The sequence below is a fragment of the Zingiber officinale genome, unplaced genomic scaffold (assembly GCF_018446385.1).
Source record: "Zingiber officinale cultivar Zhangliang unplaced genomic scaffold, Zo_v1.1 ctg126, whole genome shotgun sequence".
NCBI lineage: Eukaryota > Viridiplantae > Streptophyta > Magnoliopsida > Zingiberales > Zingiberaceae > Zingiber > Zingiber officinale.
This window is the reverse complement of record NW_024589822.1, coordinates 1-69,534: the sequence shown is the minus strand read 5'-3', so window position 1 is coordinate 69,534 and position 69,534 is coordinate 1. Positions and strand designations below refer to the sequence as shown.

At 38.7% G+C, this 69,534-nt stretch overlaps 8 protein-coding genes across 14 annotated transcripts in view; 4 read left to right on the top strand and 4 right to left on the bottom strand.

Moving 5' to 3' along the window:
• Nucleotides 1-8,234, bottom strand: part of LOC122035922 (myosin-1-like) — an 18,934-nt gene extending 10,700 nt beyond the window's left edge. For 4 of the 5 annotated variants that reach the window (XR_006127279.1, XR_006127278.1, XR_006127280.1 and 1 more), the window contains exons 1-15: nt 7,413-8,234; nt 7,125-7,226; nt 6,904-7,047; nt 6,655-6,805; nt 6,521-6,548; nt 6,232-6,397; nt 6,034-6,097; nt 5,916-5,929; nt 5,748-5,832; nt 5,527-5,630; nt 5,277-5,415; nt 4,098-4,216; nt 3,858-4,010; nt 3,686-3,775; nt 1,608-1,685 (exon numbers count right to left, since the gene is read on the bottom strand). Coding sequence is in view for 1 of the 5 variants with exons in the window: in XM_042595082.1 (XP_042451016.1) it covers nt 1,608-1,685; nt 3,686-3,775; nt 3,858-4,010; nt 4,098-4,216; nt 5,277-5,415; nt 5,527-5,630; nt 5,748-5,832; nt 5,916-5,929; nt 6,034-6,097; nt 6,232-6,397; nt 6,521-6,548; nt 6,655-6,805; nt 6,904-7,047; nt 7,125-7,226; nt 7,413-7,892 (1,917 nt within the window). In the remaining 4 variants the exon portion in view is untranslated. The remainder of the gene's footprint in view (nt 1-1,607; nt 1,686-3,685; nt 3,776-3,857; nt 4,011-4,097; nt 4,217-5,276; nt 5,416-5,526; nt 5,631-5,747; nt 5,833-5,915; nt 5,930-6,033; nt 6,098-6,231; nt 6,398-6,520; nt 6,549-6,654; nt 6,806-6,903; nt 7,048-7,124; nt 7,227-7,412) is intronic. The other variant, XR_006127281.1, reaches the window with a different exon arrangement.
• A 10,523-nt stretch (nt 8,235-18,757) lies between these two features.
• On the top strand, nt 18,758-19,331 carry LOC122035911 (V-type proton ATPase 16 kDa proteolipid subunit-like). The gene is made up of 2 exons (XM_042595068.1): nt 18,758-18,912; nt 19,008-19,331. Exons 1-2 carry the CDS (start codon nt 18,837-18,839, stop codon nt 19,295-19,297), a joined length of 366 nt encoding a protein of 121 aa, XP_042451002.1. The 5' UTR covers nt 18,758-18,836; the 3' UTR covers nt 19,298-19,331.
• Nucleotides 19,332-34,772: 15,441 nt separating this feature from the next.
• Nucleotides 34,773-46,073, top strand: LOC122035921 (B3 domain-containing protein Os07g0563300-like). 2 transcript variants are annotated; one of them, XM_042595081.1, is made up of 15 exons: nt 34,773-35,189; nt 35,282-35,439; nt 35,606-35,687; nt 35,813-35,911; nt 36,531-36,855; nt 36,929-37,322; nt 37,437-37,533; nt 38,234-38,408; nt 38,833-38,909; nt 39,584-39,632; nt 39,709-39,941; nt 40,869-40,918; nt 43,586-43,699; nt 44,827-44,894; nt 45,125-46,073. In XM_042595081.1, the coding sequence occupies exons 1-15, from the start codon at nt 34,998-35,000 to the stop codon at nt 45,700-45,702; spliced, it is 2,691 nt and encodes an 896-aa protein (XP_042451015.1). In that variant the 5' UTR covers nt 34,773-34,997; the 3' UTR covers nt 45,703-46,073. The 2 variants fall into 2 exon arrangements, with proteins under 2 accessions (XP_042451015.1, XP_042451014.1); XM_042595080.1 differs by having other exon boundaries at nt 39,706-39,941.
• A 521-nt stretch (nt 46,074-46,594) lies between these two features.
• LOC122035934 lies at nt 46,595-47,261 on the bottom strand. The gene is made up of 2 exons (XM_042595093.1): nt 46,852-47,261; nt 46,595-46,685 (listed from the first exon to the last, which is right to left on the bottom strand). The coding sequence occupies exon 1, from the start codon at nt 47,242-47,244 to the stop codon at nt 46,885-46,887; it is 360 nt and encodes a 119-aa protein (XP_042451027.1). The 5' UTR covers nt 47,245-47,261; the 3' UTR covers nt 46,595-46,685; nt 46,852-46,884.
• An 807-nt stretch (nt 47,262-48,068) lies between these two features.
• Nucleotides 48,069-50,979, bottom strand: LOC122035942 (mediator of RNA polymerase II transcription subunit 10b-like). 2 transcript variants are annotated; one of them, XM_042595101.1, is made up of 5 exons: nt 50,709-50,979; nt 50,534-50,614; nt 50,325-50,427; nt 49,147-49,236; nt 48,069-48,384 (listed from the first exon to the last, which is right to left on the bottom strand). In XM_042595101.1, the coding sequence occupies exons 1-5, from the start codon at nt 50,942-50,944 to the stop codon at nt 48,346-48,348; spliced, it is 549 nt and encodes a 182-aa protein (XP_042451035.1). In that variant the 5' UTR covers nt 50,945-50,979; the 3' UTR covers nt 48,069-48,345. The 2 variants fall into 2 exon arrangements, with proteins under 2 accessions (XP_042451035.1, XP_042451036.1); XM_042595102.1 differs by having other exon boundaries at nt 48,069-48,377.
• Nucleotides 50,980-51,257: 278 nt separating this feature from the next.
• LOC122035915 (heat shock 70 kDa protein, mitochondrial-like) lies at nt 51,258-55,247 on the top strand. The gene is made up of 6 exons (XM_042595073.1): nt 51,258-51,411; nt 52,775-52,839; nt 52,973-53,051; nt 53,143-53,709; nt 53,789-54,409; nt 54,507-55,247. The coding sequence occupies exons 1-6, from the start codon at nt 51,334-51,336 to the stop codon at nt 55,128-55,130; spliced, it is 2,034 nt and encodes a 677-aa protein (XP_042451007.1). The 5' UTR covers nt 51,258-51,333; the 3' UTR covers nt 55,131-55,247.
• A 157-nt stretch (nt 55,248-55,404) lies between these two features.
• On the bottom strand, nt 55,405-56,502 carry LOC122035916 (F-box/kelch-repeat protein At1g64840-like). Its single transcript, XM_042595074.1, has one exon. It carries the CDS (start codon nt 56,500-56,502, stop codon nt 55,405-55,407), a length of 1,098 nt encoding a protein of 365 aa, XP_042451008.1.
• Nucleotides 56,503-63,028: 6,526 nt separating this feature from the next.
• Nucleotides 63,029-64,910, top strand: LOC122035932 (BAG family molecular chaperone regulator 2-like). Its single transcript, XM_042595092.1, has 4 exons — nt 63,029-63,639; nt 63,740-63,996; nt 64,091-64,237; nt 64,308-64,910. The coding sequence occupies exons 1-4, from the start codon at nt 63,396-63,398 to the stop codon at nt 64,632-64,634; spliced, it is 975 nt and encodes a 324-aa protein (XP_042451026.1). The 5' UTR covers nt 63,029-63,395; the 3' UTR covers nt 64,635-64,910.
• Nucleotides 64,911-69,534: the final 4,624 nt, after the last annotated feature.

Below are 69,534 nucleotides of genomic sequence, written 5' to 3'. Positions count from 1 at the left end.
ATAAGGTAAACAGCAGTAATACTCTGACCTGTTATTATGCTGATCATGAAGTGAAAAGTTCATATGATAAATTGAGAAAATAAGAAACGGAAAAAGAAAAATCAAATAAGCATGAAATTAGCTTAGAAAGGATGGTAAGTTGCAGAAACTACAGGGAAAAGACATTCTGTTACTCAGAGTACAGTCAATAAATCACGGAAATAGGAACTTTAACATTGTGAGTTCTGATTAATGCCAAGTCATGAATGAGCCTTCTAAGAGGCCAAAATGTTCCCATAGCTAAAAACTGGCATTGAGCTGACAGTTAGTAGCTCTAATGGTAAGCCAGCTAGATCCATAAAAGTTCAACAGTTCGAATTAGTATAATACTATAATGAAATTGTTGTAAAGGATTTAACCTTGCCATTCTTGCCCCGAAAGGAGTAAGTTTAACATCCAATGTAGTGCGGGTACACACCTCATGGTCAAGACCAAAAAAAACTTGTCGTCGACAGGAATCCTGCCATGAGGTTGCTTAGTGAGCATGATATTTCTCTTACTTCTGCTTTGAGCCCAAAAGTATGAAACTTGAGGATATCATCACTAAGCCATAATACACACGCACCCAACCCAATGCCTATTCAAGATCTTGGCACTGCCTATTACAGTAAAGTAACACATACTAGAGACATGACAGCAACTAAGCAAGCTTGCACCAGTTTTTTAGGTGAATTAACAAACTTGCACCAATTTTTTTTTAGTGTGAATTAAACAAAGTTGCACCAGTTAAGTGAAGAATACAAACCAATCCACATGTAGCACATTTAAGATTTAGTCTGTCAGAAAAAAAAAAAAAACTAAACAAAGTAAGACAGTTCTATTTTGCTATCTTTGTGTTAAAGGTAATGGGACAGAATGCTAAAAGAATGGAGAGCAAATTGTAGTAACCATACCAGGTGATGTCCAGCACTCCAATTCAGAACACCTAAGCTAACTAATCTAAGAAACTGTGTACTGCACTTCTGGTAAATAGATGGGAGGATGAGCTCCTGTTTTCATAGGCATACCTAAAGAATTGGCTAAAATGGCAAATACCCCAAACAAAATAATGAATCCACATTCCACAAGTGTAATATCAGGTGAATTTGCTAACATAAAACCTCCCTAAATACAGAAATATACATGGGCTGACTATCCAAGACACATAAACAAGATATTGTAAACATCTTGCGGCTCATAACCAAATATATTCCTTTCCCTTCAAGACCATCCAAAAAAGGTATGGAACTCATTCACCAAATCAAAAGTAGTTTGGAAGTACTAACAAATGTGTAATGATAATACTTGAACATTAAATATTGGTGCACCAAGGATACTAGCACATGAATTTTAATTTCTTTATTAAGATTAAATGATAGACTTGCCACATGAGTCATGAGAATAAGGAGCATAACCATACTCCACCATAAATCCAATTTTCAACACATCCAAAAATTAATATAGAATATTATTTAGGAATAAGAATGTTTAGATTATATTTATATAATTCAGTCGACCAATTAAGTTAACATGATATTGCTCTAATGAGACTTCTAAAGGTATCAGCAGTCAAAAAAGACCAGCCAAACCTTTTCAAAGAGATTGAGGCAATCAGTATTATCCACAAATTCAACTTTGTCCCAGTCAATTCCATCTTGGGCATATTCCTATAAAATTAGAAATGCATAATAATAAGATAAACCAGATATAAACAAATAAAAAAGAAAACAAATAAGGTGCACTGCAATAAAGTTCCATAAGAAAGAAACCCAGTAAAACACAAGGCCCTTCACATGTTGGATTCAACTTTGATTAATGTGAGATGCAAGGATTTGAGAGACAAATTCCTTGGCATGTTTCCAAGGGTGCAGGGAACATCACACTTACTAATGGGATGGAACTACATTGATTTGAACTACATACCTATTGAGTGGGTCTGTGACTTTTAGGATTTTATGTGATTGAATGTCAACCTGGTCAGGTTTTCTGCCTGCCCTATCAGGTATTCTATCAACTCGACTTGATGCTCTTCCAATTTGATATAGTGTTTGAATGTAATTTGGCATATATGTAATCAATTTTGCATCCACATACTTGAGCAAATTTTTATGCCTGTAGTCAATTCCTTGGTTTATAAAAGAAAATCTATCAGTGTGTGAGATATATGTTGTAGCCAGTCACATAATATTATCTCTTTGTGCTACTATGACGTATGATATCTTATCAAACAACTTATAATTATTTCACTTGTTGATTTTGCTTGCATATCATTATTCTACTTTCTCTTCTTCAAATTTTTGTGTCTCACTTCTTCTAGCATTAAAGAACGAAGGTGTTTGATTCCTAACTAATAACAACAATAACAACAATAACCAAGTCTTATTCCACTAGATAGAGTATAACTCGCAATTCTACGTCATTGAGCTTTATCCCCTACTATATCATCATTTATATTTAAATAAATTTTATCTTATTTTATTATTGCTAATCAAGTCTTCTTTGGTCTTCCTCTTTCTCGTTTGATGTGCACATTTGTCATAGTTAATTCCTAACTAACAACAAATTCATAATATATGGATATAAAAGTAAAATGCCATATACATGTACAAAAAAATGCCCCATGTTAACATCTCCTACAACTTTTTAAATTCTTTAACATTGATGATAATTTCAGAATTCTCATCATTGTTATCGTCAAAACATATTTATCTCAGCACCTTAAGATTGGATACATGATGCCTTTCATATTGTATGCATGCTCTAATTTAAATGTAATAGATCTAGGTGATATCATTGTAACAAAGCCATCTAATGTCAATATTTCATAATGCATCCATGATCTAATCCAAGGTTGTGTTTCCTACAAAGAAGAAAATGTGAAAAAAAATAAAATGGCGGAAAGATTTACCTAACAATCCTCATCCTAAATTTCCTTTAGAAGGAATGGGGAGAGGGAGGAACAGACTATGGAGATCTTTCCCCGATTGGGGATTTTAACCAAAATTGTTTTGCCAAATTTGTGCAGAAGTATTGTTCACATGCAACGTCCGCTTTGTATTTATGTTTTTTATGCTTTCAATAAACAAATGCTAAAATTTAAGTTCCACTCTCTTTCCTTCCCTCCAAGTAAACAGTTGAAAAAAGAAACTCACTTCTTTCCTTCCTCCAAGGAAATGCAAACAAGGGAAATATTTCCCTTCTTTCCTATGATTTTTTCCCTCCCTACTTTCCTTCCATGACTGTTTTCACCTCATGGTGATTCCTGCATCATGTCTCTCTTTCCTTCAAACTCCTCAGTTCAGGAGACATAATTTTCTTAATTGGATATTGAGTTTTTGCACAAAAAGTGAGATGTCAAACAAAAAAAAAACCATCATATACTTTAGATAAAATAATAACTGATTCCAGGAATTGAAACCAACCTTATGAAATCATATCTACTCAACCCCTTCAAAGAAAAATGAAGTCATTGCCACTACTTTATAGCAAACAACTTCTATTGACACAGCAAAACAAAAAAAAAAAAAAAAATTAACAAAAAAATTCAGTGGTAATACTAATGAGATTCAAGCAATCAAGGATAATCATGATGATGATGTCTTTGCATGATGCCTTTGCATGTATATATCTAAGGGAGAGAGAAAAAATCAAGAAGGTAGGATCTTGCCTCCTGTTCAAGTTTAAATAGGTGGCGATTGAAGTGTTGTTGTAGCTTCTCATTACAATAATTTATGCAAAACTGTTCAAAACCGTTTTTCTACAAGAGTAAAATGTCAGTCTAATAAACAAGAAACATTCAATAAAGCAATATTTAATTGAAAGCACCGGTAGATCAATACATGAAAAGATTCAAATCCGAAAATATCCAAAATGCTAATGGATTGTCCAGCGTAGCATTTTCCTACTTCAAGTGATGTGTTAATTTGTTCGACAAGCCAGTCAAATAAGCTAGAATACATTGTTTTTGCCAATGCATCCCGGGTGTCAATTGCCTGCAACAGTAGAGACATAATTTAGCCAAAAGGGATGTACAACATCATCTTAGTGGAGCACCATTGAGCAAATAATTCCAATTGTACCTGCTGTAATGTAAGCTTTTGGATAATATTATCATTGCCAGCTTGGATTTTACGAGTTGATAAAGCTAGCATTAAATCAGGTATTTCACAATCCATCAACTTTGCTGCATTAGCTACTCCTGCAAATGGCACAGGAGAGAATGAACATTATTCTTTGCAGCATGGAGAACAGGCAATCTCATCAGAGGAAGGAAGAACAACGGAGCTGGATAGGCTCCAATACCAAGTTGAGAAACTTGATATTATATTCTATACAAATGGGATTAAAAATCATTTATTTATAGATCTAAAGATGACTATTCCCATTCAAAGTCCTGCTATATAGCCCAATGCCTAACTTGCATCCAGCTAAATTATCTAATAATTTGGTTGAATTGTAACTTCTCAAACAAAGGTGCAGTACTAGCATGGTTATTTACATCATCATTGTCATATTTGTCCCAACTATTTAAGGTGGGCTATGTGAATATCATTGATCCATTTAGAACTACATCACCAGTACCATTCAAATTAATTTAATCGCTATTTTATTACCCAACTAAAGATTCTATTAGTCTAAAATCTTTTATACCTTCCCCTCTAATGGATACAACTCAGGTAACTAAAGGATCTACTAGTTGCCTTTGAACATGTCCACGCCATCTATTTTTTGTAATTTGATCATTTCTTAGAACTATTCAGGTTTTAAGTTAAGTTATAAGCAGGGATTCTGATTCCCAATGAGAACAAAAGCATGAAACTATTTGGTGTCATGCTGGCTTGCAAATACTGGTGTTCGTCGGCAACAAATAACACAAAGAACCCTGCACACTGCTGAACCCTAACAGCATCAAAAAGGGAACCAGGTGGAGGAATAGAAACTTATTTGAAAGTTTACAGTTAAATCACCATCAAAAAACTGTTGGAAGCCTCTGCCAAAGATCTCAGCCTCCTGGCATGGTGTCTCAGCTGGGTCATCATCTTGGTGTGGAAGTGGAAATAGACATCACATCCAATATGGATTGGTGGTATGAGATTTAAAACCATGCTTGCTGTAGTAGTATATTTTATTGTAGCTATTCTAGTAACCATGCATATGCATCTTACATTTTATGAGCAAGCATGCATGAGGAAACACCAAGGAGTTTATAACAAGAAAAAGCAATGGTAAGTTGGAATAGCCATGTATAAATAGTGTACCTTCACCAAGGACCACTTCAACATGGTTTTCATTATCTACCACTGAGAAGCAAATATTACCCAGCCATAATACTGCAGTAAGTGTAGAGAAGAGATGCTTTTGATTTTGCTTAGATATTTGAATGACATCCAAGGCTTCCTGGAGAAAATTAGTCAGTTACATGATTATCATGCTGAAAACAATTAAAGAATTTCATCAAAAATAATCCAAGGAGCATAACATGCTTTTGAGTGATCAGTTAAAATTTACCATTAATTTGTGAAATCTCTGAGCATCATCAACATAGTCTATGGTCAAGCAGTTACTTTGCTTCAAATATTCATATTCATCAGCAGTTCTTAGATTCAACTCCTCTGCATATTACAATTGAATTTCAAGAGATGTGTGGCATAGTATAATATTCCTTAAAGCTAGAAAGTTATCATGTATCTGGGAAGTAAGGTCATATATGAAATTGACTAAATGAATACCTTTGAGACTCGGAGGAGCTCCAGCACAAAGTTGATAGAAAACATGATATGATCTTTCACCTGTTGGTCTCTGAACTACCCTTGACTAGAGGAAAAAAAGTTATAAGCCATTAAGTACTAATTTGCTACAATGTATTAGAGAATTGCCTTATACTGTAAAATAAATACCTTTTCAAGTAAAACTTCCATGTGCAAATTGTTTGAGAATACGAGATGTGAAAATGTCAGTTGCAAGGGGAAAATCTAATATAAGAAGCAGTAAAAAGGTACCAATAACATTTCTTACAAGTTTGAATTTTAGCACCACCAATTTTTCCAGCAGTACTGAAATTTATTTCAATAAGTTTCCCCTGCGACATAAAACAGTGTATATGCAAACAATTGTCAAGATGATAGATACACGTTGGCAAGGCTAGCAGGATAGGAAAAAAAACATATTGATCATGCAAATACAATAAACTGCTCTAGCCATTGGCCAACTCACAAATCTGCTTGAGTTATCATTTCTTGAAGTTTTTGCATTTCCAAATGCTTCCAGTATCGAGTTACTCTGCAAAACCTCATCCTCTATGCCACAACCACCCCCGAGATCTGCAAGATACAGCATTGCGAATTTTGCAGTCTCAGTTTTACCGGCACCACTTTCACCACTGCAATTCAAGATGCAACATAACCACTCAAGAGATGCTAATAATGAATGACACAAATTATCAAGCTGGAAATTTGTAGATGGATCAAAAGCTTCACATAATTGCTATGGAGAATGAAATCACCTTATTATAATAGATTGATTTACACCATCTGCAGAATAAACAATTAGGATTTATCAATTGCTCCAGAAATTCAATGCAACACAAACATATTTACCTAATAAGAGATCAAAATTGTCATCAAGATGCAGGCCTACCTCTCCTCATTTCATTAAAAGCAGAATCTGCTATTGCAAAGACATGTGGGCTCTCTGTGAGCTTCTGCTTGTATGCTGTAATATAATCTTTTCCATAAAAGGGTACCTCTTTAAATGGATTGATTGCAACCAAAACAGGTCCTGCTTTAGTCTGGATAGAGGGAAATAAAATTCAAATAACTAGTGAAGGTGAAAAAAGTGGGGAAAAAAAGTTAAGACTAAGTTTCATATCTTGAAAAGCATGCTTACATAAACACTATCACAAGAGTAGCGGTATCTAAGATTGTGGAGAACTGATGGTTCATTCAAATAACTAAGCTGTATAAGATCATCAACACCATCAAGGATATGAGGGTTGGCGGGTAAGAGATCTTCACCAGTAACCAAAAGAACCTGATTATGGACCAGTAATTAATTACCAGATATTGCCTGTAATTATACAGAAGAGAAGTACAGATTTAGGTTTTTACATTTCCATCAGATAACAAGATTTTCACATTGTCCCCTGAAACTGTTTGAATGTGACCTAGCTCCCACTTCGCTTCCTGAGTCCAGCACCAAACTTGCATATTCTAAAAGGTGGAACGGGAAAATCTTATGTAATATGTTTGAAAATTATTTAAAAGAATAAAGAATACCGAAATTGAACGGAATAGAGTAAGAATTAAGAACCATCAAACATTTATCGCCAACAGGTACTCTTAGAAACAAGTAAACCAGAGTGTCTGGCGATGATATTTTGAGAAACTATAAATTACCTTCTTCACGGCACATTCACTAGTGTCACTCTTCCCCAACTTCTTGTTCCGTGGGATGGATGATGGCAGTGCTACAGAAGAAGGCCTTGAATCATTCACCTCCACCTTTTTTCCGTGGTTCTCTAGCTTCGTCATCATGACATAGGGAGACTCTTCTGGACGCTCAAGCCTCCGCAGTTTCTTACTATCAAATACACCACTCCTAAACACCGCCTCTTTATCACCCCTTCGCATTTTCTCTTCATTCTCAAAATCCCGTTTGACGTGACCCCTTAAAATTTCCTCAGATGCACTTTGTCCGACTTTAAGATTGACAGCCACGGACCTTTTTGAAGTAGGAAGGCGCCCTCTCGCGGTGGGACGGACAGGCAAAGCAGGTGGAAGATCTTTTGGCTGCTCCTCCTTCATCCTGATGGAATCCAGCATCACCTCAAGGGAACTTCGAACGATCGAAGGAGATGTAGCCGCCGCTGACAACATGATTTGAAACGCCTCAAAATGAACAGCTACTACCTAAAAACCAGCTTTCTCCGGTTATTTCAGTCTTTCCATGACTTCCCGCAGTACGAACCTGACATCGATCCCGGCCAAAACTCCTAACGCTGGAAACTAGTTTCAGCCATACACTGTCCGAGAAAAAGCTGCAACGTTGAAGGAAGTTCAAAACACGAAGCAGGGAAGCGGAGGTTGTTGTCTGATTCCAAATTCCAGAGTGCCTCAGAGGAAGAGACGATGGGAACAAGCAGCGCTCGCTTCGAAAGAGAAGCAACTAGGGTTTGCTTCGCCGGGAACTCGATTCAAAATTTCGCACAGGAATCCGTATCCGTCGCTGTTTCTCTTCGCTTTGCGCTAATAAAATAGTAGAAAACGACAAGGGCCAACTCGAGAGACAAATAAGTCCTCCAACATTGAAATAATTACGACTGCACGGCGTTCGGTGAGAGTGAAGATGGTCGATGGACTGTGGGGCAAATTTGTCAGTTCGCATTGAAGTGAACGGAATTGTCTTCGCGTTCGGTAGGTTACGGTTATCCGCGAAGGGTTGAGGACGGAGCTACGGGCTACAGCGTCATGAGAACGGACGAACATAACGGCCATTGGACCAAAAAAGATTCCCGTTATATTAAATTCATTTAAATAAATCAATAAATATTCATATTTATGAATTTAAATAGATACAATTACGAGTGCCTATAATTTTAAATAAATCTCGATTTAATCTAAATTTGATTAGTGGATATAATTGGATCTTGATTATGATATAAATGTACTTAATGTCCTTCCATTCCTTTGATCTTTATTAACAGGATTTAGGAAAGGATGTCACCTTGTTATTTAAATTTCCACCTTTCGTTCCCTAATTTATTTATAGAATTTTTTAAAAAATATACTTCTGGATCACCTATCATAAATATTTACTAATTTATTCTAGTATGGACAGACTTGAGATTAGGTGTTCATATTTTTTTTATTAACAGGAGTTAGAGCATTTAATTTTGTTTTAAATTTTAGACAGCTTAAATTGTGAATAATAGATACAAATCTGTTGGGTGTAAACCCGTTATAATCTGTGTGATCGTCTCAGAAGCTCTGTTTCACGCTTCTGAGTGCGTACCAGATGTCAGATGCACAAGGACTTACAATTAAGTAGGTTTGAGCAGATAATCTCAAACTGTCGACTCTAGCGAGCCAAGCCATGCGCTGAGTAGGTGAGTTGAGGACAACGTGAGTTGTCGAGCGGCGCCAAGTTGCCGCTGAGAGTTGCTGACAAGATGTCGAGAGCTACAACACGACTTCAGAGTGGATGCCGAGTCCAGCAGAGCGTTGTCACCTTAAAATAGATTCGGCCCCTCCGCGGTACTCAGAGGATCAGGTGGACGTCTGTTTCCCAGGATAAAACGGCAGGATCACAAGCACAACCGAGCACTGGTTGTCGTGACGATCTGAACTAGATCCGAAAACTATCACTATTTCTGTTGAGCAAAAGAAGTGCACAACAGAAAGAAAAGAAACATGGGGATTCGAGGAGGAATGGAAGCACACTTGTGCTTTTCTCACACAACTCACTGGAGCTTTTCTCACAAAACTCACTGAAGCTTTTCTCGTTTCTGTGTCTTTCTTCATTCCCCTTCTCAGGTCTTATATAGACCTTTGTTTTGCTTGGCTTGCAAGCACAACAAGCCACGTTGTGGCTTGCATGCTTGCCAGCAAGCCACAACGTGGCTTGCTGTTGGCTACAACTTGCCAGCAAGCCACAACGTGGCTTGCTTGCCGCCAACAGCAAGCCAAGTTGTGGCTTGCATGCTTACCACGTGGCGTGCAAGTAAGCTGGCGACTTTGGCTTTGGCTTGCATACTAGCCAACAAGTTGCCTTACGCAGACATATCGTGTCCTGACCGGATTTTACAAGCAATGGGTTGATGTCCTCCGGACCCTGGGGTCTCACCCCCTTTGTTCCAAATCAGCTAGAAAGCCTCATTTTCTTTCGTTGTGGGACTATAACCCACAAGTCGCGTTTCCATTCAACTTTTTCCAACAAACCCCCACATGAATGAAAACAAGGATTTGTGATAGTCTTCGATAGTTGAGTCGAGTATAGGATAGGTAAGTGTTATCCTTTGAACCTTCCTTTGTAAACTCTGTTTGCTCACTGGCTAAATAGTAGACATGATGTCTTTGAACTGTTCGGTCGTTGGTGTAAGCATGGACAGATCTTACCCAAGACTCTCCCTGATATAGCTTAGGTCTTATGAGTGTGTTCGTTCTTGGCCACGAACACGCCTGGTTCTGTGATAAGCTCTCAGAATTATGCCTCCAATTCTCTTCGAAGCAGCCCCACTTCTTTCTCACATAGGTGGTCTCTCAAGAGTTACCATTTACTCTTTTTTATCATTAAAAGTCCATCGGCTTATCTTTGTCTAGTCACTGTTTCATTGGGCTCCCCCTACAGTGTGTCTAGTCAGTGCAGATTAGTTGTCCCTTTGAACCTAGTTCTTGGGATCTCCAATCAGCATAGGTTGGGTATCCTCTGCACTGATTGCTGACAACGGCATCAGGCTCATTCCCTGTGATGAGATTGCAACTAACTCTCGATTTAACCCCTTGGTTAGTGGATCCGATAGGTTATCTTTTGAATTCACATAGTCAGCAGTGATAACTCCAGTTGAGAATAGTTGTCTAATGGTATTATGTCTACGACGTATATGTCTAGACTTACCATTATACAGATGGCTCTGTGCCCGACCGATTGTTGATTGACTATCGCAATGTATGCAAATCATCGGCACAGGTTTTTGCCATCGTGGAATATCTTCTAAGAATTGTCATAGTCATTCAGCCTCTTCACCGCATTTGTCAAGAGCTACAAACTCAGATTCCATTGTGGATCTAGTTATTACGGTTTGCTTAGAAGATTTCCAGGAAATGACTGCATCAGCTAGAGTGAAGACATATCCACTTATAGACTTAGAGTCTTTTATATCAGATATCCAACTTGCATCGTTGTATCCTTCGATCACAGCAGGATATTGTGTAGTGTAGTCCATATTCACGAGTATACCTCAAGTACCTCAGTACTCTTGTTATCCCTTTCCAAAGCTCAACACCGGGATTACTCGTATATCTACTTAGTTTGCTTACTGCGTAGGCTAAGTCTGGTCGTGTACAACTCATCAAGTACATCAGACTATCAATCACTCGAGAGTACTCTATCTGAAAGATACTTTCACCTCGATTTTTTGATAGATGTTGACTCGTATCTATCGGCGTTCGTGTCAACGCAGTCTCACCCTTGGTGAATTTCTCAAGAATTTGGTCCATGTAATGGGACTGACTAAGAACAAGTCCTTCTGTCGTTCTAAGAATTTTTATTCCTAGAATCACATTAGCTAGGCTCATGTCTTTCATGTCAAATCTTGAGTTCAACATATCTTTAGTGGATTCGATTATCTTATCATTACTCCCAATGATAAGTATGTCATCTACATAGAGGCACAAGATGACATAGTCACTCTCTGTGGTTCTCATGTAGACACATTTATCACATTCATTGATCTTGAAGTCACATTCCTTCATAGCATTATCAAATGTCTTATGTCACTACTTTGGTGCTTGTTTCAAACCATATAATGACTTCACCAATTTACAGACCTTGTTTTTCTATCCTGACACAGAAAATCCCTCGGGTTGGTCCATATAGATTTCCTCTTCTAAATCCTCGTTTAGAAAGGTTGTCTTTACATTCATTTGATGTATTTCGAGATTCCATAGAGCAGCGATAGCCAACAATACTCTAATAGAAGTTATTCTAGATACCGGAGAGTATGTATCGAAGTAATCAAGGTCCTCTCGTTATCAGTATCCTTTGATTACCAATCTGGCCTTGTATTTATCGATTGTGCCATCTGATTTCATTTTCTTCTTGAAGATCCACTTGCAACCTAATGGTTTACTTCCCGGAGGAAGACCCGCGAGTTCCCAAGTGTGATTTTGCAAGATAGATTTTATCTCAGATGTAATTATCTCTCTCCAATGAGGTCCATCAGATGAGCTTACTGCTTATGAGTAACTCCGGGGCTCACTTTCCAGCTTGAAAGTGATAAAATTCGATCCGTAGGATTTTTCTACTCGAGCTTGTTTACTCCGTCTAAGCTCAACCTTAACTGGTTCATCATATTTTTCTTCGTCTTGTGTTTCATATGCCCGTTTTGAGAAGCTAGCATCCTCTCGGGTCTTAAAAGGAAATACATGCTCAAAGAACGAGGCATTTCTCGATTCGATTATCGAATTCTTGTGTATCTCCGGTATGTGTGACTCAGACACACAAAATTTATACGCAGCGCTATTTTGTGCATATCCAATAAATATGCAATCAACAGTCTTTGGTCCTATCTTAATCCTTTTCGGATCAGGTACCAGCACTTTGACAAGACACCCCCACATTCGTAAATATTTGTAGAACGGTTGTCTTCCATTCCACAACTCATAAGGACTCTTATCTATTTTCTTCCGGGGCACCTTATTTAAAAGATAATTAGCTATTAACACAGCTTCCCCCCACATGAACTCTGGCAGTCCAGAGCTTAATAGAAGAGCATTCATCATCTCCTTTAGAGTTTGATTCTTTCGCTCAACAACTCCATTTTGCTGACGAGTATAAGGAGCTTTTGTTTCGTGTCTGACCTCATGTTCAGCACACAACTCAGCGAATGGTGATACATATTCACCGCCTCGGTCACTTCGAACCACCTTAATCTTTCTATTACGCTGGTTTTCAACCTCATTTTTATAGAGAGCGAATTTCTCTATAGCTTCATCCTTACTTTTGAAAATATACACATAACAGTATTTTGTGTTATCATCTACAAAAGTGATAAATATTTATTACCACCACGTGTTGGCGTACCTTTTAGGTCGCACACATCAGTGTGGATTAGGTCAAGTGGTTTATTACTTCTTTCAATATGTTGAAAGGATGACCTTGTCATTTTTACTTCAACACAAATCTCACACTTGTGTTGTGGGTCAAGGTGGAATGTAGGTATGCTTTGCATGTTTATTAATCTACGCAATACATCGTAGTTAACATGTCTTAGTCTACCATGCCACAAACACGAAGACTCAAGTATATAAGTGGAAGAGCTTTCATTTTTATTTATCTTGGGCCTAATGGTCATTACATTGAGCTTAAACATCCCATCAGATACATAGCCCCTTCCTATAAACACTCCGTTTGTAACGACCCAAATTTCCTCATTTTGAGCTTCAGAAATAATTCAAAAATATTTAGAAATACCTTTAAAATATTCTAGAGATTTTTAGAAATTTTTAGAGTATTTTTACGTAATTTTTGGAGTTCGTTTGGTATTTTTACCAAGAGAAAGAAGTTTAAAATAAAATAAAATAAAAAAAGTATTAAGGTGGGGTTTTGAACCAAAGATCTCGGACCGAACTAGACCCTAACCAAAGTCAGCCAACCAACTGGGCTAGCAAGTATTATTTGAACAAATAAAGGAAGAGATTTATTTGAGTAATAGGAATTAGTAACAAAGAAATAAAAAGAAGGAAAAGGGGTAGCAGCCGAGAATTGAACCCGGGGCTTTTGGCTCGGTCTAAACCCAGCCAACCAACTGCTCCGCGGATGTTTTGCGAAAGAGTTGGCAGCGAAATAGTGTTAAGTTAACAGAAATACTAGAGTTATAAAAAGGAATTTAGGGCTTTCCGAAACCTAATTTTCCCCGATCCCTTCCTCTCTCGCGTGACAAAGGCAGCTCGGGCGGAAACAAGCCGCGGCTAGGGCACGATTCCGGCGGCCGGCGGGTGGCTAACTCGGGGAAGTTCTTCACCGTCGTGATCCTTACGTCGAGGAGGGACCGTAAGCACGGAGGAGTCGAAGCTTGCAATTTCCGCAAGCCCTAGAAGTTGTTTCGGTTGTAGGTTTAAGAAGAGGTAAGTTGCTCACTCACCTGCGGTAAGAGTAGCTCCGAGATTTTCTGCCCTTGTAGCTGTGAATTGAGGTTTCGGATCTTCGTGTTCATGATTTCCGAAGTTTGCTGCTGTGTCGATTTTTGAAGCTTGCTGCTAGGGATTTTTATTCCTGTTTGTTGATTCTTACATTGGTTTTCGAAAGATTCTGTAAAGAAGTTTTCTTCTTGAAGCATGCTGCCAGTTTTGGTAGATCAAGCATTTTTTTAGATCCAGCATGTTGTGTAGAACTTGCTCGACTTGAATTTACCCTTTATATTACAGTGATAGGATGTACCAATCCTATTTTTATTCCAGGAGAAGAGAATCATGCCTATAGATTGTTTTCCAGTTTTGATGATCTTTAGAGTTACTTCCTGACTTTGATTCCTTATCAACAAAACCTTTACCTTTCTTTGAGTAAATGGGGTTGCAAATATTGGTTGGCACTTCATTAACAACTTATTATCAGTTGAGGAATTAAGACTGGATCAAATTGTTGCACTGTCCTTGTGTTTAGTTGCCGTGAGTTCCAAAGAAGGAGCATGTAGGGGGTTGAGCACGTTGAGCATTCGGTTCTTTATGACTTCCTGCCGTGGCATTCAGTTTCAAATTTAGTTTGATGCATAAAGTTTCAGATCTAGTTTCGTGCATGTTTATGCTAGTATAAATGCATTCAGATTTACTGTACATTATGTTTTTATGTATGCAAATTAGGATTGACATGTCATCAGTTTTATGCCTTAGTTTGGGTGCATATGTTATAAACAGATAGTTTAGTTCTAGTTCTTAAAGTATGCAATTTTAACGTTCTACAGATTTAGTTTTTGTATAGCACCTTAGTTTGATCTTTCCTTGCCGTAATGAGTTAGAACAGCCCTTTTGAGCATATTCCTGAGCAGTTATATATATGTCATTTATTTCAGGATTTCAGAATTGTTTTCCTTTGTTTTAAATCTGTTGTAGCATGTTTGAAGAAGTTAGATATGCTTTCTTTTGATTTGTCTCTGATATAGCATGCTTATAGAAGTCAGATTTTCTTTCCTTTAATTTAATTATGTTGTAGCATGCCTATGTTCTTTTTAAGAGGTTAAGAAAAAAATATAAGAAAGATAAAGAAAAGAAAGAAAAAGGCCGAGGCCTTAAGTAGATCCCAAAGTCAATACTTTAGGGATTTTGGCACACAAGGTGCTTAAGAAAATGCCGAGGCATTATATAGAAGTATTAAAAGATAACAAGTATTTTACTTTTATCAGTGGCACTGTACTGGACTCTCTGTCCTTGGGCTGGGCTCCCATAGTCGTCCCTAGGTTTAGATAACCTAGTAGTAACGGCTCGGCCGACGGTTAGGGATGCGCGCATAGTAAGTACAGTTGCCGGGCCCAAGAAGAAGTTGATTATTATTTTAAAGTATTATAAGTATAAGTTTTGAACAAGTAAAGCAAGTTTTACATAAGTATAAAGTATTTAAAGAATAAGTCTTTAAACAAGTGAAATACGATTCAGAAGGTGTTTAGAATTCAGTAAGCTTAGTTCTTTATGCAAGCATGATAGTATAGACTTGCCTTACATGTTTAGCCTTTCAGTATGTTTCTTTACTAATAAAAGAGCATGAGTTAGTTTACTGTTCTTTGCTATTTATGAGCATGATTAGCTATACATGTTTAGTATTTCAGTTAGTATGATTCCTTTGCTATGTATGAGCATGAGTAGCTTTACATGTTAGCATTCAGTTTTAACATGTTTTTATTTATATACATGCATATCGAGATTTTGTGAGTTAGATAGCGCTTACTAAGCAAATTTTGCTTATAGACTACACTTCCTCTTACTGCAGATACAGGAAAGGAAAAGATTTAGAAGGAAGGCGACAAGGAGGTGTTCGAAGGATGTGTGATGCCAGGACTATGGAAGCCTTGGGACTAGGAAAGAAGTTTTAGTTTAGTTTTTATTGTCTTTTGCTATGTTAGGAGTATTTGAGATAGTATTTGTTATTTTGCTATGATTAGGACGTAGTAGAAGAATTGTAATATTGTGTGATGATTTCTTGTGTTGTTTTCTTTATTTTGGATTTATTATACTGCGTGGTTGATTGATATGTGTTCCAGCCGCTTGTGGCTGAGTATATATATGAGATTCTGTCGAAATTTTTCGGTAGGGTTTCCATGTGATTTTTAATCATACCGGTTAAGTAGAGTTAGTAGTTAAGTAACGGTCATCCTTAGAGAGTAGTAGTAGTAAGAAGGGTGGTCTTTACACCGTTCTTGGACAATACAACTCTGTCTAATTCAAAAACAATGCGAAAGTCATGCTTGCTCAGAAGTGATCCGGACACTAGATTCTTCCGAATCTCCGGAACATACAACACATTGTTCAGAGTGAGGTCTTTGCCCGAGGTCATCTTCAGCACCACCTTTCCTTGGCCCATGACGTCCGAGGTTGCTGAGTTCCCCATAAACAGTTTGTCTCCAGTGACTTTTTCGAAGTTGTGGAGCAGCTCTTTGTTGCAGCACATATGTTTGGTGGCTCCAGTATCAATCCACCATTGCCGAGGATTGGAACCTATTAGGTTCACCTCAGAGATCACGGCGCAGAGATCCATATCCTGTTCTTCTGCCAGGTTGGCCTCAGGCTTTTTCTTCTTTGGCCTTTTATAGTCTGAAGCCTTGTGACCCATACGATCACAATTGTAACATTTCCCTAAGAACTTCTTTTTCATGTTTTGTCCTTTGGGTTGCGTCGTGGAAGATTTTGGATGCTTCCGTTTTGAGCTTTGTCCGTGTTCAACAACATTGGCTTTTACAGTAGCCTGAGAGAACAATTTTTTTCTCTGAATTCTTGTTGTCTTCTTCTATACGAAGGCGAACAACAAGTTTCTCCAGGTTCATTTCCTTTCGTTTGTGTTTCAGATAATTCTTAAAGTCCTTCCAGCCAGTTGGTAGCTTTTCGATGATAGCTGTCACTTGGAAGGTTCGCTCAGAGTCATACCTTCTGAGTGAATTTCTTGTAAGAGTACTTGAAGCTCCTGGACTTGACTGATTACAGACTTCGAGTCACTCATCTTATAGTCCAGGAAACGATCAACAATAAACTTTTTGGCCCCAGCATCCTCCGATTTATATTTCTTGTCCAGAGATTTCTACAGTTTCTTTGTCGTTTTTATCTCACAATACACAAGATAGAGTGAGTCGGCAAGATTGTTAAGGATGTAGTTTCGACAGAGGAACTCAGAATCGTTCCATTTGTCGATCAGAAGGAGAGTGTTCACCTCATCTACACCATTAACAACCTTGGGAGTTTCCTCGATCAAGATACCTGCCAGACCTAGCGTGGTTAAGTAGAAAAATATCTTCTACTGCCACCGCTTGAAATTCACTCCTGTGAATTTTTCTGGCTTTTCCCCATGATTGATTGGCACATTCCCAATCGGGGCGGAGGAGGCCGGCACATGTTGAGCCTGTTGCATCTCAACATTTTCTGCCGCCATGGTAACAGAACGAATCTGTTTTAAGTTTTGTTGGGCGTAAACCCGTTACAATCTGTGTGATCGTCTCAGAAGCTTTGTTTCACGCTTCTGAGTGCGTACCAGATGCCAGATGCACAAGGACTTACAATTAAGTAGGTTTGAGCAGATAATCTCAAACTATCGACTCTAGTGAGCCGAGCCACGCGCCGAGTAGGTGAGTTGCGGACACCGTGAGTTGTCGAGCGGCGCCAAGTTGCCGCTAAGAGTTGCTGACAAGATGTCGGGAGCTACAACACGACTTCAGAGTGGATGCCGAGTCCAGCAGAGCGCTGTCTCCTTAAAACAGATTCGGCCCCTCCGCGGTGCTCAGAAGATCAGGTGGACGTCTGTTTCCCAGGATAAAATGGCAGGATCACGAGCACAACCGAGTACTGATTGTCGTGACGATCTGAACTAGATCCGAAAACTATCACTATTTCTATTGAGCAAAAGAAGTACACAACATGCAGAAGGGAAAGAAACATGGGGATTCAAGGAGGAATGGAAGCACACTTGTGCTTTTCTCACACAACTCACTGGAGCTTTTCTCACAAAACTCACTGAAGCTTTTCTCGTTTCTGTGTAGGGTTGTAAACAAGCCGAGCCGAGCCGAGCTTTTGGGTGTTCAAGCTTGTTTGATAAGATAACCGAGCCGAGCCGAGCCGAACTTAAAATGAACCAAGCTTTCGAAATGAGTCACTACAAGAAAATTGGGATTCTACAACACTTAAACGACAACGCTTTTTATAAAAAGCGTTGTCTATTTTGTTTTAACAACGCTTTTAGTGAAAAGCGTTGTCTATTTCATTATTTTCTTATTAATAGACAACGCTTTTCTAAAAACCGTTGTCTATTAGTGATTTTTACGGGTCAAAGACAACGCTTTGTAAAAAGCGTTGTCTATTAGACTGATTTTTAGTGTCTACGACAACGCTTTTTAAAAAGTGTTATCTATGTTTAAAATCTCATCTAATTCTTGATTAATACAAACCGTTGGATCTAAATCTTGATTAATACAAACTGTTGGATCTAGGTAAGGAGTAGAAAACCCAAACCCTTCTCCCAACTTCTATCTTTCGATCATTTTCAAGTCCCGAACCCTTCTCCCAAGTACTCCTCATCTCGCGCAGCCTTCTCCATCTAAGAGCGAGATCAGATACGAGGGCATCCTCTACAGCATCAACACCGAGGAATCCAGCATAGGCTTGTGCAACGGTATAGTTTGCTTTATGTCCAATTCCTCGCGTCTTCGCTTTTCTCCACTCCCCTTTGCGCTGTTCCTCATCAAAGGGAACATTTTTTCGAGCTTTTTTGGCTGGATTTTAGGGCTATTATCTTTGTTTGTGGCAACGGAATAAAATCTCGATCACATTTTTTCTTCGGATCTGACCTTTGCACGCCTGCCTCTTCTTCCTCCTTCGCAGGAACTAGGGTTTCGTCGAGACTCCTCCGCCACGATGTCTAGCTTCAGCGGCGACGAAACTGCCCCTTTCTTCGGATTCCTCGGCGCGGCCGCAGCCCTCGTCTTCTCCTGTAATTTCCCCCAATTTCAGCGACCTTTATCTCGGACTCCTATTCCGTTCGAATCAAAAGGTTCGTTTCTTGAAATGTTTTTCATTCTTTTGCAGGCATGGGGGCGGCGTACGGCACGGCGAAGAGCGGCGTCGGGGTGGCGTCCATGGGTGTGATGCGGCCGGAGTTCATGATGAAGTCGATAGTTCCCGTTGTCATGGCCGGAGTCCTGGGGATTTACGGTCTCATCATTGCGGTGATCATAAGCACCGGGATCAACCCCAAGGCCAAGTCGTACTACCTTTTTGATGGGTATGCCCATCTCTCTTCTGGCTTGGCTTGTGGTCTTGCAGGACTTTCAGCTGGTATGGCCATTGGCATCGTGGGAGATGCTGGAGTCAGGTAGTTGTTGTTTGAGATCCTTTCTAGATTCGATAGTGCTCTCTATTCCTCTTTTTTTTTTTTGTCTAATTATTGACTACGAATTCTCTAACCTTGTCTTCTGTTATCGCATATTTAGTCCATTTTTCCTCTGATAGTCCTTTCATAAAAGAGCAATTTATTTTTCTAGGTCATGTGTGTAAAATTTATTTACAGTCGTATTCCTATTGTGTATGTGTCTTTCATCCATTCTTTGCACTATCTATCTATATAGGAGTCCTGGAGGGATCGTGCCTTAGCTTGTTGTTGTTGTTATTGAGAGAGCTAGTTATTGACTAAAAAAATTGGAATATTTACTGAGATGCTTGTAGTTTGAGATGCTTGTAGTTTCATATGCAGATCCCACATGAATCCTTAGATCTATCGATTTCAATGATTACTACAAAATTTTCTATGTTTTAGTCACTTTGAAAGGGTAACAAACAATGTTTGTGCCCATATTTTGATTACTTACTGCGTTTAGTTTCACTACATAAAATATTGAGTCTTATTTGTGGATACAAATAGCATAGACATATATGTGCTTTATTTCTATGGAATTTACCAAAACATATACAATCAAAGGACTTTTTCTATAATTATTTTTTAATAAAAAAAAAGTGTCAGCTTTGCATTGTGCTTACAAAACCATCTTGCAAATTTAATTTTTTAAAGATGTAGAAATAATAAAAGGTCAAAAGAGCTATTTTGAACTACATGTAATTTGATGAATCAAAATGCATGTATAGGTAGTTATGTAGATAACGTGTATTGACCAACTAGACATCTGCAGTAGTAAGGTTGGAGAATATTGGTTCTTCCATTATGGTTAGATTTATCACATTGAGTTTGAACAAATGAGTTTAATGAAAATATGAAGCAAATGTGAAGTGGTTGTTACCTTAGGAGTACGTGTGAGTTGCATCTGGGATTCATGAGTAAGGTTATGGTTAGATTTATCACATTGTTATAATAGTTGTCAGTAGTTTTTTAAGTCAAATGGTTTGAGCTAATGGCCATGTATTACATTTGCAATTCTAATATCTATTTGTAGTTTATCATCTACGTGTTTGAACAAATGAATTTAATGAAAATATGAAGCCAATGTGAAGCGGTTGTTACCTTAGGAGTACGTGTGAGTTGCATCTGAGATTCATGAGTAAGGTTATGGTTAGATTTATCACATTGTTATAATAGTTGTCAGTAGTTTTTTAAGTCAAATGGTTTGAGCTAATGGCCTTGTATTACATTTGCAATTCTAATATCTATTTGTAGTTTATCAGCTACGTGTTTGAACAAATGAATTTAATGAAAATATGAAGCCAATGTGAAGCGGTTGTTACCTTAGGAGTACGTGTGAGTTGTATCTTGGATTCATGGGTACATCTTGTAAGAATAAGATAAGCATCTAAGGTTAGTATTATTTACATGGGTAGTTTATTGTTAAAGCCACAAGCTATTTGGATTAAGATCATTTGTTGTTGTGTCAGATCTTCAACCTTTTGGAGTTTGGATGAGCCAAGTTCTCCAAATTTGCTCCAAATTAAGTGTCATCTTATATTGTTTATAACCAAGTACATCAATCCACATGAATTAGGAATTATGAGTTTGATGCTTGTAAAGCTTGTTTTCACTATGGAATATAACTTCGTAAACTGTTCCAGTTAAGATCAACTTGTGGCTGGTGTTTAAAAAGTTGATTTTATTACCTGAGAAAAAGAAAATTGAAAAGTCCAATAAATTTGTATCTTCGCTGTAAATTGTATAACTAAAAAGTTGAAAACTTGGGAGAGCAAAGAACAAGCTGCATGAGATCAGTTTAATAAAGCAGTCAGATAGCTGCATGCAATTTGAAAACTATTTTACATCAAGGATCTGAAAATCTTCATTAAGATTAGTGTAAGTTTTGTTTCTTTTGGTAGAAAGTCATGATGATTGTTTTATTTCTTTTGAGAGCCATCAGTAATGCTCATATATGAACTTGAAACATATTATTGCTACTTTTGTAGGTGAATACAGGACAGTCGAGATCAGTACACTAAGGAGCGTCTGGATTCAGTAATTGATCAGTACACTAAGCGTATGGATTCAGTAACTACTGTACTATTTTGAGTAAACAAATTGTTGGCTACTTCAATATTAAGTATTAAGTATTCAGTAAACAGATTGTTGGCTAAACAGATTGTAGCTGTTCAAAACAGATTTTTTGTGCTCTTTTGTTTTATATGTGAATATCACTATATACTTTGAAACAGAATTAGTGTAAATTTTGATATTTACTAGCTTTTCATGTAATTAATATTACTTCAACGTCAGATTTCTATTATTTTTATGAGTTTGAAATCATTAACTGAGTTGATTATATGTAAAATTCGAATCTAGACATGGTAAAAGAAAAATAATAGTTTCGTAAATATAAAAATAATGATTTTTAAATATTTTTTTATATTTTTTTCTTTAAAACGACAACGCTTTTAAAGCGTTGTCTTTTCTACCAAAAACAACGATTTAAAAGCGTTGCAAAACGTTGCCTCTGCATAAAACGACAACGCTTTTAAAGCGTTGCAAAAGCATTGTCTTTGGTACAAACGACAACGTTTTAAAAGCGTTGTCGTTGAGCAGACTTTTTACAACAGTGCCTTTAACGACGCTTTTTCAGGCAAAAAGACAACGCTTTAAAGCGTTGTCTATTAGCTTTTTTCTTGTAGTGAGTGTTCAAGCTTGGCTTGGTTTATTTTTTATGAGCTTGAACTTGTTTGAAGCTTGGCTTGAGCTTGGTTCGTTTAGATGTTATCAAGCTCTCAATTCAAGCTTGGCTTGAGTTTGGTTCGAGCTTGGCTTGAGCTTGGTTCGTTTAGATGTTATCAAGCTCTTAATTCAAGCTTGGCTTGAGCTTGGTTTGAGCTTGGTTCATTTAGATGTTATCAAGCTCTTAATTCAAGTTTGTTTGATTGTTTGGAACTTTTAATTGTTTGATTGGTTATTAAGATTGATATTTTAAATTTATTTATTTTATTTTATTGTTTATTTAGCATATTGAAAAGAATTTTATTAATAAATATTGTTCATGAACATTGTTCACGAATGTTGTTCACGAACGTTAACGAGTTGAACACATATGTGTTCAAGCTTGTTTGTTTAGCTTAACGAGCTGTTCAAGCTTGTTTATTTAATTAATCTAATATATATTGAACGAACATAAACAAGCTCTTACCAAGCCGAACACCAAGCTTGTTCACGAACGCTTGGTTCATTTACAGCTCTATTTCTGTGTATTTCTTCATTCCCCTTCTTAGGTCTTATATAGACCTTTGTTTTGCTTGGCTTGCAAGCACAGCAACGTGGCTTGCTGTTGGCTGCAACTTGCCAGCAAGCCACAACGTGGCTTGCTTGTCGCCAACAGCAAGCCACGTTGTGGCTTGCATGCTTGCCAAGTGGCTTGCAAGCTTGCCACGTGTTGTGGCTTGCTTGCAAGCTTGCCACGTGGCGTGCAAGTAAGCTGGCGACTTTGACTTTGACTTGCATACTAGCCAACAAGTTGCCTTATGCAGACATATCGTGTCCTGACCGGATTTTACGAGCAATGGGTTGATGTCCTCCGGGCCCTGAAGTCTCACCCCCTTTGTTCCAAATCAGCTGAAAAGCCTCGCTTTCTTTTGTTGTGGGACTATAACCCACAAGTCGCGTTTCCATTCAACTTTTTCCAACAAAATCAAACCGTATTTTGTACTATGGAAAAGCTAGCTAATAGTGCATAACAATGCAATCGTTATTCGTTAGCCGTTTTAAAAGGGTTTTACGATATTGTTCTGATCAACCTCCATCAACTACCTTACCTATTATAACTACGACCCAAGTAGTGTAGTCACGTGGAGATGAGAAGATGCGATCACCCTTGGGATTTTTTTTTTTAAATAATATTATATATTTAACAAACCCACACTGCTACTTTAACCAATCGATTCACTATTATTCATCGTCGAAAAATTAAAATCGATCGCATATTTGGAAAGCCCTCGACTTACCTAAACTATCCATTAGTACTACTTTTACAAGAAAATATCGTGACTTAGAATGTTAAATATTGAATTTTAAAAATAAAATATGTAATAATAAACAAATGAATTAAATTGTAGAATACGAAGTGAGAACACTAAATTAAAATTAGATTGGGTTCAACTAAATTTAACGAGTAGATCCAGAAATAAGGATTACATTAGATCAACCCAAGATTGATTTGAAGTTAATTTAGTCAAGTTATGATTGTTGGAATCTCTTGTAGTGGTGCAATTTGAGTGCAAGTAGAATGACGGTATCCCACCATTTTGGCGAAGTCGAGACTAGAGTTAGATTCTATCTCTTTAAAACAAATTTGCCCAACATACGGTGCTCACGGAATACGACAATCATCTCCCAAGATACAATGAATGTATCTTGTGATAGCAGCACTGCAAATCACAAGACCTCCAAACCGAAGAAGCTTCTTAAACTCTCCAATGCAAGTATAGAATGCAATGCTTGCTTTACTTAGAAATAATTGAGTGAGTGAAATGAGAATGTGAGAGACCTTATTTATATTAAATGAAGGGGTATAAGAACCTCTTGATTCAATTAGATCTCATTCATCCATTTTGAATTGGATGATATAAATCACATCTTTTCCTAAGAGACACACTACTTGTTCATCAGATGTCACTCTTTAGAAATCAATGAATGAGATTTAGTCATCCAAAGGGCATTTAAACCTTTCAAGTTGAATGAACAAGATTTGTCAATCTTGATCTAACGATCAAGATTTAATTTCTCATTTACATTAAATTTCCAACAATCCCCCACATAAATGAAAATTAATGTATGCATGTTATCACCTAAGGAGAGTTCAATCGAAAAATTATTACATTAAGAGAGGTAGCTTGTGGCTTCAAATCTTCCGTAGTAGAGTACCATCGATTTTACTAGGCTATTTAGTGAACATGATGTCTTGAACTACTCAGTCGTTCATGTAAACCAAGACAATGGTACGTACACAATAACTTCTCTCACTTCTTTATAGTTTTCACTGTTCTATAAGTTTTAGCCATGGACAACATCTTGGATTCATAAGTATTTTATTGAAGTGGTCATCTTCATACTTATATAGGTGACCTCCTATATAGAGTATCCTATCATACTCTACTTTTTTAAGTATAGGAGTCATTAAAAGTTTATAACTTAACCTCACTACATATCGTAGGTAGCACTTTTCTATTTTAGGAATGAGAGGGGAACTGATCCAAATGCTCACGAGAACTTTCATAATTTCGTTATCCCATTAAACCAGGATCTTGAGATCTCCAATCAACAAGGTTAGTTACCACTATGAATATTTTTGTTTATAGATTTTTAATCATATTCCTCTTGATGTGCAGTATATTTATTCTCTATTTAACTTTTTGTAAATAGATCCACCAAGTTATCTTTTGATTTAACATAATCAACAAAGATAATTCCGTTAGAGATCAACTGCCTAATGGTATTGTGTCATCGACGAATATATCATAACTTACCATTATACAAACTATTTTGTGTCATTGCAATTGTCGATTGATTATCACAATATATTATCATAGTAGGTACTGATTTTTCACAACATGGGATATCTTCTAAGAGGTTTCGAACTTATTCTGCTTCTTCTGCGACTTTATCTAAAACTATAAACTCAGATTTCATAGTTGATCGAGCTATGCATGTTTGTTTCATGGATTTCCATGACATTGCTCCACCACCAATGGTAAATACATATCCACTGGTGAATTTAGAGTCTTTTATACCAGATATCAAATTTACATCACAATAGCCTTCTAGTACCGCTGGATATCTCATATAATGTAATCCATACTCTAAGGTATATCTGTTGGTGCAATTGACCTCTAGGTTTCGATGTTTGACAATATGACCAAGGGCTGACCTAAACAGGAATTGATGTTTGGGAGTGAGAAGTCTAGTCAGGACTAGATGACTAGCAAAGGTAAGTCCTAACCAAAGGTTAGACAAAGTGGAAGTCCCGGTGAGTGAAGTCGGGCCCTAGTGAGTGAAGCTAGGTGGTGGAAGTCCTGGTGAGTGAAGCCGGGCCCAAGTGAGTGAAGCTAGGTAGCGGAAGTCCTGGTGAGTGAAGCCGGGCCCAAGTGAGTGAAGCTAGGTAGCGGAAGTCCTGGTAAGTGAAGCGGGGCCCTTGTGAGTGAAGCTAGGTGGAGGAAGTCCTGGTGAGTGAAGTCAAGCCCTAGTGAGTGAAGCTAGGTGGAGAAAGTCCTGGTGAGTGAAGCCAGACAATGAAAGTCCTATTGAGTGAAGTTAGACAACCCTAGGAGATAACCCTAGGTTATACTTGAATTCTATTAATACTGTGCTAACCCAGTGTTGCAGGGAAGCTCAGCTAGGTCGACGGGATGACCAGATAGCTGACACGAAGTCCAGACAAGTCGAATGACTGATCGGACGTCTGGCAGGTAAGTGGAGATAAGTCACTGGAGGGGAGAGACTGTGAGGACGCGTTCCCGGGAAGGGAACATTAGGCGTCGATCCGACTTAGACCCATTTCGGATATCTAAGTCGAGATCGTGACTAGACTGTGTTAATACTCTAGTATTAACATTCTATTTGATTTTAAACTGTGTTAATACTCATTTTTGCATGATATATATCTTGTATTTACCTTCAGACTAACGTTTTCTTGCAGAAAGGAAGCTGTTGGAAAACAGGGTCCAAGTGCCCGGAAACAAACTTTATCCATTTCGTACGTCGACACGTGGAGTTTCGTGATTGGCTCGGCTACATCATATTCAGGGCGCCCGAAAGGATTCAGGCGCCCCAAACCTCCTATATAAGGAGGATAAAGGCTGGAGTCAAGAGACAACAACGAAAGATCTACTCCTCTGTGCTCCTGCGACACTGTGAAAGTTCTATGACAAAAGTGTTATTTATATTTCTATTTTTTTTATTTATTTTCGGTTTTTTTCGCTAATTAATTCCTATACTTAGTTTGTAATAATCTTTCGAATTATTAGTGATTGTCCATCGAAAACACCCTTGTGTGCGGACCTTAGAGTAGGAGTCGCCAAAGGCCCCGAACCAAGTAAATCGTTATATTTGCTTTGGCTTAATTATTTCCCGCTGTCTACTCTCGAATTTTTAATCGATATTCACCCCCCTCTCTATCGAATTCACGATCTAACAATATTCGGACGTGTACAGTTAGTGATATACATCAAACTGCCAACTATCCTCAAATATTTCAATTGGGAAACAAGTTCACCATAGTTCTTAGCTAAGTGCAAGCTTAAGCCCATCGGTGTTTTTATAGAGGAAAGATTATATACATTAAATGTTCTTAGTACTGTCTCAATATAATGACACTGTGAAAAGATAATTTTATCTAATGTCTTATTGATCTTAATCCTGAGTATAATGTTTGTTATACTCATATCTTTCATATCAAAGGTTTTGGTCAACATCTTCTTAGTAGTCATGGTAATATCATAATTACTACTCATGATGAGCATATCGTTTACATATGGACAAATAATAATAAACGAGTCAAGTGTGTCTTTGATATATATGTATTTATCGCACTCGTTTATTTTAAATTCATTTGACATTGTAGTTTTATCAAATTTCTCATACCACTGTTTCTGTGTTTGTTTTAGCCCATACAGTGACTTCATGAGTCTATACACCTTTTTTCTTATTTTGGAGTCACAAACCCTTCAGATTGCTCCATATATATTTCTTCTTCTAATTCACCATTTATAAAGACTATTTTCACATTCATTTGATGTATCTCAAGGTTATGTATTGCAACAATAGCAATGAGTACTCGAATGGATGTGATCCTTGTTACCGGTGAATATGTATAAAAGAAGTTAATGTATTTCTTTTGTTTGAATCCCTTTGACACTAGTCTTTCCTTATATTTTTCAATAGTTCTATCAGCCTTATATTTCTTCTGTTTGGTCACTTGGCGGTCGGTTTGAGGGAAGGTGAATTGCCTGAAAAAGAAAATAAAAACCTTTCTCATTATTTTAACTCTAATTAAAAACAACTATAATAATAAATGTAAATAACAACTTAAAGATGAGTCACCAGATTTACTTGGTTACAACCTAAGCGGTTGTTAATCCAAGGTCAATCAAAGCACTAAAAGAAAATCTCCTTCGTTGAAGGCGAAGAAGCCTCTTACACTCATTGAAAAGCTCAGACAGTTGCTACGAAATGATTACAAGAGTTGTTATCTATTTCCTAGGTCCAAGGGTCTTTTTATAGCCCCTGAAAAATCTTATCCGTGGCTTGAAGACGCCTTCCATAGGGCTTGAAGGCGCCTCCAGCGAGGTACCAAAAGATAAAGTTTTATCCTTTGCAATGGGTAAAATCAGTAGGCAGTCAGGGCGCCTTCACTGTGGAAGGCGTCTTCCATGGCCGGAAGGCGCCTTCGACCAGTTCATCGAAGGTGCCTTCCATAGGGTTGGAATGCGCCTTCGATGAACAGTACGAAGACTTCCTTCAGATGCAATTCCAGCCTTTAGAGTGAAGGTGCGGGGGCACCTTCAATTCACTTTGAAGGTGCCTCCAGCAGTACTTCCAGCCTCCTTTCGCTCTTTTACTGCTCTAATTGCCTAGGTGATCGCGACCATCCAAAATAGGGCTCACCTGGACCAATTTTTCGACCTTATCCTTGAGCAGACTTTCGCTCCGGCTTCTCGTCCCTCGGTACGTCGCTTACGTCATTCTCATCCATCGATGTACTCTTCAGCAACACCTCATCCCTCATATGCACTAAGCCCGTCGGCTCCCTTCCCCTGTCATCCTTCTTGCTACTTGCGTCTTTTGTTCGACTTCTTGTGTTCCTAAGCTCCTGCACACATAGACACAAGGGTTAAACACAACATGATCTAACTTAACCTAATTGATCACATCAAAACAACCACAGGGTTCAAACATCTTCTTTAAAATCCATTTACATCCTAAAGGCTTGATTCCAGGTGGAATATCCATCAATTCTCAAGTATGGTTTTATATAATGGAATTTATTTCACTATTGATAGTTTCTTTCCAAAAGGGAGCCTCAAGACTTGATAAGGCTTCGCTTATTGTCTTTGGTTCATTTTCCAACATATAAGTCATGAAATCAGGACTAAATGAATTTACTATTATAGCCCTCTTATTGCGTCTTGGTTCTTCATTATTTCCAAGATTACTCACAGTTTCATAAATTCTTTTATTTAAACTTTCCTCTTTCCTATCTTTGCAAGGAAAAATACCTTTAAAAAATATAGCATTCCTTGATTCAATTGTTATTCCAACATGTACATCAAGGACTACTAATTTGTGCACCAAAAATCGATATGGACTACTATTATTGGCATATCCAATAAAAATGCAATCAATTGTCTTTGGTTCTATTTTGGTATGCTTTAGCTTCGACATTTCTACCTTAGCCAAACACCTCGACACTTTCAGATATTTATAAGAAGGCTTATGACTCTTTCATAATTCATAAGGAGTTTTATCTTTCCTTTTGTGAGAAATTTTATTGAGAATATAGTTTGCCGATAAAATAACTTCCCCCATAAATTATGAGGTAAGCCCGAACTTATTAACATAGCATTCATCATTTCTTTAAGATTCGATTCTTACACTCAACAATCTTATTTGATTGAGGAGAGTAAGGAACTGTCGTTTAATGAATAATGTCATATTCTGTACAAAATTTATCAAATGGATCACCATATTCTCCTCCTTGATCACTTCAAATTCTTTTAATTCGTTGAGCAATTTGATTCTCAACTTCATTCTTATAATTTTTGAATACTTCTAAGACTTCATATTTGTCTTTCAATAGATACACATAATAGTATATAGTGCAATCATCAATGAAAATAACAAAGTAATTTTTACCTCTTATAGTTTGCACTAATTTTAAGTCACATATGTCGATATGAATTAATTCTTAAAGGGTCGTGCTTCTTTCCACTGAATGGAAAAACAACTTTGTCATTTTAGCTTCAACACATATTTAACATTTATGTGTTGGATCAATATTAAATGTTGACAATAAATTTAAATTCATAAGTAGTCACAAAATGTTATAATTTATATATCTAAGTCTAACATGCCATAAATTGGAACACTCAATCAAATAAGTAAAATTTATCGTTTTATTACCATTAAATTCATAGTGTACAACCATTATATTCATTTTAAATAGATCGTTCTCCATAAACCCTTTGCCTATAAATTGACCATTTTTTGTTAATACATATTTATTCGACTCAAAAACTAGCCTGAATATAGTTTTGACAAGAGTCGACTGATCTTGTCCGGGATCTGAGTCAGACGGACCGCGGGGTGAGGTGGATGAGATGTTGACCGAGTCGTAATGTCCCGGAGGGGAGTATGTTGAGATGACCTCTGTGTTGACCAAGTCTTCAGAAGTCCTCTGGTCAACGCTATCTACAGCCAGCGACCGGGTTCCCCCGGTCCTTGGTACCCCGAGGCTCGAGGCAGATCCAACAAACATATGAGTAACAGACTAATAATATAATATAACAATGAAATAAATAAGGGGTGAGTACGGAGACGTACCCTGGCCCAGGGGAGCGTCCTCGGATGGGACGCTGCTTGAGTTGTTGCGACCCGAAAATGTAGATGAATAAGCCGGATGAGGAGCTGGATCTAGCGGCACCTATTCGAGCATGACCTGGATTCGGAAGACGACATGCAGGCTAGGACCTCGCCGTGCCACGCCAACCGGGACATGGGATCAGCACACAAACCGGGACATGAAATCGGCACACAGGTCAGGACATGAGATCGACACGCGGGCCGGGACATAAGATCAGCACGTAGGCCGGGACACGAGATTGACACACAGACCGGGATAAGACACCGACATGCAGACCAGGACACGAGATATACACACAAACCAGGATAAGACATCGGCATGCAGACCAGGATAAAACGTGACACAAAGGTCGGGATACAACATTGACACACAGATCAGTACTCAATCGCAGCTCGAAGGTCGACACCTAATAGCGATACAAAGAGCGAAACATAGTGGCTCGATGGCCGACACCTAACAAGGGTCAGATCTGCACCGGAAGCGGCGACAATGACAGTAGAGGGGTCGGAGTCAGCTGTAGCGACGTCGAAGGGTGGCTGAATGGGCGTCGGAGAAGGTGGATAGTGGTGAGGGGACGAGGACAACTGTGGTGTGTCGAGAGGGAGAAGGGGGACGGCTCTAGGGCGGCTTCGATAAGCTGAGGTGGCTCCGACGAGCAACGAAGCCAAAGGAGACAGCTTTCTGTGCGGGAGGCGGCGGAGAAGACCTCCTTTGTTGGTGCCAGCGACGGGGGAGAAGGAGGTGATGGCGGCGGCGTGAAGAGGGAGGCGATGGCAGCGACAAGTATGTCCGTTGGCGGCGTCGCAAGGAGGAGAAGAGAAGCAGTGGGTCCGGATCTATCCAGTGATGGTGTCGCTAGGAGTGGGAGAGGAGAAGAGATGTCTGTTGGAGGAAGAAAGGGAGGGGGCAGCCTGCGGCCAGCGCCGTCGTTGACGATGACTCTGAGAGGGAAAAGGAAAGGCTGATTCCTCGATCCTGTTGGCGGCAGCGCAGCCTCTCGACGGAGGAAAAACGCTCCCCAGACGGCGGCGTGTCCAACGGTAGAAAAGAGGAAGAAGAAAGTCATGGTTGGCGTCTCAAGAAGAAGAAGGAGAGGAAGAGAGGTCCTCTTAAAACCCTACCCCATGCTTTTACCAAATTGCCCCCTCACTTTTCCACTAATCTCTCCTCTGCCCTAAACCATATCCACATCACTGACCCTGACACTAAATTCTTTTGAATGTCAGGAGCATGAAGCACGTCAATTAGTGTCGTTTCTTTGTCTGATGTCATCTTTATTACTACCTTACCACGACAAAAAGTGTTGGAAGTTACATAATTGCCCATAATTAGTTTTCTCCCATTAATTGGGGTATAAGTTCAAAACTAGGCCTTGTCAGAGCAAATGTGTCGTGTGGCACCAGTATCGGTCCACCATTGTTTTGGATTGTTCACCAAGTTGGCTTCAAATATAATGGCAGTCAGGTCTAATTCTGACATATCTATTGGTACTGATTTCTCTTTAGTCATGTGCATTTGAGTGACTTTCTTTGGAAGTCGACAGTCTTTGACCTTGTGATTCGATTTGCCATAGTTATGGCATGTTCCTTGAAACTTCTTGGCCCTCCCTTGACTCTGTCTTTTGATGGGATACTTTCTTTTTCTGCTAGTGTTTGGTTCTAGCATATTTGCCTTTGCAAATATAGACATTTTTATTGATTTTTATTGCTTGTGATTGTCTTATTCAATCCACAGTATTACAATCAGATTTTTAAGTCTCATCTCCTTTCATTTGTGCTTTAGATAATTTTTAAATTTTCTTCATGAAGGTGGAAGTTTCTCGATTATTGTGGTAACTTGAAATAACTCATTTATTATCATGCTCTCGACATGCAAATTATGTAGGATCAACTGTAACTCTTGGTTTTGAGTTGTTATAGTTTTGGAATCAATCATCTTGAAATCTAAGAATTTGTCGACGATGAATTTCTTTGATCCGACTTCTTATATTTTGTAATTCCTTTTGAGAGATTCCCATAGCTTCTTTGCAGTTGTCATTGGAATATATACATTGTATAATGTGTTATCCAAGTTATCGAGGATATAGTTTCAACATAAGAAGTCACTATATCCCCAGACATCATATGCACCCCTCTTTCCTTTATCAGTCTCGTCTTGAGATATAGAGGGGCATCTTTACGTAAGAACCTTGCAAGGTTCAACGTGATTAGGTAAAATAGCATCTTTTGTTGTCACCTCTTAAAATTCATATCTGTAAACTTCTCTGACTTCTCGTCATGCGCTGGTGGAATATGAGCCATCGATGATGAATCCATTAAGATTGCACAGAAAAAAATCATCTTAAAATTGTTGGAATCTTTTGATAATGGTGCAATATTTGTGCGGGCAGAATGACGGTATCTCATCGTTTTGGCGATCGAAGTCGAGGTTAGAGTTAGACTTTATTTCTTTAAGACGAATTTTTCCCACACACGGTGCTTACGGAGCACGACAATTGTCTCCCAAGATACAACGATTGTATCTTGCGATAGCAGTATTGCAAATCGCAAGACCTCCGAACCTAAAAAACTTCTTGAACTCTCCAATGCAAGTATGGAATGCAATACTTGCTTTTCTTAGAAGTATTTGAGTGAGTGAAATGAGGATGTGAGAAACCTTATTTATACTAAATGAAGGAGTATAATAACCTCTTGGTTCAATTAGATCTTATTCATCCATTTTGAATTGGATGATATAGATCACATCTTTTCCTAAGAGATAGACTACCTCTTCATTAGATGTCACCTTTTAAAAACCAATGAATGAGATTTAATCATTCAAAGGCACTTAAACATTTCAAGTTGAATAAACAAGATTTGTCAATCTTGATCTAACAATCAAGATTTAATTTCTCATTTACATTAAATTTCTAACAATAACTGAATCAAGTTTAAAATTTAAATGAGTTCGATCGGTTTAAAACAAATTATGATATATTCGAGGAAACCTTTTCATTCATTTTTTTCTCCCTTTTCTCCCTACGCAAGTTACAGCCCTTGTCGTGTCGTATGCTACCGCCATGCTTTCACCCATCCTCTTTTATTTTTCCCTTCCTCTTCTTACCCATTTCCTTCTTCTCTTCTCCAACGACAATAAACCTACAATGTTTTTCTCTTCTCAAGCACATAAGTTATCTTTTCTTCTTCTTTCTCTTCTTCGACAGGCATGAAATGTAGCATCAACTGTCGACCTCTTCCGGCAACAAGAGCAACCCTTGACCCTAGCATCTTCTTCCTTTTTTCGTGTTTTTTAAGATTTTGTTGGCACCGTAAGAATAGTCATGTTTTGTCTTGCACTTTTTGTGTCATTGCCGAGCTTATTGAAGTTAGTCGAGATTGCTAGCGAAGAAAGAAAAGTTGTCATCTTTTGCTTCTTCCTCCCTATCTTCTCTTCTATGTTTTTCTTAAAAGCAACGCTCTTTCTTTTATCTTTTCTAGTGAGCAACCCTTTACCAGGAGCTCATTTTCCCCTTTGTCCAACCACAACAATAATAAGAGGAGTAAGTTATTCCTTTCTCCTTTCATGTTTCATTATTTGGAGGAAAGTTATAAAGTATAAACTTTATTTTATTATGACTAGTTAGGATGGTTAAATTGGAATGGAGAATGCTAAATATCATGAGTAAGTGAGATCATTAGTGATTCTTTGACTTTAAGTCATAGATAAGTTTTGAAGATCAACGGATCATGATTTCAACTAGAATCGGGGGTAATTTTTTTGTGTTGTATTAATTTTTTTAATTTATTGAATTGACCCCCTCTGGTTGAAAATTTTGGCTATTCCACTGACCGTCCTCATGAATTAGTGAGGTTGATATATGCGTGATTGTTTGCTCCAATAATTTTGAAGTTAATTTTCAAAGAGTATAAAATACTTCTCTCAATAGGTGTATGACTTCCACCATAGTCATTATGATGGGATAAAATATTAATCATGATTTACTTATATTTTGTCATGAAGTTGGTGATACTAAACTACTTGAGACGAGCCATATCACTTTTACTCTAATATTTTATTACAATTACTCTATAATTTTTACCTAGTTGAAATAGTTGGTATTTAATATTTAAGTAATTTGACAAATGTTTAAATTAAAAATAGTTAACAACAATACAACAATAAAAATCTTTTAAATAGGAATAGAGTTAATTTTATTTAACGAAATAAAAAATAATTTATTATAATTATAATATAATTATTTTTTACAATAGATAGATGATCTTTTGATTCACCTATAATTTAAATTTTGTTTCTTTAATTATTTCTTTGAATATTTTAGCATTACATCATATATATATATATATATATATATATATATATATATATATCTTGTTACTATTTAAATAATATCTAAATATTATTAAATGTAATCATTTAGTAATTTTAAATATATTATAATAGCTTTGGTTGATATTAGACTTTTATATAATATGGAAAACATAGCTGTTTTTTTCCTTCAAATACGAAGCAAAATATTAGACTAGTTTGTAATGACTTTCAACAAATATTCATATATTCATATTTTTTTATATGAATACAAATGTAAAAGAAACAAAAATAATAATAAAAATATTTCTCATGCAGCGCGTGCCGTTTTACCAAACGTAAATAGATTGTTGCATGAATGATTCCACCTAACAACCACACACACTCGTCCTTTTGCCGCGGCCTCTAGGGTATCTTTTCGGGTAGCTTTGCGTGCGCCGGACCCAGAGAATCGCGTTCGTCAACTAGTTTTTCTTAACGGCCTGCGATCGCCCCGTTACATTCTTCTACTCTCGCTCGCTCGCACGCACTCCAATTCATTCGCCTCTTCCCTTGCAGCTCGCGCGGCTCTCCTTCGATCGAAGTCGCCCAATCCCCTCGCAGCTCTCCTCCCCGCTTCCAGCTCTCATGGCGTCCGACTCAAGCAACTGCTTCTCCGGATTGCGAGCTCGAGCGTAGGGTTTCGGCTTCTAATCCGGCCGCTTCCTCCATTTTTCTCGTTTACATGTCTTCGCCTTCTTCGGCGTCTGTAGCGGCGCCAGCGGTCAAGATCTGCTTCAACACACACTGTAAGGAGTCCGTATCGGACCATCAGCCGCCTCGGAGGAGGGGATGGCGCCTTCGCTCTGGAGAGATCGCCGAGCTTTGCGACCGCTGCTCGTACAGCCTCTATATCTCGTCCACTCTACTACTTCATGTTACTGTCCCTTTATTCATAAACCGTTTACTCTGTTTATATTGTTTAAAAACGTATTGGGTCATTCACGATTCGAGTTTTTCTGTGCTCAGATTTGGTTTTCCAGTGAGCCACCGCGGAGCGTCGGTTGTTTCTTTCCATCTACTTTTCGTATATCTGTTCATTTATTATTTTACGATGACGTGCTTTCTAAATTGGGTGTTCTATTTGTTACCCAAAAATGGAGTTCTATTATTGCGACATGTTTGAGGTAAATTTTTATGTTTAATAATTACGGTAGAAATGTTAACAGATGTCATCTTATGCTTACGATACGCGAAATGTATGTAATTTATTATTATTATTTTCTTGTTCGAATTTTCTCTCCAATCAATTGTGTCATTCTTATATTTAAATCCCGATTTTATCCACTGTAGATCCGCGTTTGAGCAAGGGACTTTCTGCGAGACGTTTCATGCCGATGATTCTGGTTGGAGGAACTGTGAGACGTGCGTCAAGGTTAGAGATCTCTGTTAACTATTTAGATTAGCATGTTACTTGTGGGCCTGTGGCCGTGGCTGAAGGCAAAATCTTCGTTTGCGGCTATCTGTGTCGTATACCTTATCATGTTGTCCTGTTTACAGCGACTGCATTGTGGGTGTATCGTGTCAGCTCAGACTTATGTTTTTCTTGATGCTGGAGGAGTTGAATGCATCGCATGCGCTAGGAAATCTCTTACAATGGTGCGCTGCAGAAGCCTCTTTTTATCACTGTCATGGAGTACTTATCTTTGATTCTTCCTTTCTTCTATTGACTCCAGCATAATTTATTGTTCGAGCTGCAACATCACTCAAACATTTTGTCTTTATCTAGAATTTGTCTTTTGGATTCTTTGTGGGTCCAAAATTTTCTATCAACGTATGATATAGAAGCACTAAATAAAATGAGAGATAATCGGATTAGCTAGAAAGACATTGTGCTGGTATAATTGCTGCTGTCTGTTTATTTCAAAACTGAATGCTATCAGGATAAGTTCCTTAATTTACATAAAAAATTTTATCCTTGTATATTACTACTATACTTTGTAATCAAACAATTAAACTTGGAGAAATGGTCTAATTGACTACAGAGTTAGGGGTCTCAGAATGGCAATCATGCAATTCTATTGTATTGTCTCCATACTAAATCATTTGGTAGCTGTATTCTACTGAATTAATTTTAATCTGTTAACACAGTTATTTGTTGCATTTAATCTCATTCCATGCCATGAGTACAAATATAGATATCCAATATTAACTTTTCAGATATATCAGACTTTTAATACTTTGCTTCTTGACTTCATTCCTATTCATAAATTTCTAGGCACCAAATCAAATATCATCTTCTCTTGTGCTTATGCAACAGCATGTACCTGAAAGGAGAGATTCACCTGCTAAAACCTGGAGATCAATTGCTACTCCATTGTCTGGTCAGTGGCGTCAAGCTCCACATATGTGGAATATGACAATGCAGTCTGATTTGCAACAAAGACTATCATATGAATTTGACAGACCTAGTAGCATTGAGAAGTTGGCACCTGGAGGACGCCATTCTATTTCAGCACATGAAAAGAAATTTGAGCCCGAGAGAAAAATTGCTACCAACCTTAACAACATCTCACGAGATAAATACACTCACGGGAATACAGGTTTGGAGTCATTTCTTTGTTATGGAAAATATTATACGTAGGTAATGCTGGCATTTTGGTAAACTTCTTGTAGGAGAAAATGATCCTATGTCTATAAGGAAATCAGTAAGTGCAGACCCTTGTTCTACCAGTTCCTTAGTTAACTTTGAAGCAAAGCCAAATTCATCTATCAAGTTGCAACAATTACCTGTTTCAAAAGAAAACTCGTCTCTGCTTATTGGTCTTCCAGCATCCTTTTCATCATCAAATGGAGTCAAAGATCCAATGAATCTTTCACCAAACCAACCACCAGCACAAGTAACTACTCCATTATCAAAGCAGTTTTACCCTCAACGTATGAATGAAGCTGAATTGCAAGTTCAAATGCGCAATGGAAGAACTCGAGTTGATACCTATCCACGGACACAATTGCTTCCTCGATATTGGCCTAGGATAACAAATCAAGAGATGAAACAAATATCTGGCGAGTATCCTTCTATTTTGTATGTTTTGGCATTATCACACATACCTTAATGTACTTATCTATGATGTTATTCCCTACCCCTTGAATGTTACTGAAGTCTTTACTTAACTGTTACAAGTCCACAATCCTCCATCACTCCCTTGTTTGAAAAGATGTTAAGCGCTAGCGATGCCGGGCGGATTGGACGACTGGTGCTTCCAAAGAAATGTGCAGAGGTAACTCCATTTTTTTAGTATTAATATTAGAAATTTCAGAAACCTTAAGTTCATGAAATAATAATTCTCTTTTCTATACTTCTAAAATTTAATGTCCATACAAAATGCCTAATTTGTCCAACAAAGTTTAATGTTCAATGATGCCTGACTACAATAAAATAATATGTTCTGCACCAAGGGAATTAGATCTCCATGGAGTCCACATATTTCCTACTTATTTATTGTCGAGGGATTGCTAAGCTGAATTCTTGAATTATTTATCCAACATATTTTTTGTTTTGTACACTGTACTTCACAGCTCTTAAGGATTTGTGGTTTTCTGTACTTTTGAATGCCATTTAACTCATTAACTCATTGTTGGTCTGACTTTGAATGGAATACATTACATAGCTACTGAGATTGAGTTTTATTAGCTTTATACAATGAAAAAACAAATTATTTTACACCCAACTATTGGAGAAGGTGACATGGATTCTATCTTGTCATCTATGCAAGGTTTTGCTAATAATATCTCTCTACCCTTCACTCCATCTTAACCTATATTACCTCATATTTATCAAATTTGCTTCATACATATAGCAATAGCTCTTTAGATAAACATATTCTTGTTTGTTAACTTTTTGATCCACCGGAAGTTTTCATCTAGAGAACTAGTTTAGTTTCTTAGTTGGTCTTCTTGTTGTCTATATTTTCAACACAGGCATACTTCCCTGCGATTTCTCAGCCAGAAGGACTTCCTTTAAAAGTTCAGGATGCAAGTGGAAAGGATTGGGTATTCCAATTTCGATTTTGGCCTAACAACAACAGTAGGATGTATGTGTTGGAGGGGGTTACACCTTGCATTCAGGCAATGCAACTGCAAGCAGGTGACACAGGTATTATTCTAATATATTTAGATGATGATCTCTTGGGCAAAGATATTGCTATTGAATGCTTCCATGGTTTCTCCAGATAATCCTTATTAATCCTCCCCAAGATCAATGGATGCATTGACACACATTTCTTTAAGTCGGCCATATTTGATCTTAACTCTTTTATATACCATCTCTTCCAGTTTTAGTTTAATTATCCTCTTGCATCATCTTGTCGTCATGGGATGAGATATCAAAGTTACTTTATGTATTATCTTATGGAAGATGTTTCTCATGATGGTTTTAGTTTTTTAGTTTTATATTATTGTTTCACGCTTGACATATTAAAGTTGTGAAGGCAATATATATGCAATGTACAAGTGTAGTTTAACATAGTTGTATGGTGTTTATTTTTATTTTTGTGTTGAAGCTAAATGTATTTCTGCAGTTACATTTAGTAGGATAGATCCAGAAGGAAAGTTGGTCATGGGATTTAGAAAGGCTTCTAACAGCTCTATTGAACAGGTTGGTTGATCAAGTGTTAGGCATTTCAAAAATGTATATGCTTGGCTAGAATTTTGTTGTTCTGGAGATGGATTAATCCTGCTTTATCATGTAGCATGTTATTGTGCTGATAGAGAAACTTCTCACCACTTGCTTCTATGCTCCTCTAAACCTTCCAATTGAATGCACTGTCAATGCATCAATTTGAATTTGTTTTTTTGTTGGTCAGTGGTCATTTATGTATTAACAAAATTAAAGTTTGACTGCCCTACGCTGAAGAGTATAGCCCTGCATATTATATTACTGAAATTGATTCATGTAACTAACCCTATGGGATCATAAACATTGTTGGTCTTTTTTTTTTTTGCCAAGAACCAAGTTTCTTTTATTAATGCCTTTGCATGGTTTCTTTTCCTAATTTGATTGATTCACATTTGCTTTATCAAATATAAAGCATCCAACTAGTCTGTGCTAATATAGTCATGTAAAGATAAGTTACCTTTTGATAAAGGTGTTGTATTGTTCATGAATTTTGCATAATTTATGTTAAACATCTGTTATATAATTTATTATAGTGTTACAATTTCATAGCCATTCCCTAATTTTGTGTTGCATCATCATGATTTCTAAGCTAAAATTTGTAACTGCGATTTTGACTCGCACCATGATTCAAAGTTGGATTTTGTAACCTGCAGGATCCTGAAACACATAAATCTAGCAGCGAAATCTCACCACCACCAGAAGGTAATAAGAGAACAATATGGAACCCTAAATGTTTCTTTTGAAACCTCTAAAGTTATCATAATGGTCAATGCAGCAGATCAGATCACCTCACTTATACAAAAGGATGGATCTACCACCAAGTTATTGCAGGTTCCTAGCAAAAGAAAAGCCAAAACTCTTGGCTCTAAGAGTTACCGCCTACGTATTGAAAATGAGGAATCCATGGAATTGAAACTGACATGGGAAGAGGCTCAAAAGTTGCTCCGCCCGGCTCCCAATTCTTCTCCTAGTATTGTTGTTATCGAAGGCCATGAATTTGAGGAATATGAGGTGAATAAATAGCTTCAATTTTATGTCATACTTGATTATTATAGCAAAAATCTTTAAATCATGCCATTAGGTTTTGTGGGGATTTAATGATAGAGATTCAATTTAAGGATTCTTGTTTTATTATTCAATTTAAGTATTCACTTTTTACACCATATCTCCACAGTTGCCATAAAATGATTGCTCATTGAGTGAATCTCTTTTTGCTTAAACCAATCATTTTCTTATCTGTGAAATTTCGTTTCTGTAGCACTGCTTTAATTCCTGCAGAGAAGATCTTCTGTTAGAACATGACTACTTTTCCTAATTAAGATTATTCTATTCAGTGAAATTAAGCTAACGAATTATTAAAGATCTGAACTTGTTAGTCTGTTAGATCCTCAACAAGCAAGAAATCACTCACAACAACAACAACCAGTCTTATCCCACTAGGTGGAGTCGGCAAGAAATCACTCACATACAATTAAATCAATCTAGTCTTCCTTCTGACAATTCAATGATTCACTCCATGCCAATTATGAGATCGATTTGAATTCTAAATTGCTAGTTCAAAAAAGCTTGATCATTGCAGCAATGGCTGCAAGTCAGTAAGCTATTGTGCATTGTGGAGTCTCTTCATGCAACAGTAGTGAGTCATGTAGTTATGGTTGTAGTAGAGTTGTAGACTTGTAGTGCATTTACTTGTAATAAACTTAATCCAAGCAACTGCACCCAATTTTCGTAATATTCTGCCTTCACTAAATTATCAACCCAGCGATTCCATATATTTATTTCCAAGTATAATTATGACAAATGGAAAGTCACTGGATGCCATGTTAAACCTAACTCAAACATTTCTTTTACCATTGTAGCCTTGTTTACTATTGTGCATAAATAGGACAAACAAAGAATCTGTCTTTAACAATTAATTCTTTCTCCTCAACACTACAGGAAGCACCTGTACTAGGGAAGAAGACATACCTTACCTCAGATCAAGCTGGGTATTCTTTCTGGACTATCTTCCTGATATTTCATCATGCTTTTACATATCTTTTGATGCATTTGGTATGGTTTTTATCTCCAGTCTAATTGTAAAAAAAAAAAAATATCCAAGTAAAAAATTGTTAGGAATATACATGATATTTTAATCTTTATGTAAATAAATCATTAACATTTTTATGTAAAGGTCATAAATGCGGTTTATTCTGTGAGCAAATATATACAAAAAACTCTGAGATTGTTAAAAAAAATTCAATCATCTACTCAAAGATAGTTCTTCGTATGACTATCACCACCAATTTATGTCGAGTGATCTTTAATTCTACCTTTTATTTTTTGTGATGATTATATCACAACTAAGAATGACAGTTTTGACTATTGGAAAGTAGTACGTATTAAAATGATGACTAATTTAATATAATTGTGAATCAGTGTCATAAATTTATAATAATAATAATTTTAATTGTTAGATGAAGACTAAGTATTTATTCAATATCCCATAAAATAATTTAAATTTAGTTATTCAAATTTTTTATATGACATAACTTTAATTATAAAATATGTATTGGAACATGTAAAATATTAATTATCAATAATTAGGTATTTATGACATTACAACTTGACATGGCACTTATGCCTTGTGACTGATTATTTCTTTGACTTGATAGTAAGGATTAGAATCTCATTCATGGCATTTCCCATTGTTGGCTAGAAAGAGATAGTATCAATGTCAATTGATGTGTCATTTTTGGGTAAGAAGTTGTGCCATCCAACATCAAATAAGGTGAGAGGGTGGACGAGCAGCAGAAGAGTTGGATGAAGAAGAGGAGAAGAAGCAGAGGAGGAAGAAAAGGAAGAAGAGGTGGTGTACCAAGGGTTATGATGTTTATTGGTGAGAATTTAAATGGCTTTCTATCTTTGCTCCCTCCCTCGATGCTCCTCCTTAATAATCTCCATGCTAGGCCCCCCTCTGATGTGGTGCCACTGCATCTGACTAAGGTCCCAGTTTTGAGCCAGTTTCAGTCTCAATAACAACAATGGAATATCTCACCTGTTTCAAGTGATACGAGATTTCAATACTTACATGAAAAAAAAAATGATTAACCAGGTCAGATAATGTCGAACCTGGGATGACCGACCTAGCCCCACAGAAGTTTCCCACCGGCTACCAGAGTAAATCGGGAAAGTGCACATGGAGGTCCATCATGACAGCCAGTATTCTCAGGTCCGCTACCCATTAAGGAGAAATTTTTTTCAATAATTATATGGAGTTAGATATGGATGTCAAATAGGAACATAATTGGAAACTTTGGGAGGGTGAAATGTCATCTTCTAAAGGTTGGAAATTGCACAAAGTTGTGACAGCCAAAACCTTTGAGCATGGATCGTATTTCCAACCCCAAATACCTGGGACACTTGGGCTGTTTGCTGTTGTGGTTCTAAAGTGGCATTTGAAGTCGGGATTACTTTCTGCAAAAATAGATGAAGGATAGTGGGAAAAAGTTGCACTAGAAACAAAATTTAATAAGTAATAAAAGGCTCTCTTAAGCAATCTAGAGTGACAAATATACTGTATTGGCATTTTAAGTTGGATACTTAAATGTCCCACTTAAAAAAAAAAATGATTAACCAAGTCAGGTAACGTCGAACCTAGAATGATCGGTTCGGTCCCACGGAAGTTTTCCATCGACCACCTGGGTAAAGCAGGAAAGTGCACATGGAGGTCTATCTTGACAGTTAACATTCTCAGATCTGTTATCCATCAAGGAGAAAATTTTTCAATAATACGCCGCAGCTAAGTCTCAAACTTTAGATCCCTGATCTCTCACTGGAGGGTCTAACCATGACACCCTGCCCCCGGGACTTGACTGTTCCACTTAGCTGATGGAGGAAGTGGAGTATTGCCTTATTTTTCATCCATAATTTTCTTATACTTTACATGCACTACGTCGTTGGAGATAAAAGCGTGTAATTTGGATTTTGGAATGCCAATGTGAGAATGATCAAGCCATCTCATAGTTATCCATATACTCTGTTGTATGATGTGCTACAGCTGTACATGGTACGTAATAACATGGACTGGTGCGACAGGACCAAGACCAAGATTGTAAACTTTGCTTGTGAGAATTAGATTCCTATGAGTTGCATAATTAGACGACAAAATTTGTAGTTCTCCTTGTCACTCAGTTTCTACTCATGCATAAATAGATGACTATTATGGTTCTCCTTAGCTTTCTGTACTTGTGCATAAATTGGGATATGCAATATTGTTAGCTGTACCTTTAACTTAGCAGAATCACTTTAGCCATCATAAAAATCATGCATCCAGATTGTTTGTAAGTGCGTTACATAGTTTCAACTATTATCTGTTTTTAAGTCATTTAGCTGTACTTTAATATGTGATGTAAACTGTTAGGTTCTTGCAATAGGAAAAATTGGACTCTTGGATGAAATAATATTTAACTGAGCATTTAGAACTACCAAGTGCCTGATATGGTCATGTTCCTGTTTTGAGTTTTCATGCACTTCATTTGCATTGTACCCTGCCATATATAGATTGATTAATTCTGTAGGTAAATTCATGATGTTTGCTAGTATTATCAAATATGCACCAATATGTATATTGTTACAAGTGTTGCTTTGTTTTCATTCTTTGTAACATTGTCCAGTGAAAGTCACCAATGGGTTCGATGTGAAGAATGTTTGAAGTGGCGCAAAGTGCCAGTGGATGCACTACTTCTATTCAGGTGGACTTGCTTGGAAAATGTTTGGGATCCTGAAAGGTGACTTGGAGCTTTATATTTTGGAACTGTTGAAGTCCCTTCATTTTTAGTTAAATTTTGGCATTCTCAAATGAATCATGAATATTTAAAGTATATGGTTGTCAATGCTCTGTTAGAATCAGAAAATCTAGAATGAGTATTTTCATACAGGAAATCACTAGGACTTGCATTTTTCTGTTTCAGATCTTGTTTGCAAGTTCATCATGATTTTGTGCAATATCATAAACATGTGTAGGATCGTACTGTCTAATATTGGGTCAGGTGCAATTTTTATTCCAACTTTTACCATTTTTTACATGTCTATCTTTGCCTGTTAGTTTAAACAAATCTATATTTACCTATTTAAATCCTTAACAATTAGATTCTGTTGTTAATATCATCAATTTACAATTAAGTGATGAGATGACACCTAAGTATGGTCGGTGCAGTCAATTAATTGAGTTCCTCAAATAGCTAAGTGATATAAACAAGATGGGTCAATTATTTGTAATTCAGTATCGCGTGGCAATATGATACATTGGAAAAAAATTATCGTCTCAGGATGCGATTCATTATTGAAGATTTAATTGATTATGATTAATTTTTTAAACTAAAAGGTGAACATTAATTTGTGAAGGGGTTAACGCTGAGATATATTTTGAAATTGACCCTATAACATTTTGATATAAATATCCATCTTAATGATTCATGCTAAACTTTGACTGACGTTGATGATCTGACCAGATGAAAGAAGTTATTATGTCCAACTGACAACCCAAAATAGTTGCTGTCTTGGTCTCTGAAAACTAATAGAAACGCCCTAGATGCCCTGGAATTGTGCCTTTGAATTGTACATCTTAAGAACACATGAATAGTCCCTGGCAGGATTTTTACACGCATCAATCTATCATGATTCATTCCAGCTTTTGTTTATTATTGTACGAAAGTTGCATTCTTATGTTCAACCTTAAAACATAAACCATTGCTTCTAAACTTGTCATTGGAAAAAGAAGTTTGCAACTCTTTCCAACTAAACTCCTGTTAGTTAGTTGTGTATATACACGGATTCACCAAAAGTGTGATAGTCTTGTCAACAATTTACTCAATCCTATTCAACTATTTGTTACTGGTTCTTTCAATATGTTCAGGTCATCTTGTTCTTCTGCTCAAGAATTGAGTTTGGAGCAGATAGCAGACATGGTCTCCTGTAAATCAGGTATATATATTATTTCCTCAGTCATACTATGGCTATAATCTCCAAAGATTGTCAGTATTCAATACTTTCTGCTAATTAGGTATGTTTATTCGTTATCATTTTCTAAAGATAGCTTAATGTACTACAATTACAAAGGATTGTGGCTTAGCTGTTGGACTTTTCCAGTTTCTTTTCTCAAGTCAAGTACTTCAAATGCAATTATTGATTCCAATTGTTTCTGTGAACAACAGGTGTTTTGAAAAAGGGGAAGGCGAAAGCAGAAAGAGACAGCGTCGAAGTGTCAGACGGGCTTGATACCCTTGCAAACCTCGCTATTCTTGGTTACACTAAAAGCCTCCAAAAATCTTCCCAACCAACAACAAGACATCCCCGGCATAAGCCTGGCTGCACTTGCATTGTCTGTATCCAGCCTCCCAGTGGCAAGGGCCCCAAGCACAAGCCACACTGCACATGCAACGTCTGCCTCACTGTGAAACGCAGGTTCAGAACGCTCGAGTTAAGGCGCGAAAAGCGTCAGTCGGAGAAGGCATCCGAGACACCAGCAAAGCAGAAGTCACCCATCCTGCCATCACCACTTTTGTCACCACAACCAGGGAGTATGGATGTTACACCAACCGGTCCGATCGATGAGGTTGCCACTCAGAAGGTAGATACGTCGAGCGTCGATATGGTAGTCGACGAAGCATCTGATCACAGAACGACATCTGCGTCCCCTCTCAAAACACGCCAGATTGATTTGAACATCCAACCAGAGAGGGAGGAAGAACCATTGACACAACATCAAAGTGTGACACTGGTACCCTACTGAACCTGTAACTTTCGGAGAATCCGGAAGTTCATCAGAGACCAGCGATCATAGTGAGAAAGGGTCTGTATCCGTCAGACAGAGTGCATATCAACGTGGGCCGCTGATCAATTGGCAGTTGGGATTGAATCAAGCTCGATCCTGCTGACTGAACAGTCCAAAGGGCCTTCCTAAAATACTACGTGCAGAATCCAAAGTAACTCCGCTAAAGTGAGAAGCCCATTTGGGCAACATCACCTTTTGCTTGATCGCCAATTTTATAACTATCTGTACAGTCATTAATTATGCAAAGGACACTAACGTATCCATAGGCCTTCCTTGCAAGGATAGGTTTATTATGATCCTAATTAATCAAGTCATTTATATTTATTTTACCTGTTTATCTTCTCTAAGTTTGGTGGTTGTGTTTGGCTAAAAGAGGCATATATACCCATTAAATGTTTCTAAAAGCTATTAGATAAAATTAGGTGCGCTAATTAATTTTAATATTCCCATTATAATTTTAATATTTTTTTTACTCCTTTTTTCTTAGTTTTATATTTAATATATTTATTTTACATTCAAAAGTCATGTCACTTGTTTTATTACCAGGTCACCAAATGCGCTAATTAATAATTCTGAATCTTAATTCGAATCATTTTGGCGGAAAGCAAAATTTAAATTGACAAAAACGAGTTTCGATGAGATTTTTGAATGATCGTTCTTCCAACATTTACTGCAGATTTTTTTTTTTTAAGCATCAAACGAATTTGAGATTTTCAGGACGATTACGAATTTACGATGAGAAAATGGGTGTTTCGGGAAGTTTTTTTTGAATGATCGTTCTAGCATCAACAAATTTAAGATTTTTCGGTATCGTAGAAAAGATGGCAGAAAAGCAAGATTTAAAATCGACGAAAACGCACTTCGATGAGATTTTTGGCCGATCGTTCCAATATATTACATCGATCTTCAAATACCAAAACCAAGTTCAGCATCAATCGTATCTGAAGAAAAATGGCGGAAAAAATAAACAAAAATTAAATCGCCAAAAACTTGATTTGAAGAAATTTATGGGATAGAAAATCTTCTTCCCTTCTCGCAACCGAAAAAAAAAGGGGGTAAAAGGATAGAAAATTCAAAGCAGAAAAGTAGGTTTTCTTCGTTACTGACCACAACAGGCAGCCGTGCGGAACGGCAAAAAGTTCAGATTTCTTGGTCCGGGGAAGCGAGCCTAGAAGCGATGGCGGAGTGGTACATCGCGTCGTGGAAGGTCTCCGTCGCCCTCATCTCCCGCCGCAGCATCTTCGCCTTCTCTGTCGTCAGCCTCGGCCTCCGTTCTGAGGATTCCGTCGCCGCATCTGCAGTCTCACCGGCAATCTTCGGTTCCTCGTCCGAGACCGGCGTGTCGCCAAAGATCGAGCGGAACAGTGGAGCCCACCAGCGGCGCTTGGCGTCGCCGGAGGAGGGAACCGGAGAGGAGGCCCGGGCGGCGAGGGAGAGCGGGCGGCGGAGACGCGGATTTGTAGGCGGAAGGATCGTGGGAGAGAGGAGGTTGGTAGCCATCGGCGAAGGAAGAGGATCGCCCAGAGAAGAACAGGGAGGACTGCTTTTAATAATTGAGAAGTTTCCATTTCAACCCTCCGAGTTTTTTAATTTCTTACTTGAGGCTTGAGCAAGTAGATCAGGTTTTCCAATTCCAGGTCATGTCATGTCACCTTTCCAATTCCAATTCCATTCCATGGCATAATTATCTGCTATTAGAAAAATATAAATTAAATAAAAATATTATATATCTTTATATATTAAAATTTTCAAGCACAATCTAGATTTTTAATTTTCTCAACAATTTATATTAATTTTTAAATTAGTAGATAATTAATTTTTATAGGTTAAATTTGTTTACAACTTAGAGGCCAAAAAGGATCGAATTGAATAAATTATTTTTTTAATCAATCTATGAAAATTGAATAAATTAAAATAATTAAATATCAGTTAATTCAATTTTCAATCTAATTAATTAAAATTTTAAAATCAAATTAAAATTTTATTTAATTAATTATATTATTAAATAAAAATTTATTTAATTAATATCCTTATTCGAATTAACTGAATTTTATATTTTAAAATTAAAATCAAATTCTTTTAACTATAAACCAAATTAACTGAACTGGATTTTTAAATCACATCAATTAATTCAATTTTATCAAATTTTTACTCAGCCCGTTATTTCCTTCCTTTACATCAGTTACCAATATGTGTACTGTACAAAAGAATTTCTGAATTAATTTAGAAGCCCATTTATAGCCCATTTATAGCCCATTAGTGAGCCCAGTAAATTCCGAAGGCTCATTAGTAAACCTATGAAGTATACAAGTGGGACACTGAAATAATTCAAGAGCTAAACTGTGAATTTCATTCAAACATGTTTACAGCAAAATCAAGAAACAAATTACCTAAGTAGTAGTAAAAAAGAAACATAATCTGGCAGATGAATGTATGAAGAGTACATTCAACTCCGAAGAATTTATAGAATAGAATTGCGATCTCTGTAATATGAATCACTAATTCACTATAGTTATCGAATAGAAGCAAGCAGGTGTTGTCGCAGAATGGAACAGTAGCCAAATTGCTTGCTAATGCTTTGGTTTTATTTTGACATCTCCATTAGGTATAGCATTTTGGGCCTGCACCAGCCTCTGGTTCCTGAAAATTAAGATACCCAAATCATAGACGAAGCAATTGTCTTATAATGTGTTTGCATTTATCAGCTGTTTAGCAGGGAAAAGCGAGATAGGCACAGTTAGCTGTGTTAGGGAATTAGTCAAATTCGATTGAAAATTTGAGATGCAATCATGCAGTAATAGCTCACAATATATGGTGTGTTTAGATCATAGAAATAGCTATCAGATACCTTATGAATTCCCAAATTATTATTCTCTAATCATAGTTTTTATTTATTCCTTACCTCCATTTCAAGGAATACACGTTCCTACTCCATTTCACCCTCAGAAAAATGTTTATTTCTACCTATTCAAATACATATTTTGAATGGAAAGCTTGGGCCAAATAGAGCGAGCAGCGTCAAACAAACCAGGGCGGCTGAGCAACTAAGAAAAAAAGGTCAGGGCGAGCAGGCCAAATAGGCATATGAAAGACAAACTTTGGACTGGCAAGTTTGTTGTCCGTTAGTTATAACATATTTAGGAACCAAATATAGCAATGAAAATGACCCGTCTATTCCATTCTATAAACCAAAACTAAAGAATAAATATTCCTATTTCATTCCCTATCAATTATATTCCTTGGGAATAAGTATTCTTCCATTGCAAGAACCAAATATATGGATGCAACTATGACAATAGAAGATTGAGTTTGAAATGTTTTAGAGTAGCAAAAGAAATATTGATCTAGTCAGTGGAAAAATATTAAGGAATGACTTTGATGAGTTAAGCTCTTATGACTTACAGCAGCAGCAGCAGCACGAACCTCCTTGTAAGTGATCACTTCATCTGGAAAAGCTTGATTAAGCTCCTCAAGAAGGTGCTTTCTAAAACTCTATTACCATTAGGAAAAAAATAAAAATAAAAAACCAATACGTGATATGCAGCAATGATGCAAATATGTGCTAATCAAAGCATCTATAATCTAATAGCATTAAAATTATAGTCATTTACCTTCTCAGATCAGAAAGCATAGTGCAATCAACAAAACTTATGGCCATTAGACAATGAAGGGAAAAAGCAAACAACGTATAGAATCATTACTTAACAGTAACCCTGGTAATGCTAGTGCAAAAAACTTCTGGGTAGATGAAGATAAGTATGAAGACTAATTTGAAACTCAACTGTTGTATTGTTTAATGACCCATTGCATTGCAAAAAAATTACATCAAAGCAACAACAGTTTTGCACAGCCGAAGAATTGTAAATCTTTGCTGCTCTTGGTCAGCATTGCATTAGATGCATGGCTGAATATCACGCAAGAAGCCTTTTTTTGTGGCTTTCCTGGTGTGTTATGTTTCAACAACAAATAAGAAGACAGCAACATGAACTTTATCCCAAGATTTGATCCCTCCTATATATGCTATATATCTAGCAATACCAACACAAAATTGACCACTTATGTTAAGCAAAGTTTCCTTTAGTCTTCATTACTGGCCTACCTACAGATCTAATTATTCAACTTATCTATGATTGTATCAGTTGCTTTTAGATATGCCTATTCAGTCTTAATGAAGTTGTCCTAATTTAAGAACATAAATGTCAAAGTTCACAACAACAACGAGCACTATTGGATATCAGCAAACTTTTATGGATGTATTCATTAATTGTTCTTATATTGTTTTAGCTGACTGAGTGGTTCTAACACAACTCTTAACCTTTTCCATTTGGTCTCGAGACCAACATTGTCATATCAAGTGCTGAAATTATCATCTTGAATTAATAAAAGTGTATCAGTTGAATAAACACATTGTGAGCATATACCTAACATCATCTGGTTCAAAATTCCACATAAAATCAGATAAGATAAGGTTCCGAAATTCGCTACATAGCAAGACTCAAGAAAAAGTGGAGAAAAGTTCGAGTAATACATAGTTTCTATGTCAAATAAATCCTGGAGAAGAAAGGGATCGAGGAGTTTACCTTCAAAGCATCAGTCTTTCCTTTGGTAATCTGGTTCTTGGAAATGAAGCTATTTATCACATCCCTAGTGAACTGATCTGGATTCTTCCCATCATCAATCAAACTACAAGGAAAAAAGCAAAATCTTCTAAAGTTATTCAAACGTAGGTGGAAAAGACAGATGAGGCAAACTAAATGGGGCCTAAAAAGCCAGGAACCAAAGAACCCACTTGACGACCTCCAAAGGGATCTGGAAGTTGCAATTTTCCGCCAATTTCTGTATCCCATCGAGCTCCGCCACCAAAGTGTTTCTGATAAAAAAAAAAAAAAACCTAAAATCAGAGGCGGTGGCAGAGTGGAACGAAAGGAGATTCAAAGCAGGAAAGGGAGAGGGAGATGGGTTACAGTCTCTGGAGGAGCGGGAGTTGCGAAGCGACGCTGAAGGAAGATACCGTCAGGTAGAGCTTGTGGAGGAGGCCGAGGGTTCTGTCGACGGAGTCGATGATCTGGCTGAGGCTCTCCTTCTGATCATCAACGGTGCCTGAATTCGAGTTTGGCGTCGGTATGGGATTGGTGGAGGCGGGGACGGAGAGGACGCCGTCGCCGGTGGCTGTGGAGGAGTTGTGCGGCGAGGGATCCATCGGGCTGCTGACGAAACAGGATCAATGGGCTTGGAATTTTCCTTTTCCCCCAAAATTTAAGCCATAAAGTTTTTGAAATCTCCATAATGCCCCTCAAAATTTACCTAGTCTTCTCATTTACCCCTACCAGCAGCTAGCGAGCCTTTAATTTAATTGGGCCATAAACTGGGCCAAATATTTGCATTGAGCTTCAATAGGGCCGCCCATTAATGAGCTATCCAGGATTGAGTGGGTTCGAGTTGGGCCGACTTAATTCTAGAAGCGTCGCGAGCTTGTCAACCATGGGCTATTTAATCCGGCGAATGACCCCTTTCCTGCGCAATCGCAGCCCTAAACCCTTGTCGCCCTTCTCGTCCGCGTGGTTTCTTCGCCTCGGAGAAGATCGATCAATGGCAGCGTCCGCGATGCTTCGAGCTATGAGGCGACGCGATCTGTCAACGCCCCTCCTGTCCTCCCGCCTCGGATCCGTAAGCTTCCTTTTCTTTCTTCCATCCTTCGTCAGCCCTTTTGTTAATACATGTTAATCAGCCATAGGTGTTGTATAATACCTCTATGTACGACAGAAATAGTAGATAAGACATGATAACTAAGAAATTCAAATCCTTTCTCACAAGTTTGATCACTTAATGAATCCAGTAATATATGCTGTTAAATTAAGTTGGCTGTAGTTTGGAAAATTATGTTCGGGTCATACATAGTCAGATGATTCCCTCTTCTGTCCTCTTATTATTTACAAGTTCTAGTCGGGCAAGGTACCAGATCTGTCGCTCAGACTTGCCATAGGAAGGAGAAGGCAGAGATGGGATGAGTATGGTTTAGGACGAGGAATTACGTGCAGAAAATGAGCAATATATTGGTGGGTATATGGGAGACCAGCAGTTGGATTACTAGCAATAAGTGTCTATTATACATAGATGAAAATGATAGCCAAGAAATGCAAAACCTTGCTCACAAGTGTGACCATCTAATAAGGCCAGTTATATATGCTGCCAAATCTGACCTGTTATAGTTCCTTAACAATCATTGACAATTTGGGTTCTTTCAATTTTTTCATCTATAATTAAAGAGGGAAAGTTGACGAGTTAACTGTCAAGTAGGCTTGGTTTACTCTGGTTGAAAAGAAGGGAGCGTAGATGGCCTATTTTGTAAATTTTATGTTCATTTTCCTTTCCTTCTATTCCTCCTACCAGTTGTCTCTCCAATTACCAAGTTGTGATTTAACAGTGCCCTATGTGGCTATCTATGCTTCTATATAATTTTGATTAATTTTTGTTTATTGATTGGATCCAATTTCAGTAAATAACATAAATATCTGGTCGTACTAATTTTTTTAAAACACAATGTTGGTTTGGCTATGGTAGTTTTCTTCTTTTTTTTTCTCTCTCTCAAATTTTTAGAAGATGAGATAATTTGGTATATAATTATGTATGAGCTTACTTGGAAGCAAATGATGCAATATATGAAGTGGGACTCTATGTGTCAAAGATAGATAAATGGTATTTTGCTGATATCATATGATAAGTTCATCACTTAGGCGAAACATTTGATCATTGATTGGAGTAGCAGTTATGCAACATATCATTTGAAGATGAATCATGAATATAACTATTTGATTAGTTGGCCACAGTTAGAGGATATGCTAAATCTTCTATCTTGTTATTATATGTTTCCAACATAAATGCAATATAAATATTCAAAGGATTTAGAAGGTATAAGGGTTTTAAACATACTTTGTAGGTCTCAATATATATGTGTCTAAGTTTGACCAGGCTACGGTCTCTAAGCTTCATATGCGATCATCCACATTTTATTTCTTGTTTATTTCTGCAGTTATTATCAGGAAGCAATGGCGTGGCGCTAGGCCACAAATGGACTAACTTGGCTAGAACTTTCAGGTATCAACTCAACATTTACATGATTTATCATCATGAATTTTGTTTATCTCGCTACTCGCACAATCTATCACATGATATTATGCTATGTTTGTTGGTCCTTTCACCAAGGTTATTTTGTATACATTTTATGCAGTTCAAAGCCTCTAGGCAATGATATAATTGGGATTGATTTGGGAACGACAAACTCTTGTGTTGCGGTCATGGAGGGAAAGGTTATACCTCATGCATTCTCTTTGGTCTATTTGCCACTTGACCATTTTTGGTTCATTTGAAAACTAAATATTCTTTCACATGCTTGTGCAGAATGCTAAAGTTATTGAGAATGCTGAAGGAGCCCGTACTACACCATCAGTTGTAGCTTTTAATCAAAAAGGTGAATTGATTGTTGGAACCCCAGCAAAACGTCAGGCAGTTACTAATCCAACAAACACTGTTTTCGGTACCAAGCGACTGATAGGCCGTCGTTTTGATGATCCTCAAACACAGAAAGAGATGAAGATGGTTCCTTTTAAGATTGTCAAGGCACCTAATGGGGATGCATGGGTAGAAGCTAACGGTCAGCAATATTCTCCTAGCCAGATCGGTGCATTTGTTTTGACAAAGATGAAAGAAACTGCTGAAGCTTACCTTGGTAAATCCATTTCGAAGGCCGTGATTACAGTACCTGCATATTTTAATGATGCTCAACGCCAGGCTACAAAGGATGCTGGGAGAATCGCTGGCCTAGATGTGCAAAGAATCATTAATGAACCAACCGCAGCTGCACTAGCTTACGGTTTGAACAACAAAGAAGGCTTGATCGCTGTGTTTGATCTTGGAGGTGGAACATTTGATGTTTCAATTTTAGAAATATCAAATGGTGTATTTGAGGTATAGATATTTTTATCCTTTAAAATTAGTGTTTACTATCTTTTATCCATTTCTTGAGCATTCTATTTTTTTTCTCAAGGTCAAAGCTACAAATGGTGACACCTTCTTGGGCGGTGAAGATTTCGACAATGCTCTTGTCGAATTTTTGGTCGATGAATTCAAGAGATCTGAAGCAATAGATCTTTCAAAAGACAGACTAGCTTTACAAAGGCTTCGTGAAGCAGCAGAGAAGGCTAAGATTGAACTATCGTCGACTTCGCAGACTGAAATCAACCTTCCATTCATAACTGCTGATGCTTCTGGAGCAAAACATATGAATATCACTCTTACAAGATCAAAGTTCGAGACCTTAGTAAATCACTTAATTGAGAGGACCAGGAGTCCCTGCACAAATTGTCTGAAGGATGCCAACATAAGCAGCAAAGAAGTCGACGAGGTTCTTCTAGTTGGTGGAATGACTCGAGTTCCGAGGGTTCAGGAAATAGTTTCTGAGATCTTCGGAAAGAGCCCTAGCAAGGGAGTGAATCCAGACGAAGCTGTTGCAATGGGAGCTGCTATCCAGGGTGGTATTCTTCGTGGAGATGTTAAGGAACTTCTCTTGTTAGATGTGACACCCTTATCGCTAGGCATCGAAACTCTCGGCGGTATCTTTACAAGATTGATCAACAGAAATACTACCATCCCAACAAAGAAGAGCCAGGTGTAGAATAATACTAACTATTAGTTTCATTTTTGAAAAAAGGTAAGAATGTGATATTTAGACTAATCTTTGTGAAATGTTTCATTTCTTCAATTAGGTGTTCTCAACGGCTGCTGACAATCAAACCCAGGTTGGAGTCCGTGTGTTGCAAGGCGAGCGCGAAATGGCTGCTGACAGCAAGCTCTTGGGCGAGTTTGAACTCATCGGTATTCCACCAGCACCTCGCGGCATGCCACAAATCGAGGTCACATTCGACATTGATGCCAACGGGATCGTGACTGTCTTTGCAAAAGACAAATCCACTGGAAAGGAGCAGCAGATCACTATCCGCTCGTCCGGCGGGCTCTCTGAGGATGAGATCGAGAAGATGGTCAAGGAGGCGGAGTTGCACGCCCAAAAGGATCAAGAGAGGAAAGCCTTGATTGACATCAAGAACAGCGCCGACACCACAATCTACAGCATCGAAAAGAGCCTGAATGAGTTCAGGGACAAAATCCCCGCTGAGGTGGCCAGTGAGATCGAGTCTGCTGTTTCTGATCTACGCAAAGAGATGGCGGGGGACAACATCGACAGCATCAAGGCCAAGCTTGACGCAGCTAACAAGGCTGTTTCGAAGATCGGGCAGCACATGCAGGGAGGAAGCTCGGGTGGATCATCATCTTCCGGAGGGTCTCAAGGTGATCAAGCTCCAGATGCAGAATACGAAGAGGTGAAGAAGTAAGGTAAGGATCTTCTAGACTAGGAAAACGCAGCGTCAGTAATCAGACTCTGATTTTGGACTTGTATATGAGGATGATGTTTCAGTAGTTGATTTCTGAAATAGGACTTTGCATCGCTACTTGTTATTGTCGGGTTTATTTCTGGTTATTGTTGGGAAGAGCAAATTTAGTATGCTCTGTTTTGATTGTGAAGAGGTTATTTTTTTTTGATGAATTTATAACAGTACAAGTACTTCAGCTAAGCATTTTGCCGAACGGGTCGAGAACACATGTGCTTTAGCAGAGGCTAGGGAGCACCCATACCGTCTCCATTGCGGACTCACCTTTGAGCAACCCCGGCGAATCCGGAGAAAGCACTTCGATCGTCTGCTCTTCCATCGAGAACACGTACCAGGCATCCTTCCGCCGGCCCACGTAGTAGATGCAATCGCCTCTGATCCCCAATCCAGTTCCGGTGGCGATCGATCCGGCGAAGCCGGTGGATCCAAGGAACACAGCCCTTCCCCCCAAGTCAAGCGCCTCCACCCATCTACCGCTCTTGAAGTCCCATCGGAAAACGTCGAAACCGCGCTGGAATCTGTGGCACAGGACCAGCATGTTGCCGCCGGCTTCGGCCAGAAATTGCTCGTAGTGGGCGGAGGCGGGAGCGGGGGCGGCCGCACTGCCGTTGCGTAACGGGTGGAAGTCTCGATCGGCGGAGAGATCCGCGACGAGGAGCTGCATCGTGGCGGTGAGGGCGTAGAGATTGCCGTCGCGGAAGAAGATCATGTCTTCGATGCTTGGATCGGAATCGCGGATGGTCCAGACGGAGTCGCCGATGCGGGAGTATTGAATTAAGGATCCGCCCTTGGAGAAGAGAAGGACGACGCAGTGGTGGCCGGCGGTGACGGGGTCGGAGGAGAGGAGGACTCGGCGAAAGGGTAAGGGGGCGGTGGGGAGGCGGATCTGAGATTGGGTGAAAATGTTCCAGAGGAGGATCTTGGATTTAGAGGAGTGAGTGGCGGTGACGAGGTGGCCACCGGGGACGAAAGCGAGGGAGCGGCGCGAGTGGACGCTCCATGGGAGCCGGAAGCGGTAGAGACGGCGGCGGGGGAGGTCGAAGAAGGCCTCAGTGTACGAGGGAAAACGGGTGAGGAGGAGGAGCGGCGATTGTCCGGCGAGGGCGTCGACGGAGGGGGCGGCCGCCGATCGCCACGCGCGGCAGACTCCGCGGAAGGCGAAGAAGTCCTCGAGGCTGTCGAGGCGATGGAGAACGGCGAGAAGGAGCGGCGGGGTCAGTGATGCCCAATCCCTCCTCTTCGTATCCGAAACCTCTTCCTCTCCTGCTCTCGGAGGAGACGTAGAGGAAAACCCACGTCGTTTAACGAATTCCATGGAGAGAGAGGGAGAGACTCTCCTGCTCTCAAAGGAGACGAAAACCCACGGCGTTTAACGAATTCCATAGAGAGAGAGACCTTTACAAATTGCAACGCAAAACACAACACACTGATTTACCTTTTGCAGCTGAGAACGCGTCAAATTATAGGGATGTCGGATTTTGTGTATTTCATCCTACCAATCATTTGCTCATTTGGTTATTGTGATTTTATGTTGGATACGATGTGCCATATTGAGAGCAAACTTGACTGTAATGGCAAAACACAACATAGTACGCCAACAAACTTGACTGTAATGGCAAGTATCTGCCATATTGAGAGCAAAAGGGTAAAAAATCCACTGAATATTAAAGTAAGTAGAGAAATCCATTGAGGTATCGTCCATTGAATGTTAACACCTTGCCAAGCATCCAATGCAATCTCAGCATGCGGAAACATCTGCTGCAATTGCGGAAACGATGTTGGCTTTCATAATGATATCAAAATGCAATCTTTGCGGGTAAGCTCGGGATGAGATCCTCTTATCCGTAAAGGTTGGACCAGTGCATTAGTGGGGGTAATGGAGGATGGATCTTTTGGTTCGTAAATTGCGGATTAGAAGATGATCCATTTTTTTAGACCTTTGATTTGAATGGATTCCACCTATTTAAAAGTGGAGTCTATCCAAATCAAAGATCCTCATGCAATGGATCATCCCTTGGTCCACAATTTGTGGACCAGAGGATCCCTATTGGGGGTAATGGGATGGGATCCACTGGTCCCCTTGTCCTGGTTCGCTCCTGGACCAAGACAAGGAGATTGGTGGGAGGCAATGGCCCCCACCTGTTAGGCGGGGCATTACCCCCCACCAATGTAAAGGCTGGATCAGGGACTTATCCAGTCTTTGCGGACCAGAGGATCTCATCCCGGGGGCAATGGCACCCACCTGTTAATAGGTGGGGGTCATTGCCTCCCACCAATCCTCTTGTCCTGGTGCAAGAGCGGACCAGGACAAGGGGACCAGAGGATTCCATCCTGGTAAGCTCTTTCCACATTAGTGCTAATTCATAGGTGTTATAATACGTATTAATAAAAAGATGTTAATATACATCTAACTCTTTCCCGGAATTAAATCTATGGTGACAAATTATAATTCACAAATATAGCATGTCATATACTAAAAGTATTTGACATGTTTCCAAACATATTAAAATGTTTGTAGCCAAACACTAAACTAAGCAAGTATTTGGTGGATCATTTGTAAATATTTCATGTGATATCTTAAATTTTTTTTCATGATTTATTGGGTGTCATAATACACCATATATTTTAATCCGTTTTTCTTTATGTCATCTCATATCTATTACTTTTACTGTATGTTTCGTAATAAACAGCCACTTAAGTTAGGACTTCTAAGGAAAATATCAAAAAAAAATTTGAATATCATTTTTCTTGTTTATCCCATCATACTTGCATCTGGGCTCCTTGCACACTGGATATGTATCTTTATTTTCGTGCTCATCCCAAAATAATATACAATCATTTCTACATATATGTATCTTCTCACATGTCAATCCTAACTCTTTTAATAATTTTTTGGCTTCGTAATGAGAGTTTGGAATCACGTTCTATTGAAATGCCTCTTGCAATAAAATAACTGAAGTAGTATATCAATTAACTTGACCAAAAAATTGAATATAGAAAAATTAGTAAAGTGTAATACAACTCTTTTTATGCTTCTTTAAACATCGAGGTATAACTTCCTCTAATATCATGTGTATTCATATTTTTATTAATATCATCTAATTGAGGTCTACTTGCATTTTTTAAATAAGTAAGTATGTCTTAAAAATTATCTGATCCTGTCGGGAATCTGAGAAGACGGAACTGTCGGAGTGACGTGACTGAAATGTTGACCGCATCTCCATGACCCGGATGGTGAGTTGTCTTCTGTGTTTACTGAGTCATCAAAAGTCCTCTAGTTAACAATACCTACAGCCAGTGACTGGGTTGCCCCGGTCTCTGGTACCTCAATGCTCGAGGCGGGTCCCACGAATATATAGTAGCCGAATAATAGTAGAATAACGAAATGCACGAATAAAAAGTATGATAACGTACCTTGGCCCCGGGGAGGGGGGCACCCTCTGGTTGACAAGTGGACTGGTCGTAACGCTTGTGATAAGCTGTCTCAGATTAGCCTCCTTTGATATAAAATATAATGACGAATAGCAATGTCATATGTAAAAAGGAGAGTGATAATCTCCCTATACTTGGGCTCGCGGAGGCGAGACTTTCTATAGCATAACGGATCAGACGGGATGGAGAACTAGGTCAACACGGATCGGTGGTAATACAAGTCGAAGGTCCCACGGAGCCAGGGAGTGGGAACATATGAACGACTCGAAGGTCGGAACCATATCAGCTCGCAGGTCGAACACCACATCAGCTCGCAGGCCGAACACCCTATCGGCTTGCAGGCCAAAGTAGATAAATACTACGGAATCTAAGAACTCAGGCGGCGGCTGTTCAGAGGGCGAAGATCGTGGATGAGGCGGCGACGGTAGCCGCTGGAGGCGGCGACGGTGACAGCAGTCGAGGGAGGCGGTTGTGACAGCAGTGACTGCGACAAATGCTGGAGGAGGCGGCAGCGACCGCTGGAGGCGGCGGCGGCGGCCATGAGGCGGTGAGGGTGTCAGTGGCCGCTGGGGACTACGACGGCCGACTGAGGAGGTGATAGGTGGCGATGACAGTGCTCCTCGACGGCGTCAACACGGAGAAAGGAGGAACGGTGACTGTCCTGTGTGTCCCTGTGCGTGAGGCGCCAACGTGTCTACCCGAGAGCGACGCCGGAGTTGTTAGCCCGTATCGGCGGTGGACCACCGGAGGCGGCGGACCAACACCCATGCCCCTTTTTCTCTTGGCGACGGAAAAAACCAGCCCCTCCACTCTCGCAATAGTGCCATCTCCCTCTCCTTAAAACCCTACACTATGAAAGGACTAAAATGCTCCCTCTCCTTCTTGTTTCTCCTACACCCTTATGCTACATCCGCATCTTTCTTCAAAATCATAATCATATTCCTCTTCATTTACAATATTTATGTTAACAGATGATATAACAATTTCATCATGAAAATTCCAGACTTTGTATAATATATCAAATCCCCACCGATAAATTCTAATCCAACTCATATTTAAACAAATTGTCACACCTTTAACATGGACAATGAATTTTAGATAAATTAAAATTTATCATTTTCATCGACGGATCAAAACAACTCAAAAATTATCATTTAAATATCAAAAAACACTAAAGCCATTATTTAAGTATCAAAATATCTCTAAAATTATCATCTAGTATTAAAATAACCTTAAAATTATGATTAAAAATATTGAAAATACTAGAGATAAAAATAACTAGTATCAAGATCATCTAGTATCAAAAATCCTAAAATTATCCTTTCTAAAGATTAAAATATGCCTAAAACTATCATCTAAATATCAAAATATCCTTTGAGATTATCATTTAAGTACAAAAAAAAAAATTGATTAAAAATACTGAAAATAATACTTGAAAAACTTCAACCATGAGAGAAAAGATTTGAAGGAGGGTCGGAATATGAAGGCTGGTCGAAGCAGAAGCAAGACAATCGCCAGAGCAGGGAGTAGGAAGGAAGAGTCACCAGAGCAAGGAATAGGAGGGAAGAGTCGCCGAAGTCGTCAGAGTCATTGGAGGAGAAACACAGCGTAGGAGAAGAAGTGGAGGAGGAAAAAAAAGTATGGTGTCGGAGGAAACTAGGGCTTTTTTTACGTATGTTAGCAACAATTTTCCATTTTCGCCACTAAATCTTGCGATTAGCGGCAAATTAAGTCATTTTGTCACTATAATAGAGGTTTAGCAGTGAAAAATCCCTGTTCACCGCTAAGCACGAGGTTTATCGGTGAATACAATTCATTTCGTTGCTAACATTACAGTTTCACTACGAATTCGACCCCATTAATTCACCGCTAATCTTTCTTTAGAAACGGGACGCGCCTAAAACCCTATTAGCGATGAATTATAAAATTCATCGCTAATATATATATATATATTTGAAATATTATTATTTGCAACCATATTAATTGTCCGAGCGCTGAGTCGACAAATGCTGGGGGCGTGGCGCTCTCCGCTGTCTCTTACTGGTGATGTGGATCTCCGACGAACCTGCAAAGAAGTCGAGCCGGGAAGGGGTTCCTGGCGACGAGCCTCCGACGCTCAAGTCAGGCAACGAGGAAAAAAGGAGACAGAGTAACTGTGGCTACAGTGATGAGAATTCTGCATACCTCCGTCGAAGTTTGGGGTCCTTATATAGGACCCCCGAGGAGGCGCGTGCACGCTTCCCCAGACATACCTCAGAATGGATGTGTCGGAAAAGCATGTCTGACGCTATTCCGCAATCGTCCGAGCATATCTCTGACGTGACGGTGGAAACATCCACCGTACGATACTCTGTCCGGTCCGACCGCCGACCATGTTGTTTGTCGGCGGCAGACGTCTCGAGGATGATGTTACCAGCTGTCCCTTTCGTCTTTTTGAGTCTCTTGTCGTTCCAGGGCCAAGCGGAAGCGGTCCTGCCGCTCGGCGCTCCTAGCACTCGGGCATGCGTATGCATCGGACCGAGCGGGAAGATCCTCGGTTCTATGCTCGGATGGGATCGCACCTCTGTGATTTGTGCTCCGACCGAGCGGCCTGTCCACTCGGCCCATAAGCTACTTTACCTTGAGCGTCGGAAGCTCGACATGCGGTCGAGCTATACTCCGTTCGGCTTGGGGGATCTCCGGCCGGCCGGTCAGAGGTCCTGTCTGCCCGACAGGATCTCGACGCTGCTCCTATTGACCTTTGACCTCCGCGTGCCATTGACCGCCGTCAACGTGGGTCCCCTGTCCTTATCACTAGATCACATATGATATTTAGTCGCAAATAGCACTATATAGTTACGAATTAAAATTTCATCGCCAATAATTTATAACTATTTTTTTTATAGTGTGTTTCTTATTACCCTAAATTTAATCTTCTATTTGTCTCAAGAAACCCTTTTGATCAGTCAAAGTTGTTTCAGCTCTAAAACTTTAATAGTCAATCCTGATCTTAGCATTTTTTCTACAACGCCTTGGAGATAAGTCAAACGACGAGATACATCAAAGGATGAATATTCTATCTCCAAATGTCTATAAGATCATTGATACACTACTATTACCCTTTTGGATCTATAAACAATTAAATTATTATCCTACAAACAAAAAATTGATGTAAAATTATGATGAATTAATAAGGATAAAAAAGAAAAAAAAATACCATTGTCATTCATGTCTCACTTTTGATGGCTTACCCTTTTGAATTAGTATGCTTTAATTATAGAGTGTATCTATTGGCTCATTAATAACTTATTCAAGATTTTGACCTCACTTATTAATTTCAATGTCTAGATAGAATCAATTATATTGGGTCATTAATAACTTATTCAAGATTTTGACCTCACTTAAGAATTTCAACGTCAAGATAGAATCAATTGAGTTCGGTTTGCCGATCATCTGCCCTAATATATACTTAAATAATGCCAATGAAACTCTCGAGCATGGTGCAACGATAAAATTCTCAAAAAGACATTCAAATATTCACAATTTGAATCTCAATTAAAATATATTATATATATTTTCTTCAAGTGGAATGAAATATCTAAACATTTGTTGTTAGATAAAGAGTTACTCATCCTTTTAAATTTACCCAATAAATGAATAAGGACGGTCATCCGCCTCCATCACTAGTTAGAATTTAGGATGATTGATTGTATTCCATAAAAATTTGCTATGAGACATCATGATAAATTAAAAAGTAGTTATGGTAGATGGTCTAGAAATTCAGTATTATATAATTACATTCTATTTATTTATAAAAAAAATTTCTATAAATAATCGTAACTAGGGATCAAATTAGAAATATCTGAATAATAATTTAAAAAGTCCGGGCGTACTTCATCAAATTCGTTAATCATGTGAGTATTAACTTTCAATTTGCCTTAAACCACGTGTCGTTAAACCGGTCTTCGCCTGTTAATTATATCTTAATCATCTACGTCGTCGTACGGTGAGCCATCGCTTTCGGGGACCACGGGGTGGAAGATCGGACGGCTATTACTCACTGTCGGTGGTTTGTGGTCCCCTGCTCGTCTTGCCGACAAAGCAGACCGAGGAAAATCCACCAACAACCTTAGCCCTTGCTGTTCCTCAATCACGACGCAGGTGTTCTTTTGGGTAAACTGAAAAATTAACTGCGTGAAATGTTAGTTAGGATGAATAAAACGGGCGGGTCCCGCTGAATAATGCCGCTGTCGCGGTGTCGTGCTGCTGTCTGAGCCGGTTTATTAATAACATATCGGCAAATTGCCAAAAGCAATTAAGCAAACAGAGTATAACGTACAGCAACGACATAAAAGCGTTTCAGTTTGGCCGTGATGGGTGATCATAACAGTTGTTACGTAGCTGTAAATAGCGCGATGAGTTTTATATCAGAGTTCTTTTATTTCTCAACTCGCCCACTGTTCTTCTTCGAGGTCCGTTTTGAGTCAAGAAGAGCGAAGGAGAAGATTTTTGTTTGTTTGTTTTTTTTTTTTGCTGTAAATTTTGTTCGCATTGTTTGTTCGTATTGTTTGATCTTGATATCGTGTACTATTTGTTCCTTTTATTTCTTCGCTTTACTATCCAATTTGTTCTTCTTTTCCGGAAGAGGAAGCAATCGGTCGGAGTTCGGGGAAGCAAAAAGAAATCTTTCTTCTGCTGTTCTTCGATTTTTTTTTTCTTAGTTTTTATTTTGAATTAGAGGCGATATCTTGTCGGTTGGATTTTTCCATTTGGGAATTTCGGAGGAGAGATCTGAGAATGCGGTCGAGGAGGGCGGAGGGTGGGGAGGCGGCGGGGGCGGCGGCGGCAGCGTTTACTTCCGTAAATGAGACTCCAGATAAGAAGGTTGCGGAGTGGGAGGTCAGGCCGTGTGGGATGCTGGTCCAGAAGCGCGATTCCGACGCCGATGCCAGCGGTGCGGCTCCGGTGCCCACCGTCCGCCTCAAGGTCAAATACGGCGTCGCGTCTCACGAGATCTACATCAGTTCCCAGGCGACCTTCGGTAAGAATTCCATATTCGTTATTCTTCTGTTCGATTGGTCGGCAAGGTGTTCGATGAATTGAATGAGAGAGTATTTCCGGTGATGTGGTTCGCTGCGCAGGCGAACTGAAGAAGCTTCTCTCGTCGAAGACTGGTCTCCACCCGCTCGACATGAAGCTGGTGTACAAGGACAAGGAGCGGGACTCGTCGGCATTCCTGGACATCGCCGGCGTGAAGGACAAGTCGAAGGTGCTGCTGCTTGAAGACCCCACGGCGCAGGCCAAGCGCTTGCTCGAGATGCGCAAGACAAAAAAAATGGAGAAAGCGGCCAAGTCCATCTCCGACATCAGCCTCGAGGTCGACCGCCTCGCCTCCAAGGTAATAATCTCCCACCGCCGGCCGCCGCCGCCGCCGCCGCCGTCATCTACTTCTTTTCCTCCAAGATTCGATCTTTTTCTCAATAATTTATCAGGTGTCGGCGTTGGACGCGATTTTGAGCAAAGGTGGGAAGGTAATGGAGAACGACGTGGCCAATCTCATCGAATTGCTGATGAACGAGCTGATCAAATTGGACTCCATTATTGCTGAAGATGATGCCAAGTTGCAGAGGAGATTGCAGGTAAGATCAATTCTGCCCTTGAACAATCAATAATCGTATCAAATCTGACTTCATTCTCTGCTTGAATCAGATCAAGAGAGTGCAGAAGTACGTGGAGACACTGGACATGATCAAGATCAAGAATACAAAGGCACAACAACCGAACCATCAGCCACAGCATCAGGTTCAAACTCAAAATCAGCAACAAATGCATCAAAATGGGAACTTGCAGCAGCAGCAACATCCAATTCACACTCAGTATCAGCAGCAACTCCAGGAGAAGAAGGTGGTGGTGACAACCAACTGGGAGACATTTGATTCTCTATTCATGCCATCCACCTCCGCCGCCGCCGCCACTGCAGTCACCTCCATCGCCACCCCTGCTCCTCATCCGAGATTCGACTGGGAGCTGTTCTGAGCATCTGGCGGATTGCCACAGAAGAAGAAAAGGCAAAAATTCCTGGCTTGGAAGCAACATTGTGTGTGATTATGCTTTTGTAGCTGTTTCAATTTCTGGTGAGATCCTCTAAAACAACAGCATTTCCTTCTGCTCTATTACTCTTATTCTTTGTGTGTATATGTTATCTCGATAGAGGGTTTCATCCAGATCCATGAAAAATAATGAACGAACGAATGATTGTTATTGTTATGTCTACCATTTGAGGTGAAAGAAAGAGTCTACTTTTCATAATTAGGGTGATCGATATCCCATTCAACTGACAGTAATATGATTGGATCCCCTCAATCGGGATGAGTTCAATCATTCCTCTTTTTATGATTTACTCGAGTAAATATCATCATAAAAGGTAAAGTACTCGTGTTGAAATCTTGGTTGGTTGTGCTGAGATGCCTTTCTTCCCGCATCAAGTATACACAAACAGGGAGATGCCTTGCCAATAAAGATCAATCATTTCAAGAGCATGTGCTGGTTAGTGGATCCTTCCACAAAAGCAGATTCTTCTTCTGGTACAAAAGCAAAATTAGTAGTAGTAATAAGAATAGTCGTTGGATTTGCACGACCTACTAGGTCAAGTTATGATCCAAGTGCTAAATATATCTCCTTCTCTTTTAGCTTTGATTGATGACGTACAGTATGGATGGTTGGTTGATACGGTGTATAAGAGTGGATCCCAATAAAATCAGGAAGTCAAAAGTCAAAGACACATGGTAGTTAAAAATCAATAAAAAGAGACAATCAATAATCAGGAGAAGGAGGGAGTTACATCACCGTCATCAGTCGCATAATTCTTGATTGGGCACAGGCAAGACAGGTTCCCAGATCTGAGACGTAAGACGCGGCCTGGACTAGTTCCTGACTTGCCTCCAACTAATCGGACTTCCCCAGTTCGGGCTGTATAGATGGGGTTGATATTTTCACTAAGATAACTCTCGGTCGGCTCTTCAACGATCAAGACGTGAAACATGGGTTCCTCGCCATAGTCTCAGATAAAACCCGGTCAGTTCGCCACAGCTCATCCTCCTTATCAAGGCTCAAGCCTGGTGGTACATCTGAGCGGTCGTCCCGAGCTGTCTGTACTAAACCCGGGCAGGACAGAAAGCGCTAAGCGACAACAATATCAGGGAATCGTAACCTCCTGTCATAGAATAACTGTCATACGTCAGGGAATATTCCAGTGGTCTACTATCACCTGTGAATGGAACCTTCCTTCCATCAATAAAAGACCACCGTACATCCTCTCTCACTCGACAGGCCCTGACACCCGATATTCTCTGACAACAGGCAGACTCTAAAGATATACAACCTCATATAAAAGGGAGATTCTCTTTCGTAGTCAGGTATGTACACATACATACTCATTTTTAATAGTTTTTTTTTTAATCGTACACTGTTCTTCTAGGGAAAAAAGACTTGACTATACATACTCATTTTTAATAGTTTTTTTTTTAATCGTACACTGTTCTTCTAGGGAAAAAAGACTTGACTTGAGCATCGAAGGGTCTGCGCTGGGAACTTTTTCCTAGTTTCTGGTCTCTAACGCTCCGGGTACTTGTCGGAGTATGTGCAGAGTTCGGATCTTCATACTATAGATCAGAGAGTTCTACATGGGGTTTACTTTTCGGACGTACATATATCGGATGCATCAAAATCGTCTCTCCGTTAATACTAGTGCCATCTCTTTCAACCTCATATCTCAGACAACAGGATTAATAGTGATGTCAAGCCTGTGAATTTATAACAAATGGAGTGAATTTTGATTTGTCCAATACTTGGATTCTAACCAGAGTCACATGACTTATCATGAAGAAGAGTACTCCGCATTCATGAGACTGAAACTGAAGTTAGAGCATTGTGTCATGACTAATAATGCTTCGTCCCATCAATACTGGTTGTCCATCTACTTTCATGTGGTGCGATGCAGTGGTCCAATCGAAGCAGGACAAACGAGTAGATGATGCATAATGTGGCTGGGAAATCATCATCAGTTGCCAAATACACTTACAGTGACACTTTCTGGCCACACTCGTTTGGGACATTAAATGGCCATGAGGTCTTTGAAGCCACAGGCCCCTTGTGGTGGAGCCTTCTATGTGCTGGTCTCCAACTCTCCCTTGGGGATTTGGGGGCATTGGCAGGCCTGTTACCTGCCCATATCTGTAGACCTTGTCCATACCCGATTAATAATACTCAGCGGCCGTTCTCAGTCATGCTCAGGTTTGCGTCTCACCATCACATCAACACTGCTGGACTAAAAAGGAATGTGACATCGGAATGCAGCTCTAATTGAGTCTCTGAGTTGTTCTCTTGGACGTATACGCCCGACATAAGACAATACAGAGGAGAATGGATTGAGACATGAAAATATTTTTATTCAGGTGAAAAAAAAGTATACATTTTGGTAGTGAGATATTTTAACACTAGCAGAATGTTATAGGAACATGTTGAATTAAAAACACCCTCAAAATAAAAGCGGTTGTGTTTAAACATGAGCTTAATGGAAGTGATCATTATGCTCCCCACAAGTGGAGGTATGCCTCCGGATGATTCCTTATGATATATCAAATTCTAAACTATATGGTATTGAAAAGTTAGTATAACAAAAATATTGATATATCTGAATTTCCATTATGATATGAACTTGATTTCATTTATAATGATAGTCATGTTTTTTCTTTGAAAAATATTATAATTGAACATGTAGATTTCATTTGATTTTACTCTTCAATTCTATTTGAAGGAGTGACATTTGATGGTAGTCAGATTTACTCCAAGAGATGTAACAAGTTCTCCTGAATAATATAGTTAAATTCTTCCTTTCGGGTTGAATAAATATTGCCGAACAATATCATCAAAGCCCGCATTGTAATATTACTAAATTCTACAAAGTAATAATAACATGATTTTAACCGAGTGATATTACTGAAGGTCTGTCTAGCAATGTCATCAAAATTCCGCAGGGCAATATTACTAAGTTTTATAGAGCAATAATGACAAGGTTTTAATTGGGCGATATTATCGAAGATCTGCTGAACAATATCGTCAAAGCCCTACATGACAATATTACTAAGTTTTACAAAGTAAAAACAATAGGGTTTTAACTGAGCGATATTACCGAAGTTCTGCCGAACAATATCATCAAATTCTCACAGGGCAATATTACTAAGTTTTACATAGTAATAATGACAGAGTTTTAGCGGGGCGATATTACTGAAGGTTTGCCAAGTAATATCATCAAAGCTCCGCAAGATAATATTACTTTGTTGTACAGAGCAACGTCTAAGCCCCACCAAGAAATAACACTCAGTCTCACAGAGCAATACGTAAAGGTATATCAAGCAATAATGTTAAGTGCCCATAGAGTAATATTAAAGTTTTACTGAGCAATAATGCTATAGAATTATTACATTATATAAATATTATTACTATTACATACAATTACATTATATATGTATATCATTATTATGACTATATACGACTATACAACTATGACCAACCAATTACTTGAAATAAAAAGATTCAAACAAAAAATTTATAATCAACAAAAAGAGGAATCCACCCGGGGAGAGGCTTGCGTCTGATTAGCTAGTTGGTGAGGCAATAGCTTACCAAAGCGATGATCAGTAGCTGGTCCGAGAGGATGATAAGCCCCACTAAGAAATAACACTTAGTCTCACGGAGCAACACGTAAAGGTCTATCAAGTAATAATGTTAAGTGTCCATAGAGTAATATTATAGATTTATTGAGCAATAACCCTCAGTTCCACAAAGTGACATCGTTGAGGTTCACCTGGCAATAATATTAAGTTTTCACAGGGAAATTATATTAAAGCCCGCAGAGCAATACTATTGAGTGAGCCTTTCGCTAGGAAGCTTCTGGTTGCCGGCACATTGCAATCGATGATCGGAAAAATAAGTGATGGATGTCAGAGATGGTTCCCTTGATTTTTCCTCATAATACATGGCAATTAATGAATGACGAATGAGTAATGATTGTCAAAACTAGTTCCTTGGGAGCTTTCTTCGCTTTACGTGACAGTCAAGGATTGAAAGCACGATAACGGATCATTAGAAATTGCGTCCTCACTGACTTAGGCAGGAAGAAGTAAAAAGGTGCGAAGGCAGGTGACGTGGAGATTCTCTTCTAACAATTATATAAGCACATCTGATGATAGCTTTTAGGTACAATGATCTTTTATTTTCTAACTAGTGGATGTAACTCTTTTTTTTTTCAAGTTATTTTTCTTCCTTTATTTTTTCTCTCTCCATCGATTGCTAACTTGAGCATCGGAGGGGTTGTGCCGGAGGGGCCACGTCGGAGGAGCCACGCTGAAGAAGCCGCACTGGAGGAGTAGAACCAACTGTAATCAAACGATACGAGAGAATAGGACTTGTTGAGAAGGAGGAGCTCGAGCGAGTAGAAAAATGAGCCATCAATTTATATTAAAATTTTGATATTGATATGGTATATGTGGTGATCCGGTGGTAAGAAAGGGCGGCCCGCATGAGTAGGGGTCAACGACACGTGGAGGTCAAAGTTAGGGGTGTCAATTCGGGTGGGTCGGGTCGGGTTGGGTCGGGTTGGATTTTTTTTTTATTTTTTTTAACCCAACCCGAACCCGACTTCAACCCAAAACACCTAAACCCGAACCCGAACCCGAACTCGACCAACCCGATCAACCCGAACCCGACCCATATAACCCGAAAATCCGATTCAAAACGACTTTTTTGGGATATTTTCCCTATAATTCTTCACTTTTATCTCAATACTCCATCATTATCATACAAACATGATATTAATATACATAAAAACATCTAAATTTTTAAAATAAAATTTGATTTAACCCCAAAAAAACCCACA

Excerpts from the sequence above, each read along its gene's own strand:
- LOC122035911 (XM_042595068.1), top strand. The coding sequence starts at position 18,837 with ATGTCTAGCTTCAGCGGCGACGAAACTGCCCCTTTCTTCGGATTCCTC. Across the intron at positions 18,913-19,007 it reads CGCAGCCCTCGTCTTCTCCT|GCATGGGGGCGGCGTACGGC; the intron begins GTAATTTCCCCC and ends ATTCTTTTGCAG.
- LOC122035921 (XM_042595080.1), top strand. The coding sequence starts at position 34,998 with ATGTCTTCGCCTTCTTCGGCGTCTGTAGCGGCGCCAGCGGTCAAGATC. Across the intron at positions 35,912-36,530 it reads CTAGGAAATCTCTTACAATG|GCACCAAATCAAATATCATC; the intron begins GTGCGCTGCAGA and ends ATAAATTTCTAG. Across the intron at positions 37,323-37,436 it reads ATGAAACAAATATCTGGCGA|TCCACAATCCTCCATCACTC; the intron begins GTATCCTTCTAT and ends AACTGTTACAAG.
- LOC122035934 (XM_042595093.1), bottom strand. The coding sequence starts at position 47,244 with ATGGCTACCAACCTCCTCTCTCCCACGATCCTTCCGCCTACAAATCCG.
- LOC122035942 (XM_042595102.1), bottom strand. The coding sequence starts at position 50,944 with ATGGATCCCTCGCCGCACAACTCCTCCACAGCCACCGGCGACGGCGTC. Across the intron at positions 49,237-50,324 it reads GAAAGACTGATGCTTTGAAG|AGTTTTAGAAAGCACCTTCT; the intron begins GTAAACTCCTCG and ends TAATGGTAATAG. Across the intron at positions 48,378-49,146 it reads TTCGTGCTGCTGCTGCTGCT|AGGCTGGTGCAGGCCCAAAA; the intron begins GTAAGTCATAAG and ends TTCAGGAACCAG.
- LOC122035915 (XM_042595073.1), top strand. The coding sequence starts at position 51,334 with ATGGCAGCGTCCGCGATGCTTCGAGCTATGAGGCGACGCGATCTGTCA. Across the intron at positions 51,412-52,774 it reads TGTCCTCCCGCCTCGGATCC|TTATTATCAGGAAGCAATGG; the intron begins GTAAGCTTCCTT and ends TTATTTCTGCAG. Across the intron at positions 54,410-54,506 it reads TCCCAACAAAGAAGAGCCAG|GTGTTCTCAACGGCTGCTGA; the intron begins GTGTAGAATAAT and ends TTCTTCAATTAG.
- LOC122035916 (XM_042595074.1), bottom strand. The coding sequence starts at position 56,502 with ATGGAATTCGTTAAACGACGTGGGTTTTCCTCTACGTCTCCTCCGAGA.
- LOC122035932 (XM_042595092.1), top strand. The coding sequence starts at position 63,396 with ATGCGGTCGAGGAGGGCGGAGGGTGGGGAGGCGGCGGGGGCGGCGGCG. Across the intron at positions 63,640-63,739 it reads CAGTTCCCAGGCGACCTTCG|GCGAACTGAAGAAGCTTCTC; the intron begins GTAAGAATTCCA and ends TTCGCTGCGCAG. Across the intron at positions 63,997-64,090 it reads TCGACCGCCTCGCCTCCAAG|GTGTCGGCGTTGGACGCGAT; the intron begins GTAATAATCTCC and ends ATAATTTATCAG.